The sequence below is a fragment of the Xiphophorus hellerii genome, chromosome 4, assembly GCF_003331165.1.
Source record: "Xiphophorus hellerii strain 12219 chromosome 4, Xiphophorus_hellerii-4.1, whole genome shotgun sequence".
In the NCBI taxonomy this organism is placed as follows: Eukaryota; Metazoa; Chordata; class Actinopteri; order Cyprinodontiformes; family Poeciliidae; genus Xiphophorus; species Xiphophorus hellerii.
The window spans coordinates 34,590,946-34,663,034 of record NC_045675.1 but is presented as its reverse complement, the minus strand read 5'-3'; the positions used below and the strand labels follow the sequence as shown (position 1 = coordinate 34,663,034).

Here is a 72,089-nt window from a genome sequence, read left to right as displayed (position 1 = left end):
ATGAATCAAAGAAGAATTTTACATAAAATCAAAAAAATTCTTAACAACCCTGACCATCCTCTTCACGAAATTGTCTTAGAAAAACAGAATGTCTGGAGTTAGAGGCTTCTTCAAATTTGCTGTAATACAGCCACCCCCATCTACAATAACTCTGAAGAATTTGAATTTGTATGAGTTAAAACAACATTTCCTGATGGAATCAATAAAACATTTTTGAATATGAATTCTCTAGAGGCAGCAGCTCTTATTTATCTCATTTGTCATAATTGATATGCAGAAGATTTAGCTTTATGGCTATTGCTCTCATATTTCTTTGTTAAAGGCAGTAATGACAATTCTAAGAATTTGGATTTATGGGTTTTAAAATGTTTCACTTGAATTGACAGTCAACCAACCAGACAGAAATCCTGTTAAAAGATTCAGTGTGCTCTGCAATATACACAAAACATTGATTTTATGTGTGTGTGCACATGCATGCATGTATATGTTTGCATGGTGACCTTTGCTCTGTGGTGGGTTTTGGCTCCGGTCTCGTAAGATATTAATCTCGTAGACTGATCCAAAGGGTTCAAACAGTTCACGAAGCTGCTCTTCAGACCATGACCGTGGGATTTGTCCCACAAACATCTTAATAGCATCAATATCTGGTTGATCTGGATGATCCAGAGATCCATTCATCTTCTTCCTGCTTTAGGCACAAATACAATTAGACAGACAAAAAAAGTATATGAATGCTTGCAACTATACTTGGAAAGTGTGTGTTCAGTATATAATTTATCTCGTAGTTTTTTCATTGCAACTCAAATTAGCATGATGTTTATTTTATCCAGGAGCATTTATTGTATACCATTTGAAAGGTAAATTTCTTCATCATTCATTATAAAAATGATAGATTTTAATTCATAATTTAATACCCTTTTGCTGTGAAGTTAACTAATGACTTTCTATTGGCATAAGGCCGAATGTCGCCAAGGCCTTATGTTACAATTCTCTTGCAAAAATTCTCTAGTTCTTAACACTCATGTTTTGGAGCCAACAGTGATACCTTGTGACTAAGAATGTAACTGCATTCTTAGTTAGAAGAATTAGTTAGAGCTTGAACTTGAATACCAGTAATTTCACAATAAACCCAGTGCAATTGTTTAAAGTTGGGTAATGTAGATGGAAACATTCTTTAAATTATGTTTAAAGAGGAAGTTGCTGTGTTTTGTGAATAAATAGATCTGTCACTATAACTCAATAACAAAGAGGATTACGGCCATTGAAAAAAATGTGACTCTAATCTCAGAATTCTAAGCTATTTATCTCAGAATACTGACCTTTTTCCTCAAAATTATGACTTAAAAGCAGATGGTTCCTGGGAGGAACCAGCTTCAGTAACCAAGACGCAAGTTGTCCCTTTCCAAGTTGTTATTAGGTATTGTTAATTTTGTGTTGTGCTCCACAGCAAAGGGATAAACCATTAAAGTACAACTCAAAACCACTTCTTTCTCGCCCTCTGTATCAGCACAGCTACGTGCAGACTCATTGCTATAGTAACTGACAACAGTACAAACCCCCCTCCCCCCAAAAAAACGCTCATATATTTCCCACACAAACAGCAGAACATTCAGTCTGTTGCAGCAGTATGGTTTTAGGCTTAATGTTTATTTTGTGATTATTAATAAGTGATTGCTGTGGTAAGAGGAGAAAACCACTTGACTGTACTGCATGTCTAGCTCGCTGTTACTGTCTCTTACTCTGCAGTTGTGGAGTCACAATGTCTGGGATCATGATCGCCCCCTGCCATGAGGCAAGAGAACTGCCTGCCTCTCCTCGAATCTGTTCTCTGCCGTTTATGATCGCTCCTTAACACACGAATCACCTTACACACACAGTTGGTTACAAAAAACAATGAACAGCTAAATTATGGAAAATCAGTTCATATATTAAATGATTTTTAACCATTTTATTGGTGACGTACAGACAGGAGGAGCATGCTCTCATAGAATGGCAGCCAGTGCAGTTAGTGAGAGGTTGTGCAATCCAAGGTGAGGCTCAACTTGCTGCTGCCTCACCGGCTGTGCTTCCGAGCATTTGAATGGGAAAATGCAAAAATTCAGTGATTTTGAAGAAAAAATCATCAGAATTGGTTAAGCTAAATGAAAAATAGGTACTTTATAGTACAAACGACAGGGTGAAAATAGCTATATAAATTATTTTATCATTATATATTACTTTTCCATGATGACAGGCTCTGCCTCACCTGCTTCCTCTGACCGCACGTCACTGCAGCAATGCCAGTTTAAACTTTGGTCTATTTGCAAAACGACAGTGCTCTGCAACATTAAAACATGGGTATAACTGAAACTATATTAATCATAACTCTCCTTCTCTTCAGCGTTTCTGTGAGTTTCTGTGGTGGAGCAACTCTGTGCTGCATTCAGGAGAATGGGACATCAGAGTATCATCCATAAAATTTCACCCCCATGGCATAACAGCAACAGAGCTTTCAGTGAAAAAACAAAAGTTCAAGATCCTTTTAATGCCATACAAATAGGAGACACGAACATGGATTATATCTGTTTTGTTTGTTTGTTTATTCTTGCCATATAGTCCTCTGGATTAATTATTGCTCGAAAGGTCGTCATACCCGCTTATTCCTCTGTATTTAATTTAGTTTCTTAGTTTATTCTTGCATTTTGTTCTTCATTCATTTCCATTTAGTTTTCTTTGATTAGCATTATCCTCTCTTGGTTTATTATTATGTTGTCTTTAGTTTCTTTCATTGTTTATTGATGCTCACCAACAGTAATCTTTACTCATCATTCTATTGTGTTGATTCGCCACTCATTGATTTTTCACTGTTCACCGTCGGATTCTCTGTTTTTATGATTCACATCTAGTTTGTCGCTCCGTTCTATATCCTGGTTCTCTGGTTTCTGAATTTTGCAATGCGCACATCATTTGTTTTTTTCCCCCCTATGGTACGGAGTGTTCAGGAAGCGTATCGATGGAAAAAAGCAGACTGACGTAAGCTTTTTAAAACAACTGAAAAAATCTCGGTATTCTGATGATTGAAATTCAAAACTGGTGTGGTGCTACAGTTTCATACCAAATCACTTACAACACTGATGTTAACTGTATAAAATGAACGCTGTCTATCGTGGTATCACCTATGTAAGGATTTTTTTAATTATTATTGAAATGGGTTAATTTTTCAGAGGGATACACAGTGAGAGTATTGTGATTTCAGTAATCACATGTTTATAAGAGCGATATTCCGTTGTCCTTCCATGGAAGCGGGCAGCATCCAGACAGACAATAAAACATTTTTTAAAGTTGCTGCTTTGACATGATCGCAGGACTGCCAAAATATATGTACAAAAATCCTCAATAAAACATTAAATATTTGAAAACACAGCAATGTCATCAGCCGGTGTTCAACTGATGCGGTGACGCTACCATTAGCAGGACCACGGAGCTGCGTCAAGAAGCTACAAACACTGAAGAGAAGGAGAGCTACCATTGATATAATCGTAGCCTAGCATGTTTTAATGTTACACAATACAATTTTAACAAGTCTAAACTGGTATTGTTTAGCATTTAAGGTGTAAAGTTTACTTTCGAGCAAATGCCCCCCAAAGGAATCCCAGTGCCCCCGTTTTGTAAAAATTTCCACTAGCGCCCCCTGCTGTCCTCTGAACGCCCCCCAGGGTGCAGTACTGCTCCCGTTGAGAAACGCTAACATACATAAACTTTACAGGGAAGACAGAGCCACATGTTGGACAGCATGTTGAGATGTAAACACCTCACATAATCCTTTGTTCATAAATATAAATCATTCTCACCACTCCCTCAACGTGCACCTCTGAAAACACGACTACAAGTTATTCCTGTGGTTCACATAGAGCTGCGCAACCAGAGCTAACGTGGTGGGTTTTAATCTCTTACCTGGATATAGATTTCTCCAAAGAAACATAATTCCACGCAGGGGGTGGATGTAAATATCCGTACAGGTCAGCCTTTGTCCAGTTTTTTTTTTTTTTTTTACTTTTTATTCAGATTTTCCAGTGCGAGTCACATCACATACAGTTCATCATACATATAATATATTTTAGAAACTGCATGTACAACCTCACATATTGTGTTCCACAAGAGACTTTGTTTGTCTATAGTCTTAAAAAAACAAATTCCAAAAAACCAAAAAAAAAACAAAACAAGGGAGAATCTCCTATTTATCAATCGTTATCTCCATCAGCTGTGATTTGAAATGAGTGTGAATTGGGGACCATTTACCTAAGAAGATGTCACTTTTCATCTGAAGTTTTGCTGTAATTTGTTCCATATGGTACACCTCCATCACTCTATTCTTCCACTGAGAGACCGTTGGGGGCTGAGGTTTCAGCCATGAGACCGTAATCATTTTTTTGCAAGAACAAGTAGAATCTTTAAGACATAAATCTTACTGTGATCTTGAATTTTATTCTGGAATATCCCTAGTTTTATTAGAGATGGCTCTAGCGGGATTGTAATGCCCAGGCAAGTATTAATTTCCCTTTGTATCCCTTTTCAATAGGTTGATAGTTTTGGACAGTTCCAAAATATATGGGTGAAATCTCCAATCAGTCAACAACCCCTCCAACATTTGTCTGAGGTACGGTCAAATCTAAATGTGAGGAGTCCTGAAGAACCTCACTTTGATTTTCCATTTGAATTCTCTTCATGTTGGGCTTTTTGATATTTTATGACCCTCTCGAAGCATTTTCTCCCAGTCCTCATCTTTGATTATGACATTAATTTCTAACTCCCATTTCCCCTTAATATCTTTTGTATCAGCTATGGCTTTCTCTTGTAATATTTTGTAAATATGGGATATAAGTCTGGTAGTTATATTTCCTTTTATTACTCAGAGAAAAAAATTCTCCATACTAGAGGGAGGCAACTGTAAGGCTCTCCATTTCCTATGTTTATGTACGTAATGTCTCATTTGTAGTTATTTATGTAAGTCATGGGTTGTATTTTCGTTGAAGTTGTTGAAAGGACATTAGGTTTCCATTTTCAAACAGTTGATCTATTAAAGTTAATCCGTTTTCAACCCACTAATGTAATCCAGATGTAGGAAGAAATTCAGAATTATGGTTTATTCATATAACTCTACAAAAGGAATTGGGTAGATTTAGTATCTTTTTGATCTTTGCCCATGTCAACAGGGTAAACTTAACCCATTCATTATTAATTTTATTCTCTGACCATGTGTTTTGGTTAACAAATGGGACAGTATCAAGAAATATGTCTTGGCAATCACTTTGTTCCATCTTGTACCAAATTGTATCTTCATCTTGGCGTATCCATGCTATTATTGATCTAGTTTGGGCAGCCCAGTAGTATTTTTTAAGATTTGGTAAATTTAGTCCGGCAAGCTCTTTCGGACACATAAGAGTTTTCTATCTAATTTTTGGGCGTTTGTCTTGCTAAATAAATTTTGAGAGCCATTTATTTAGAATATTAAATATGGACATGGGTATTTTTATAGACAAGGTTTGAAAAAGGAAGAGAAGCCTTGGTTCATTCTGATGGTTTCAATCCTCCCTACTAGTGAGAGAGGTAGAATGTTCCATCTCATAAAGTCTGTCTTTATCTCGTCCATTAATTTTCCATAATTAGCTATAAAAAGTTGTGTGAGTTGAGGAGTTATGAAAATTCCAAAGTATCTCAATCCCTGGTTGAATATTTTAGGTTTGAATCGATCTGTTAATTTTGCGACCAAGTGACCGTGTATTGCCATTGCTTCAGATTTGGATTGGTTGATTTGGTAACCCAAAAGACATCACCGGATCTATATATACTTATATAAGTGAAAATATCATCAGCAAAAAGTGAAATCTTGTGTTCTGTAGTATTTTTGTCTCCAATGCTTTTAATATGCTTGTTAATTCTCATCGCTGCTGCCAGAGGTTTATTGCAAAGAGTAAGGGACTAAGACAGTCTCCTTGACGAACCCCTCTCTCATGCATAAAGAAGTCGGAACAAAATCCATTAACTCTAACTCGTGATTTAGGATTTGTGTATATTATTTGTATCCATTCCACAAATAGTGGATGAAAGCCCATAGTTAATAGAGACTTATATAAAAAGTGCCAGTTAATTGTATCAAATGCTTTTTGTGCACCAAAACTAATTAGCATGGATTCTTGATTGGTTCCTTTGGCTTGTGTTATAACATTCAGGATTCTCCTTATGTAATTAACACTATGTCGGTTTGGGATAAATCCCGTCCGGTTCGGGTGGATTAGTTTTTTAATATGTTTCTGTATCCTTTTAGCTAAAATACTGGTCAGTAGTTTAAGGTCTGTGCATAACAAACTAATTGGCCTATATCCTTCACATATTGTTGCATCTTTCCCTTCCTTATAAGTAACTGATATGATGGCCTCAGACCAAGAATTGGAAATTTCATCCTTTAAGTGCATAATTAAAGACTTTGGTTAATGTTGGTGATAGGATGTTTTTGAAGCATTTATAAAATTCCCCTGAGAGTCCATCAGTCCCTGGGGATTTATTATTTTTCAATTTGTTAATATCCTCCTGTACTTCTGTCTCTCTTATATCTGAAATCATATCAGCCGCTTCCTCATCAGACAGAGCAGGAAGTGTTAACCTAGCAAGAAACATAGCAGTTTTGTGTTTTAATTCGTTGTTGATTTGGTTTGGTTCCTGATATAAGTTTTTATAAAAGAATGCAAAGGCGTTGATAATTTCTTTCGCACAAAATAAAGTTATTTTAAGTGTGGGATCCATTATTTTGTGTATTGTTCTGTCAGACTGTGTTTTTCAAAGTTGGAAGGATAACGGTCGACTGGCTCTATTTCCCATCTCATACCTTTGTTTGGAGAACCTCAGTGCTCCCTCCACTTTGTATGTGAGAATTTCATCAAGCTCTTTTCTAGCCTCTTTTCAATCAATCAATCAACCAATCAAATTTTATTTGTATAGCACATTTCAGCAGCAAGGCATTTCAAAGTACTTTACATCATTACAAACACAGAAACACAATGCAACATAGAATCAATAATCAAAACACAGCATTAAGTCAAGTTCCATCAATAAATTTGTAATTGATTACGTTTCAAATACAATTCTAAACAGGTGGGTTTTTAGTTGAGATTTAAAAGAAGTCAGTGTTTCAGCTGTTTTACAGTTTTCTGGAAGTTTGTTCCAAATTTGTGGTGCATAGATGCTGAAAGCTGCTTCTCCTCGTTTGGTTCTGGGGATGCAGAGCAGACCAGAACCGGAAGACCTGAGAGGTCTGGAAGGTTGATACAACAACAGCAGATCTTTGATGTATTGTGGTGCTAAGCCGTTCAGTGATTTGTAAACTAACAACAGTATTTTAAAGTCTATTCTTTGAGCTACAGGGAGCCAGTGTAGGGACTTTAAAACTGGTGTTATGTGCTCTATCTTCCTGGTGTTAGTGAGAACGCGAGCAGCAGCATTCTGGATCAGCTGCAGCTGTTTGATTGATTTGTTGGACAGACCTGTGAAGACGCTGTTGCAATAATCAATACGACTGAAGATGAACGCATGGATGAGTTTCTCTAGATCTTGCTGAGACATTAGTCTTTTAATCCTTTTAATTCCGTTAGAGCGTCATTTCTCCGCCTACGCTTATGTTCAATTTCTAGTTGTTTTAGACTTTCAAGTCTTATTTTTCCATGCGCTGTTTCTTAAGTCTAGAAGATATCTGTATCATTTTTCCTTGTTATACTGCTTTGGCTCCACTCCACATCATAGGTGGAGTTACAGTTCCATTATCATTTATCTTCAAGTATTCTAGCAGATACTGTCTTAGTTCCTGAATCACTGATGTGTTGGTGAGTGATACATTTACAGTAGTCTCTAGTATCTAAAGGGGGTGTCCTTACTTAACTTTAACTGTAGAATAACTGGGGCATGGTCACTCAATGTAATTGATTCAATACTACAGTCAATTACTTTATAAAAGTATTTTTGAGGAATGCAGAAGTCGTCTATCCTTGAATAACATTATGAACTTTCGAAAAGAATGTAAAATCCTTTTTGCTCGAGTTTTTAAATCTCCATGGATCCCCCAGTCCCAGTTCGGTTATCATATTATTAAGTATTTTTGTTTTCCTGCTTTGTCCCCCTATTTCTACCATAATGTACTGCATTAAAATCTCCTCCAACTATTACTATGCCTTTAGCATTCTCTGCAATTATATTAGCTATTTCTTTAAAAAAGTAATCATCGCATTCCTTAGATGCATAAAGATTCATGATAGACATCTCCTCCTCCTACATCCGACCCAGCACCAAGACATATCTCCCCATTTTATCCTGAATGACTTTTTCTGTGGAAAATGCCAATGATTTGTTAAATAAAATAGTGACTCCTCTCTTATTTCCATATGATGCACTATATGTTTGATTTACCCAGTTCTGTCTTAATTCTTTTATGCTCTAACCCATTGAAATGGGTCTCCTGTAATAAGGCAATAGAGCATTGCATCTTTTTTAGTTGACTAAAGATTTTTTTCCTCTTTATTGGGTGATTTAGACCATGGACATTATATGTTACAATTGTTAGTTTTTCCATATGTACCTTTTAATTATGAATAACCTTTTTATATTACTATTTCTGTAGGTATCAATGTTATTATGAAATATGTATTTTACACGATGTGGTTGCACATTTGTTAGATTAGTCAAGGTAATGTTTACAAGTATTAGAACGTACTTGAACTTAATAGTAAACAGGCTTCCAAACAATAAACTAAGCACCAATACAACCTTAAAATCGGTCTCCATGGAAACGAAGGGGGTGTGACAGAAGCCCTTCCTCTGAACACGCCGTGTAATAGCAGTCTGACAACAAAAGTCTGTTCCCTGACTTGCCTTCCCAAGAACAAGTGTACATAAAATGAAATAAAACAAATTAATCATTGTATTGCTCTCATGGCGAGGAAAGTCCCTGTTATTTAGAGTTGTAATATATTTTACTAAACAAGCCTTCTTTAAAGTCATTTTATCACAAATGTTATACTTTGAGTTCGGATTTAAGTGTCCATATATTTCTCACAAATCGTTGATTTATTTATTACCTTGTAAAAGCGCACTCATGTCCGTTATGCTCAGCATCGTTTCTCCGGCTTTTCCGGGCACCGTGGTCCAGGATTCGCCCAGTAGTTTCTCTCGGTATCTCTCGCACTCATCTATCTTGACAGGTATTCCCATCTTCTCCAGTGTTGAGGCTGCTCTTGCAAGTGTAGCAAAGGTCTTCACACCGGAGTCCAGGTAGATTTTCAGTTGGGCAGGAAAAGGCGACACTGCTCTCATATTTATGTCTAAGTTATTTGATAACTTATCATACCTGTTTGTGTTTCTTCTATATGTTCACGGTGTAATCTTGGTCGAAGATTACACCGTGATTCTTCAGCCGTGGTGGGTAACATCACGTCTACTCCATGCCGTCTGTATTACTTTTTCTTTCACTCTGTAGTTGGAAAACCTCATGATAATTGACCGTGGGGGAGCGGAGTTTTTAGGCTTCGTATTTAACGACCAGTGGGCCGTCTCTACACTGACATCGATATCCTACTGTGGTTTGAGTGAGGTGTGCATCAAATCAGTTATGAAGGATATCATATCATTCTTTTCTTCTCCTTCAGGTACCCCATAGGTGCGTAGATTGTTGCGCCTTGCTCTTGATTCGAGGTCTTCACATTTAGCTGAGAGATTAGCTTCTCTTTGTAGCATGTATGGCAGCATGCAGTCATGGTGGAGCAGCTGGTCCTCGGCGTTGCTCACTCTTTGGTTGGTGTCGGTTATTTGCTGCTCCAGTTTTGTTGTTTGTTCAAGCAAGTCTTTCAGTGATGATTTCGATTTGGATATCGCAGCAACTAATGGCATCCACTTCGTAATTAGTTTTTAGCTTAGTGGTTTCTGTTCTGTATATAAAGGATTACCTGAAGAATGAACACCCAGCAGGCAGTGGCGCTCTGTTTTGAGTTGGAAAAGGAAGAGGGAAAACCCGCAGCCGCAGTCTGGGCACAGTGAGGATTGCCATGATGATGATGGCAGATCGATCATTCTTATTAGCAAGAGTATCAGAGACTGAGAGTACGACGAGAGTCTGAGAGGCAGCTACTCAGAGATCCAAGCAGGGGAATGGCGACACTGTGCAGCTGCAAGGAGTCGATCACTAGGGGGTGAGGCAGAGCCACTCCCCCAGCAGCTAGTAGTTGCTTGCCCTGAAATGCAAAGTGGAGAAATTGCCAATGGTGTGGTGCAATCAGGACATGAAAGTATGCATCCTTCAAGTCAACCAAGGTGAACCAGTCGCCTGGGGAGATTGTTTAAAGCACATCCCTGATGCTCAACATGTGGAAAGGGATAGTTTTCAAAAACATATTCAGACCTCTCTGGTCCAAAATTGGGCAGAGTCCGCCAGTCTTTTTTAGGACTAAAAAATACTTTGAGTAAAAGCCCCCTGGATTCCGCAGGGGGTTGACAGGCAATATAGCGCCCTTGGCCAGAAAGGAATCTATTTCATGGCTCAGAATCTGAGCATTTACCTGGTTGTGAATCACCGTCATCCTGACTCGACCAGGAACAGGAGGACGGAGGCAGAACTGTAGCATGGGAGTTGTAACCCTGAGTTAGTGTAGACACCACCCATGGATCAGAAACAAGAGCGGTCCAGCAACTGAGGTGGCCCGGGGTAAAGTGTCCCGCCACCAGCTCGGTGACGTCATTCCCGAGCCCCCCTGCCCTTAAGAGGGTTGGAGGGTTAGTGGACTGCCTGGGTTGAGAGGCGACATGAGCCTGACCTCTGGCCAGATCCCACTGGCCATGAGCCAACTGGAGAGGGGCCAAACATGTTCTGCAGCATGGCACGTCCAGCATCTCACGCTCACAGGCCTAGGTCAGGTCGAGCTGAAATCGCCACTCTTGACACTTAAGCCGACAAGCGAATAGACCAGAGAACCCAGTGGGGCACAAAATGCCACCAGGGGTGAAAAGCTGCAAGGAGCACTATGACCACCGAAGATACAGAAAAAGTACAAACCCAGCACGGTTGCCATAGTCAGTGAGGCAAGCCAAAAACGGCTGCACAATGTAAGAAAAAGCTAGCCCAAAGACATCTGCGATGTAACAAAATATAGGCAAGCCAAACACGGCTGGACAATGTAAACAAAAGCAAGCACAAAAACGGCTGTTATGTAACAAAATATAGGCGAGCCGAACACGGCTGCACAATGTAAACAAAAGCAAGCCCGAAAGCGGCTACGATAATAAAATAAGGACAACCCAAATATGGCGGCACAATATAAAGAAAAAGCAATCCCAAACAAACTAAAGGCAATCCGTACACGGCTGCCACCTACAAATACAAGCCAATACGGCTAAGCAAACAAGCTGGTCTGAATCTGCTAACGGCGTACCACCAGCAATAGGGAAATCGACGAGGGAAGCGAACGCCCATTAAAAAGAAAAAATAACTTACCAATTGAAGAACAAAGTTAGATCAAAGAGGAGCTTGCCTCATTTTGAAGTAGCATAGTATTAAGTCTCCAACATCCTTTCCTTTCTTTTTCCACATTGAATTCTATATGCAACTCCACTATGCCATGGTCACTTATGGTAATTGTTCCTATTTCACAGCCCATTACTGACTCTACTAGCTTATTAGATATTAAGAAAAAGTCAATTCTAAAATATATCTAGAATGAATAAAAAGTATATTCTTTCTCCTGCTAGCTAGTCCTGTGCTAGCATTTGGATTGCAGCCCTGTCCTTAGGTGATGATTTTCCCCTTGGCTGCTTTTGTCAATAAATCCATCCATCACCTGGTTGAAGTCACCTCCCAAAATAATATGGCCCTCAGTGTTTCTCATTATGCTGTTAATTTCATGAAAAAAGTCAGGTTCTTCCTGATAAGGTGCCTAAATGTTGCAGAGGACAGTCCTAATTCCATTCAGTAAGGCTTAAACACATATATGAAGCTCCCTTCCTTATCATTATGATGTTTAAGCATAACAAAGCTTATGTTTTTAATAGTGAGAATTATTGCACCATTTTGTTTGCTTGAATATGAGCTGTGCTACACCTTACCCACCCAACTTCTTTTGAACTTAGCTGCTTCTTCATCCCCAGTTATATGTGATTTCTGGCTGAATGCAATATCAACGCCTTTGTCAAACTTTTTGTCTTTTAATTGGATGCGCACATTCATTAATATTCCACGATATTATGTTAGACATTGTAGAAGAAAATTATTATAAGGTAATATCTGTTGGTTATATTGCTCTATGTTTATTCTAAATTCTTGTACATTTACACGGGATAAAGCTATTTGAGTTACATGTACAAGGTTGGGAGTTGTTTTCTACGGCTGAATCAGAACCAGACTGTCTCGCCCCTTGTTTGGAATCCCTTATCCTTGGTATAAAACTCATGTGCTGTCTCTGCCTGGCAGAGCTTCTCCCCCAGAACTGCTTCATTATTGATTGTCCTTTTGCGTTCTCTCGCAATAATCTACTGATTAGTTCATGCACCATAATTGAATACTATCAGCCTTTCTTATGGTTGCCGCCGTACTTTCTGCTTTAATACAAGGTTATGGAAGGTTTTTCCATGCATGTTAATATCTCCCAGTATTTTGCACCAAAGAGTTAATAATCATAAACACGTTTTTGCTGAGGCTCTGTAAGAGCCATGTGAATGAAAGAAGTAATTGATATGACAGGAGCACGTGACTTTGACACTTGGATGGCGAGCGTGTCGATGTGGGCGTGATGTCATCAAGTATGAATGGGAAGGTTACTGGCCTGCTGCTTTGTGTGTATGAGGAAGCGGGTGATCGGGGTGGTCAGTCCTTGCAAAGTTTGAAGCATGATAATCAAAATGGAATAAATCGATAATTGTGACAGAACAAAGAAGTGGTTTGGAGTTGATTGATACACAGATGAGATTCTCCGAGTTAACCTAGTGCGGCCCTCTACCACCATTAGTTTGTCGTGTTTCTTAATAATAAAATGTATTTATTATTATTAACTCTTTGGTGCATAAAACTGATTGAAAATCGATTTATTCACTGTCTATTAAGGTTGAGATGGAATTGCACATGAAAACGGCCCTTTAAACCATTCAAACAACCAGCACAATAGAGACACAATTAAAACTGTCAGATGATTTATTACCCACGATAATAACTCCTAAATAGTCCAAATAGTTTGGATGTATATTTATTTCTTTCCTACTTATGGAAAGTTTCTGTTTATATCATAGGTTTGTGGTCCATTTCTATACTAAAGAAAAATATATAAAACATCAGCTATTTCACAAAGAGATATTACCATTCATGGAAAAACCTTCCATAACCTTGTATTAAAGCTGAAAGTACAGCGGCCACCATAAGAAAGGCTTACAGTATTCAATTTTGCCACATGAACTGATCAGTAGATTATTGTGAGAGAACACAAAAGAAAAAAAATTCCCATGTCCCTTGGAGGGCACCATTTCCTGGAAGCATTTCTTTATAGTGTTTAAAGCGCACCGCTCTTCTACGAGCTCCTTCGGCAGGTCCTCAAAGAAAGATAATTGGCAGCCTTCCCACTCCGGCCCACGCTTTTCTTTGGCCATCTGCAGCACCTTGTCCTGAGCCGATGAGCGCAAAAACCATATCAGGATGGTTTGGGGTGGTTTATTGACATGTTGCATGGGTGCCAGTGAGTGATGGACCCGCTCCACTTCAAACTCGCTGCCTGTGAGGCCAAACCCTTGAGCAATGATCCTCTCCGCATATTGACGCACGTTTCCTCTTTCATCTGTCTTCTTTCAGCCCCACCATTCTCACATTGTTCCTCCGACTCCGGTTCTCCAAGTCCTCGACTCGTTCCCAGAGAGTCGCCAGTTTCTTGTCACATATCGCCACACATTTCTACATCTGAACACTTGCATCTTCAATATCGGACACTCGCTATTCAACTTCGGCCAGAGTTATTAGAATATTTTCTAGGGAGTCTTTAAGCTCTTTAGTTGTTTCTTTGATCAAGACAACATCTGCCGCCACAACTTGTAGTGTTGCGCTCATTTTCCATATTTCTTCCATGAAGTTGGAGTTGGTATGTTTCTCTTCGGTGCAGCTTACGTCCGTCAACGGGTTAGCAGAAGTGCTTTCAGGCGTGGGGCTGGTCCTCGCTGCTAGCTTGCTTCTCGCTGCCGCACCTTTGAAAAAGTTAGCTTTGCTGTTGCTTGACATTTCGTCAATGAATTATTAATATCTGGCCTCTTAGAAAGACTTTTGGATGTACCGTGTCAGATGTATTTACATCTGGGTAAACCGAGAGGTGTATATTTCAAATAAATGTGAGAAAAAACTGTCGATTTCAGTAGCTCTCCTAGAGTCCTGCCATCCTCTTCGGTGGTCCCATGTGACTCCCACAACTGAGATGTTAATAATACAGTGAGGAAAATAAGTGTTTGAACACCCTGTGACTTTGGAAGTTCTTCCACTTAGAAATCCTGGAGGGGTCTAAAATATTCATTTTAGGTGCATGTCCACTATCATAGACATACACTAAAAAAGAACAAAAAAAATCTGGAAATGAGCTTTTAATAATTTATTTGTGTGTTACTGCTGCAAATAAGTCTTTGAACACTTGTGAAAATCAATGTTAATATTTGGTACAGTATTCTTCGTTTGCAATTACAGAGGTCAATTGTTTCCTGTAGTTTTTCACCAGGTTTGCACACACTGCAACAGGGATATTAGCTCATTCCTCCACACAGATCTTTTCTAGATCAGCCAGGTTTCTGTCCTGTCGCTGAGAAACACGGAGTTTGAGCTCCTCCAAAGATTTTCTATAGGGTGTAGATCTGGAGATGGACTAGGCCACTCCAGAACCTTGATAAGCTTCTTATGGAGCCACTCCTTGGGTATGCTGGCTGTGAGCTTCAGGTCATTGTCATGTTGGAAGATTCAGCCATGACCCATCTTCAATGCTCTAAAGGAGGGAAAGAGGTTGTTCCCCAGAATCTTGCTATGAATGGCCCCGGTCATCCTCTTCTTAATACAGTGCAGTCGATCTGTCCCATGGAAAACCCCCCCAAAAGCATGATGCTTCCACCCCCATGCTTCACATTAAGGTTTTTGGAATGGTACTCATCATTCTTCGTCCTCCAAACACAACGAGTGGAATTAAGACCAAAAAGTTCTATTTTGGTCTCATCTGACCACATACCTTTATCCCATGACTCCTCTAGATCATCCAAATAGTCATGGGCAAACATAAGACTGGATGTGTGCCTCTTATTTCTGTTAGTAATGTGGATTGCTGCTAACAACAGTCAGGCAATTAGATCATTCGCACACCTGCTATAAACTTATTGCATCTCTAACAGTGCTGTTTACATTATACTCTATATGCACATATAACATAGGATACATTTATTGGCCTGCTCATTTCAATTTTAAGGGATCGGTGATCGGCCAATACTTGCATGTGAAACCAATATTAATCTCAGATCTTATTTACCTCGACAAAGGTTTAAAAATCAGCCGCTGTCCTATTCTGCTCTATAGTGAAAGAGGTTTGACTGACAAACCAGCTCACCAGGTCATGTCTGTACGTTTGCCGTTAACAGTAGTCTGTTGCCAACTCAGTGACTCTCTTACTATATCTAGTGACATTTCAGTTAAAGAAAATAGTATTGACCGAAATCAAAATAGGCAGGTCAGGTTTTTTAAAGATCAGTAATCGGGGAACGGCCAGAAAACTGCAATCGGTGCAGCCTGATTTAAGATGGAATACATACACACATATTCATGACATTAATGATAATTGATTAATTCCTCTTAGGCGTAATTACAATAGCTAAAATTTTTATTTATACTACATGAGTTTTTCTCACATGAGAATGTGACCAGTACTGGGCTGATTCTGTGCCTTCAAATTATGTTAACTGGAAAAGTTTCACATAAGGGGTAAAAATAATGTTTTAGTCACATAAATTATCATGCTCAGCAGCAAACATTTCTCAAACTACAGCTTACAGAAGCTCATTTATATATTAATGCAGAAGCCATGTAGCCTGATATAAAAACATTTTGTTACTTAATGTGAAACAGAGTTAGAGTTAGGGTTTTAATCATTGTTATCAAACGTTTTCAAGCATGCCACGAGAATCAACTCATTTAAAGTTAATACTCCGTTTCACACAAATACAAACATTTTAGCATAAACGTTTGGTTCTTGAACTGGACTATTCAAGGTCGCTATCAAGCTAAGTTTCTATTAGCAGCTCCACGAATCTTTTTGATAAACATTACATTACCAAGACATGTGAAAACATACCTTTATCTTGGCTTTTCTGTCCTTTTTTTTTTCTCTGCCCCTGAAGGATAAATCTATTTTGCAACATTGTTTTGCCAACTTCCACAGGAACTTTGGAGCTTTGGATGCGCACTGCACATTGAAGCTCATATTACCAGTGAAGTGTGACCTACCATGGCCACCAGGGAGCCCTCAAGAGGAATTTATAAATTTTTTGTTTTTGTCCATATGAAGAAGGATTTTGACGTACATGATCAAATATATATTGTAAAAAAAAAATACAACTTTATAATGAAAGTGTGTTTTTTTGTTAATATAGCCACAAAGAAATCATTACTAAAAAAAGAAGTTCCACTTAGTGGAAACCTATTGGCTCTGGGCCGCTCTCCGGCCACTTAGTTTGCTTTGCCTTGGGCCGGCCCTGAATGCCATGCATTATTTTAAACCATGACGTCTTAGGGTGCATTCACACCGGCCCTGTTTAGTCCGCTTTAATCATTCGTTTGTCTAAAAAGTCCGATTTATTTGGGGAGTGTGAATGCAAATTTGAATTTCAATGAGGACTAAAAAAAGCAAACTCTGATGTGCCTACAAACCTAGGTCTTGGTCCGGCTGAAGTGAACTCTGATGTGGTCGGAAGGCAGTGAGAATGCAAGCGGAACGGAGGTCAGTTGCTATGGCAATGGGTCTGTGTGCCATCACAGAGAGTGAGGAAACGCAGAATATAAATTTAAAGCTGTTTCTCAGATTGTTTTCCCTTTGATGTGGTGCACTGCAGCTGCTATAATTTTTAAAACTTTAATAAATGACAAAAACTGGACTAATTGCCTTGTTTGTTTGAACATATATTTATAACAGTCAAATATGACATATTTCATAAAGTATGAGTTATGGTTTGTTACATTTTGACAAACTAATTTTAACAGCGACAATTATGTAATATTAAATTATTGACCAATATAAAAGAGCAATTTGCTTAGTCCTCTCTTGCATCTTGACAGAAACTAAACTGTTTATAGATTTATATCCAGGAAGAAAACATATTTTACATATCAAAACATCAGAAATATTCTCAGCTTTAATTTAAACCATATTTCTAGAAATTAGGTAAAAAATAAGGACGCTACAATCAGGGCCGTGCAGAGACCTTTGGAGGGCGGGGGCAGAACGTTGAACAAGATCTTAAAACACTGTAACAACATAGCAACAGCAACAAATATTAATCAAAAATCTAAAATTTAGTCGGATCATACTATTGTCATCATGTGGGAGCAATGCAAAGCAAATTTAGTCTGTTTTCCCCGATAGTTATAATGTTTCTGTTTCTGCTGCTGACAGTGCTGGAGCACTGTGTTGATCTGAGACTGTAGTTTTTAAACAGACCATTAGAGAGAAGGTTGCTGGTTATGAAGTATGTTATTAAATAAGCAAATTTACTGATATTTTAATAAATAAGCCCTACTACTTCTGTTTAGCCTCTATAACATCTTGTCTGCAGACTGCTTCAAAGAAGCTCAAAGGGGTTAACTCTACATAATTTTTGATGTTAGCACCTCTGATATCTAGAATTGCAGGACATATGTACCAAAGCAAAGAAAACTTAGTAGCTGCTGTTGGGGCCTCCAGACATTAAGGGGCCCCTAGAAATGGTTGAATTGTAAAACAGACAATACATCTAAACCTGTAATAGTTTTACATATCAAAACATCAGAAATGTTTTGATATTTCTGATGTCATGTTATTGAGAATGACAATGTTATTACATTTTATTTAATGCATTCAGCAGAGAAAAATTTAAAAAAAAATAAATTGTACATTTTAGATTTAATTAGGAAGTTTACTTTGTAAAAGTGTAAAGAATCATCTGTTTAGTTTGATTACTGTGTTACCATGGCTACATGATGTAATCTTTGTGTTTGAGCTGGGCTTGCTCACAAATACATTACAGCAAATAACCAATATTCAGTGATTGATTTTAAACTCAGCCAATTGTCACAGACTTCATCTACATTTAAACACTGTTAGTGATGCTGATGTTCTTAGTAGGAGATGGTTGGTGGGGGTTAAATCATGATTCTGTCTAAGGCCCCATATTACCTTGGGCCGGCCCTGCATGAACAGCGAGCCGCATCTATGTGCTGAAATCTACCTGGAATATCCGGGTGCCAACTTTGCATTAAAGTGTCATTATTTACAAAATAATGCAATGATGGCACTTTTAATGGACTTTCAGTGCAAATTCTAGAGGAACTTTGCATTAAAAGTGTCATTATTTACCAAATGACACTTCATGATAACCGCCACTGACATTCATAGAGACTCGTTCATGTTCATGACAGGTGTGATGTCATGTTTATGACATTGTCATGCCAGTCTTGTGCACACCGTTAAATGAAATTTTTCTTTTACATAATTTGATGATTGATGATTATTACAAACACAGTACTTTTAAAACCAGTCTTGTCAGTCATTGGGATAACGTTTCTCATCAATATGTGGTTGATTTGACAGGAAATATAAATTTCATGAGGCCAGTGCTTCTCGGCATAACACCCGTGTACAACCTTGCGTCTCTGCACTGCTGTGACAGACAGCCTCAGAAAATGAAAGGAGGGGTATGGAGATGTGTTTGCCTTTTCCGTATCACAACTGTTGTCTATGGGAGTTTCAGCCAGCCTGACTACTACCTCAGTGACACGAGTTGCACAACACTAGCTGGCCATATACAGTTATATATATATATATATATATACATATATATAACCACACACTGCATGCGGTAAATCAAACTTCCAAATGTATATATAGCTATTGTTCAATAAATGCACACGAGAACATTATGAGGATTAGGAGGATAAAGAACATATTGGTGAAAGGAATCTTTGAAGAAAGAGATGAAAAAGTAGAGCTTGTCTACATTGCTCAGATTACAGTTATGAAAAATTAAGGGAGACAGACAAAATGTCAGTTGGCTAGTGCTCTCTAGAAAATTAGCTAAAACAGAGGCAACCAGATAACTACTGTTAACCATTATATTAGTACCTTCAGAAACAATGCATAAACTTGCACATACATTTCTTGCTGTTTAAACTAAACACCAAACTGAAGGTGTTATTTTTGACAATATATTTTTAAAAATAATGCATTGATTAAACAACACAAACATTGTAATTTTAAGACATACATAGAGTACTTACACAGGACTGTTGTCCAAAGAGTGATGATCGACCAACATCTCTGGGAGAAAATCCAATTTAAAAGAGGTCATAACTGTAAAATCGTTTCTTTTCTTCCTTTTTTATACAAGGGAGCTGAGCAGTTCCAGGGATGATTAGTAAACAATTTATCCCTGCTTGTATGTCTCTAGAAACTTAGAGGATTAAGGTTACCAGACTTTAGGTCAGTGACTCGACCTTTGATGGGGTGCTAAAGTGATTTTGGCAAATAAATAAATCAATGTTTGTATCAAAAAGATAAACTTAAAAAATCCATCAAATGGATGTATCAGATGTTCGAAATGCCAAAGCTGACAGCTGTGTGGATGTTGGGGAAAAAACCCCATGAAAACTGAGAGACACTGGGACAGCAAGGGCGAGACAGAGTAATGGGCCATGTGCCCAGCACAACTAAAGTGCTGATGGTTCATATTCTTTGTGTGACAGAGCAGCTAAATCTGCTGGCCTCAGAGAAAAGTACTAAGAGTGTCAAATTGATGGTGATAAGGCTGACTGGGCAAATGGAATGAATAGGGAAGCAATGTTGCTTTTTAATCAGCAACCGATTCCTGAATAGGTGTGAGCAAGCTTGTATATTATCATGCACTGTCATTTTTTATTGTATTTTTAAAGATCACAGCTATATATTTGCCAGGTTTTTTTACTACCCACTTGAGTGTATGCCTGACCCATCTGTTTTTAAACCTTCCTATTATTCAGTGTACTCTACCTGTTACTATTACAAATGTGGGAAACTCAACAATTGTGGAGTAGTGTTGTGCAAAAATAGGTATGACTGATTTAAATACAAATAATTAATTAGTGCCGAAAGCAATTAAATGTTAAATGTTAAATATAGTAATTTAGATAAAATTTACCAAGTTGGGGCACCAATTGATTATCAAGAAATAGTCAAATTATTTTTGAGGCTGTTTTATGAATGCCTACTTGATGAGATCAGTGCTGAACACAAGTAATTCTCTCAATCTCACCATCGGGTTTTGAAGTACGTAGATGGCACAAATATCATTACACCATAACTCAATGTACATAAAGTGTATTGAAATATATAAGCCTACCCAAATAACATCAATCTCAGGTCCTTAACCGCAATATTCTGCTGGTCTTATTTTTTCCAAACAAAACTTTGTTCACAGCTCATGGGTGAACAAGAAATGTCAAACACACACATATATAATATCAACATATCGGAGGTCTAATTGTGCATCTTCATGATGCTGCATAATATAGAACGTTTCTGAATGTTGTCTAATCCATGCTCTTCTTTGGTTTGCAGCAGGTTGTTAAAATAGCTGCTAGTTCTCCTGCATAGTGATGCCAAGGAATGTGTTTTTAGATAACTTTTTATCAGAAAAAGTCAAAATTGGATAAATAACTTCACAGAATTAGTCTTTCTGCCCATTGCCTATATTACCAATCATCCAGCTCTACCACCGAAAAAATATGAAAGTAGCTGGTAGGCTCCTCACCATTTCCCACTATTTATTTTGTTAATTCATAACCATATTCACAATAAATTTTTTATTATAGATTATTTTTGCATTCAGAATACATATCACATTCACATTTTAGAAAAATATCAAATCACAGAATAAAAATGTTTTTTTTCTTGGGGTGGTATCAGAGTGCTGTCTAAACTAGGTGGCGATAGCACTCCCCTCAAAAGTCACTGCTTCCTTTATTGTTTCTTTTGACCTCTCCAAGTATTTGTCTGAAGCTCTTCTGTTCTTCCTTTTTGACTAACAAACTGCCCTTGAGCAGGTTTACTGGAAGTGTTCTTTTTGACTGTCTGATTCAAGTAACCATTATAGAAGTCAGCTGCTGTCAGTCGTTTGTTCAGAAGAACTGTCCTAAAGGCCACCCAACCATCCTGAAAAATAAAACAAATATATGTTGAATTATAAACAGCTATAGTTTTATTCATCACAACACAGTGAGTCATGAAATTCATGTTTTATATAGTAATACTATATACACTGCTCAAAAAAATAAAGGGAACACTCAAATAACACATCCTAGATCTGAATGAAAGAAATATTCTCATTGAATACTTTGTTCTGTACAAAGTTGAATGTGCTGACAACAAAATCACACAAAAATCATCAATGGAAATCAAATTTATTAACCAATGGAGGCCTAGATTTGGAGCCACACACAAAATTAAAGTGAAATAACACTACACGCTGATCCAACTTTAATGTAATGTCCTTAAAACAAGTCAAAATGAGGCTCAGTATTGTGTGTGGCCCCCACGTGCCTGTATGACCTCCCTACAACGCCTGGGCATGCTCCTGATGAGGTGGCGGATGGTCTCCTGAGGGATCTCCTCCCAGACCTGGACTAAAGCATCCGCCAACTCCTGGACAGTCTGTGGTGCAACGTGACGTTGGTGGATGGAGCGAGACATGTTGTCCCAGATGTGCTCAATCGGATTCAGGTCTGGGGAACGGGCTGGCCAGTCCATAGCTTCAATGCCTTCATCTTGCAGGAACTGCTGACACACTCCAGCCACATGAGGTCTAGCATTGTCCTGCATTAGGAGGAACCCAGGGCCAACCGCACCAGCATATGGTCTCACAAGGGGTCTGAGGATCTCATCTCGGTACCTAATGGCAGTCAGGCTACCTCTGGTGAGCACATGGAGGGCTGTGCGGCCCTCCAAAGAAATGCCACCCCACACCATTACTGACCCACTGCCAAACCGGTCATGCTGAAGGATGTTGCAGGCAGCAGACCGCTCTCCACGGCGTCTCCAGACTCTGTCACGTCTGTCACATGTGCTCAGTGTGAACCTGCTTTCATCTGTGAAGAGCACAAGGCGCCAGTGGCAAATTTGCCAATCCTGGTGTTCTCTGGCAAATGCCAAGCGTCCTGCACGGTGTTGGGCTGTGAGCACAACCCCCATCTGTGGACGTCGGGCCCTCATACCATCCTCATGGAGTCGGTTTCTAACCGTTTGTGCAGACACATGCACATTTGTGGCCTGCTGGAGGTCATTTTGCAGGGCTCTGGCAGTGCTCTTCCTGTTCCTTCTTGCACAAAGGCGGAGGTAGCGGTCCTGCTGCTGGGTTGTTGCCCTCCTACGGCCTCCTCCACGTCTCCTGGTGTACTGGCCTGTCTCCTGGTAGCGCCTCCAGCCTCTGGACACTACGCTGACAGACACAGCAAATCTTCTTGCCACAGCTCGCATTGATGTGCCAACCTGGATGAGCTGCAGTACCTGAGCCACTTGTGTGGGTTGTGGAGTCCGTCTCATGCTACCATGAGTGTGAAAGCACCACCAACATTCAAAACTGACCAAAACATCAGCCAGACAGCATAGGTACTGAGAAGTGGTCTGTGGTCCCAACTGCAGAACCACTCCTTTATTGAGTGTGTCTTGCTAATTGCCAATAATTTCCACCTGTTGTCTTTTCCATTTGCACAACAGCAGGTGAAATTGATTGTCAATCAGTGTTGCTTCCTAAGTGGACAGTTTGATTTCACAGAAGTTTGATTTACTTGGAGTTATATTGTGTTGTTTAAGTGTTCCCTTTATTTTTTTTGAGCAGTGTATATATATATATATATATATATATATACACAATTTAAGTAGAGTCATTTAATTTCATTTATGTATTTTTTTTATTTCTTGTTTTTAAAACTATAATTGTGGGTGTAAGTATTGTCGGCAATGTCTTCCAATAACATTATTACCCAGTAATATTTTTTGTTACTGGTCAACTTAACATCTTTTAATACAAAATCCTGGTGGACCGCCTCAGTGCCCCGACCACCGGGCTTAGAAAGTTTTCTGGGGGAAACGCAGCATGTCTTCTAAACCCAGCCCCGACAGAACTGGAAGTAGCCTTTTTTTTTTTTTACTTGAAAAGCTCCATTTCTGACTACTTTGGCCTAATCAAGACAATCTTGTGTCAGAAGACAGATAAGTTGGTCTCACTTGCTTTAAAGAGCAAGGATTTTCATTGGAGGGGCGTTGTTGAGCAAATTCCTCCTACAGATTTTGACATACAGACTTCATAATCACTCCGTCTTTTTTGTTTTCTGTTTTATTATTTCTGATTTTTTACAAAACAATGAGCACCATACATAGACATTCAAGTCATACTTGAGACAGTATTTCAGAGAATAAGCACAAACTAATAAATGACAAAACAAGAACGAAAAATAAAAAAAGACACACAAACAAAACCCAGCACTTATTTCCATAAGTACGTGGATAAAAAGTAGATAACTAAAAAAATAAACAAACAGAGGTAACAAAAAGTAAATAAAATATAAATTAGACAGAAAACAACTAAAACTGGCCACCTAAAGGGCTTAATGTATTATGTGCTACTAAAATTGTTAGACTTAGATAAAGTGTGTATGACATCACAGCTGGGACGTAAGGGGTCCCATGGGACCCATCGAATGTCAAAGACATAACATGGTCCAGAAATGGTGGCCAGATTCTTGAAAATGTGATTTCAGAGCCTTTGAGAGTATGCCTAATTTTTTCCAGTTTCATGAACAAAAGGGCATCTTTTATCCATTGAGAATGTGTGGGTGGGAAAGGATTCTTCCAATGCATCAGTATAATACGTCTAGCCAGTAGCGTGAGGAAGGCCACAAGGTCAGCATGATGTGGTGACAGTAACTGGTTTTCGGGGAGGACCCCAAATAAAGCAGTGAGTGGAGAAGGCTATACTGTGGTCGAGGTGATTACAGAAAGTGAAATAAAAACAGATTTTCAAAATTGGCATAGGGAGGAACAGGTCCAAAACATATGGCCAAGAGTGGCTGGGCCCAAACCACACTTCACACAGCTTGAATCCATGTCCGGAAAGATTCGAGCCAGTTTGCTTTTGGACCAGTGTACTTTATGGACGACTTTACACTGAACAATTCTATGTCGGGCACAAACTGATGAGGTGTGAATGCGTTCTTGAATAGATTGCCACATTTCATTATCAATCTCTGTTTTAAGATCATCAGACCAAGTAGCTTGAAGATGGCTAAGCCCAGGAGTCAAATTGGACATTAAGAGATAGTATATTTTTGATATTGTACCCTTTGGAGTGGGACTAATTTCTAGCAGTTGATCAACCATATTGGGGGCAGGAATTATTGGGAACTTGAGAAAACTTGAGAAACAATGACGAATACGGTCTCTAACTTGTAGAAATCTAAAAAAAGTGGATAGCCGGTAGTTAAAATTTGAAGATAATTGAGCAAATGAGGCAAAAGTACCATTAAGGTATAGATCTTTCACAGAAAAAAGCCCATGGCTTTTCCACACTGAAATAGTCTTATCAATGAGTGAAGGTGGAAATATAGGATTAGAATTTAGTGGTGATAAAAGAGGTATTCTCTGGATCCCAAAATGTTGCATAATCTGTTCGCAGACGACACCACGGTGATCGGCCTCATCAGAGATAATGACGAGGCCGCTTACAGGGAGGAGGTAGACCGTCTAGCTGAGTGGTGCGACAAAAACAACCTGCAGCTGAACACCGAGAAGACCAAGGAGCTTATCGTGGACTTCAGGAGGAACGCTGACCTACATCCACCCATCCACATTAAGGGGACAGTGGTGGAGCGTGTGGACACCTTTAAGTTCCTGGGAGTCCACATCTCCGAGGACCTGACTTGGATGACCAGCTACGCCAAACTCATTAAGAAGGCGCATCAGCGCCTCTTCTTCATGAGGACCCTGAGGAAGAACCACCTGTCCTCAGAGATCCTCACGAACTTCTACCGCTGCACCATTGAGAGCATCCTCACCAACTGTATTACAGCTTGGTACGGGAACTGCTCTGTCTCCGACCGGCAGGCGCTGCAGAGGGTGGTGAAAACTGCCCAGTATATCGCCGGGGCACCGCTCCCTGCCATCAAGGACATCCACAGGAAGCGGTGTTTGAAAAGGGCCGGGAAAATCACAAAGGACTCCACTCACCCAGCACACACACTCTTTTCCCTCCTGCCCTCTGGGAGGCGTTACAGAAGCCTACGGACCAGAACCACCAGGCACCGGAACAGCTTCTTTCCCACAGCTGTCATGCTTTTGAACGCCTCCTGACATAAAACAAACTATAAGGACTGTACTCCCTATCCTCTCATACAACAATAACAAATGGACTATCCTCACACACACACAAATCACGGACTGTTTTCTTCACACACACATACAATCTGTAAATTTTATCTGCCATTATTTATCTTGTATTATATGATATACAGTACATATATAATACACATATACATATATAATCCATTTTCTAACATTCTTGTATATTCTGTATAATCTGTGCATATAGCTCCCATATTTATATTTATATTTATAAACAATATCTATATCTTTTGCTATAACCCCTTATAGTCCATACATACATAGTCTTGTACACCTGTAAATAAATATTTATATCTCGTAGAGCACTTCTGGATAGATGCAAACTACATCTCGTTGCTTGTACTTGTGACAGTGCAATGACAATAAAGTTGAATTCTATTCTATTCTACTACAGCACAGACACTCGAAAATGGCATATTATTTGCAGATAATTCATTTGTTTTCAAAAAAATCTTTTTAGACCAATTAGGTGAAATTGGATCATTTCCATGGCACACCTGACGATCACTCACGGCACACTAGTGTCTAGACCACCTCTTGTGATGTAGTTCGTGCATGGAACTGGATCTAAGGGCTGCAGCTAAAGGCTCTATAGCAATTGCAAACAGAAAAGGGGAGAGTGGGCAGCCTTGGCGAGTTCCACGGTCTAGATGAAAATATTCTGAGTGGTCATTATTTGTGCGAACACTGGCTAATGAAAAAGTATATAACAGTTTGATCCAAGAAAAAAAGGAATAGCCAAAACCAAAACGTTGTAAGGTGTAAAACAAATAGGACCATGCTACTCAGTCAAAAGCCTTTTTGGCATCCATCGAGATAATCACTTCTGGGGTATCAGCTGATGTAGGTGGATATATTATATTTAGCAACCGCCTAATATTATGAAAGGAGTGTCTGTTTTTAATGAAGCCCGTCTGGTCAGGGTTGATGATTTTGGTCATGATTACCTCCAGACGTTTTGCCAACATCTTTGCCAAAATCTTGACATCTGTACAGAGCAATGAAATTGGCCAGTAGTTGTTGCAGACTCGTGGATCTTTATCTTTATTTAGGATAAGGGATCTAGTAGCTTGTCACATTGTGAGAAGGAGAACACCAAAATCATATGCTTCTTTAAGCATGTTAAGCAGTAGGGGAGATGGTTTGTCTGAAAAGATCTTCTAGAATTCTGATGGAAAGTCATCAGGTCCAGGGCATTTTCCACTCTGCATTGATAATATAGCTTGACCTCAGCGAGCATAAAGGGCTTGTCTAAATCAGAGGCTGTTTCTGGATCAATTGTAGGGATAGTAAAACTATCAAAGAAACTTTCATAATGAGCTTGATCGGGTGAGCACTCTGAGGTGTATAAAGCAGAATAGAAGTCTCTAAACTGATTGTTGATAATTTGTGGATTAATAGAAGTCCCATTGGAGATGTTAATTTCAGCAATGTGCTAGTTTGAAGCTCTCTGCCGGATCTGATGAGCAAGAATTTTGCTGGGCTTGTTACCAAACTCATAATAACTATAACGGGTTTTTAATAATAGTGCTGCAGCTGCATCAGAGGCCAGAGTGTCAAATTCAGCCTTTTTTTTATCAACAAACTTTTTATAAGGTCTGGAGCAGGGGACTCTGCAAATTTTTTTGTAGGTCAGATATAGCACTAGATAGGGTAAGACTTTTATGTGTGGTTGTTTTTCTAAGATATGCTGAGTAAGATGTTATCTCCCCCCGTAAATATGCCTTACATGTCTCCCAAATTGTTGCAGCAGATACATCTGCAGTAACATTAGAGGAGACAATGTTACTCCTCTAAACGGTCATTCATAGTTTTGACAAAAACAGGAACATTGAGTAAAACTCAAAACGCCACGGAGGCCGTGAAGCAGGCCTGCCTGGGAGAGAGAGATCCAAGATGACAGGAGAATGGTCTGAGATTATGATGGGATTATAGCAACATGACCTTAACTGGAGGAGAGCAGTTTGTTATCCAGAAGAAAGAAGTCAATTGTAGAAAAAGTAGAATGCACTGGGGAGAAAAAGGAAAATTTTCTGGCGTTAGGGTTGAAATAACGCCAAACGTCGGAGACTGCATGCTGTTGCATAAACTTTGGAAGACTTAGAGACTGAATATGACTTGCTTGAGGAACGGTCAAGTAAAGGGTCAGGGCAGCAGATAAAGTCACCCCCAAGAATGAGTTGGCTATTATTTAGATCAGGAAGTGAGAAGAATTTTAGGGTTAGGGTTCTGGCATGGGTCAGAACCTGGCTATGTATTGTGGTTCACCAATACATAGCATGTATTGGTGCTATGAGTAGCACCAATACATGCAGATAAGGGAGACCAACAAAACACACATACAAAAAAAGGGAAGAAAAACCAAAACGGGCTTGGGGGTGAGGGTGCGGTGCTCTCGATCTATTTCAGGAGGGCAAGGGAGCGTGTCTTGACCAAAGACTTCAGTCAAAAGCTGAGAAAAAAAAGAGGAGGGCCGGGAACCTTCTATATCTTCTGGTAAGCCGACAATGCGAATGCTTTGGCGCCTGTTGCACCCCTCCAGATCCACCACTTTAGCTCTCAGCATCTCATTTTCTTTTTGAAGATTAGCACACACCTTCTCCACCTGCAGCAAGCGCGCATCAGAAGCAGTTGCTTTATCATCCAAAGAGCAAATACGCTGACAGTGATCTGTCAAAGTAGAGTTGATGCTGTCCAGTGTGGAGTTCAGAGACTCAAAAGACAACCTGAACTCCGCAGAGAGGGCCTCTTTATGATTGCTAAAGAGCAAGCTAATGTCCACGATTGTTATGCTAGCAGTAGTCGGTGGGGCGTCTTTTTCTCGTTCAGAGGATTTTCCTTTGACCTTGGACATGACAAAGCAAGTCTACGATAAATATTAACTACAAAAAATATAAAATACTTTCATCTTTACAAAGGAGATGGGGTTTCAAGGAAGTATAGAAAGCACAAAGGCAGCAGCAGTCCAAGCGTGCGTCTACTCCTCACGCATTCCACCCGGAAGTCCAATCACTCAGTCTTGAGGCATTGAAGATCAAGAGTTATCAAAATGGTTTCCCTACATCAAAGCATGTGGGCATATCAAGCCTGAAATCTGACCATTTGCCATGAAACCATTTGCCACACACAAGCTCCCAGCTGCATCAAACTTTCTTTGCTCATCACATTCACATGGTCAACTGGTGACATCACCCTAGCAACGACCCCTTTGAACAGAAAGTCAAGACTTTTCCTTCTGGTTTTCTTTCTTTTACTCTATGATTCATACATATTTAAACCTATGTTTAATGACATAGAACAATATGATGGTAAAAACCTTTTCTCAACACTGCCTGCTGACTGGAGCATGTGGGCATGGTTGAATGGTTAATTCCAGTCTCTCGCCATTTTCATACGGTTGGTTCGAAATCACATGTATCATCTGATTTGCACCAAACTTGATTTGATTGACCTCTGTTAACCTCTAAAGAGATTAATAGGATTAAATTGTGATTTGACTCCACTGCGTTCCCTATGGCTATTTCTCCCCAATACATTATCCCATCTGCACCGGATATTTTATGCATCATCAGGGAGCAGTCCTGAACACATTCTTATGCCCTGCCTAGTGAACCGATGCAGGAACTGCATGGGAACACTGAACAACACCAAGTGGGTGGTGTTGCTTGAGCTCCAGTGGTCACCATGAGGCTTGAGTGGCGCTGACCTGCGAAGGCCTCCAATGCTGTTTGCAGCTTTAATTATTTTTCTGTCACTTTACACAGCCTTTTGGAGGCCTTAACATATTCAAAAACCACTTAACTTCATCTGTGATATTGACATACTCACCAAAGTCAATGAAACGCTATAACTTTTCGCACCAATGGCCAAGTACCATCAATTCTTGGCATGAGTCATCCAGGCTGGATGACTCATACGAGCCTATGTTGTCATATGTTGTCACATACGGCTTCATGCTATTGTCATACGTTTCGCCTAAGTTCCATACATTTCAGCCGAGCTGCACCAAACTCCATGATCGGTTCTAGTTCATCCCTCAACAGGAAGGCAGTCCAACTTGGTGGACGTGGCCTAATTCATCCACAAGATGCCTAGAAATCTTTTTTTAAAAGAATCAGCCCCGAACCAAGTTTTGATTGGCAATCATGAAATGCGGTACACGTGTGTGTATCTTGAGAGTACCTACAAAAAAAGTCTCTTGGAACCATGATCCAAACCCAACAGGAAGTCAGCCGTTTTAGATCAAAGTCACAAGTTTGTGTCTTTTACACATGTTGTATCTGAACAAACTCCTACAACTTTTGAGATGCAGGCTTCACAATCACTCAGCACTAGCAATAGTTATCAAAATTATTGTCCTGGATCAAAGCATGTAGGCATGGCCAAGCCTCAAATCTGACAATTCACCATAAAACAGGAAGGTGTATCAACTGTATCATGAAGATACAGCTATATCTCCATGATACATCATCCAATCTGCTTCCGAATTTACAAGTAGCTGAGTTGCCACTGAGTTGTTGACAAAAGCTAAGTGTTAGAGGCATAACGGCCAAGGCAGCCTTTTTTCTCCAGGAGCTGCTGGTTGAAAGCGAACGACGTGAAGAGTGCTGCAGAAGTATTTATACAGATGAGCGGATGGACTAAACACGGTGGGCGGCTGAGTAGTTGATGGTTATAGCGTAAGTGTAGCTTTACGAACGAACCGCACAATAAATTTCATATCATCCCGGTCTGAACAAACGGGTGGCGGAAATCATCATGGCGGTACATGGTTGGTAGATGAGTTTCTGAGTGTGATGAATGAAGGTGCCGTAAATATCCCGTATTGCTCCTCCCACCCTTCTTACTTTCCTCCCATGGTCTACCGGTCGTGTCCCCTCTACCCCCTGACAAACACACTAGGTTTGTTCGTTTGTATTTCCACCCCCATCTTATGTTCACCTGCTCCCCGCCCCCACCACCTCAAGCCCCCCCAACTCCAGGCAACATTTCTCAAACCCAAAGCTTGACAGGTATGGGCAAGGTGAGAGTTCATCTATTAAACTCACTGAAGGCGAATACATCAACTAAAAGCTAGAGTATAGAGCTTTGGAACTGACGTCACTGTGTGTGACGTTTACGTCGCTGGGCGCCATCTTGTATGGCCACATACCAAAACAAACTTTTTCCGGTGTTTTCATTGTGCTACCGACCACAGTGAAGTAGTTTCAAGTTTGATATTGGATATTCGCACTCCGCAGAGTAAGGAGCGTTTAGCTCAAGGTTGATCCGATTTATGAACGCTAATTCCGGCCAGCTGTTCTCAACTGCTCCCTCCTCAAGCGCTCGGAGGGTTATGTTGGGACCGTAAATTTCCGAACCAAACACTCCTGTAAATAAATGCCTTGTGACCAACTGATACAAAGAAGTGGTAATTCATGGTATAACACCAGGCACACTATCCTCTATTAAAATTTTAAGTGACAGACTGGTGACCTGTCCAGGGTGTACCCTGCCGCTCGCCCGGAACGTTAGCTGGAGAGAGGCACCAGCACCTCCCGACCCCACTAGGGACAAGGGTGTAAGAAAATGGATGGATAAATAATTTTAATATTAAATAATATGTTTTCTTCAATAGCTTCCAAATTGTGCCCCATTAACTCAAAATCAGTGTGAAATTATTCTATTAGACTGTATAGATCATCTTTATTACACTTTGACCCCTTTTTTATTTAACTAATTTTATATTTAAAAAATATATTTTTAAAAATGTTCATAAAATGTATTACCTTAGATGATTATCACATTTGTTACCTGTAACAAATGTGATTACATATTTACATACAATTCTAGGACAGGATCTATTTTATTACATGTTCACTTCTTACCTGAAATATGTTGAATACAACAAATATTTACTTAAAGTGTGATCTTTTCATAACATTTACTTTTCACCTTCATTGTTTACTCTGAACTGTTTCATTACACTCTTTGATCTGGTTTGCTTGTTACATTAAATGTTTACTGCAAAATTAAATATAACTGTTTACTTTAATCAGATAAAATGTTTATTTAAAATATAATCTTTCATTACATACTTGAAACATTTTAGATATCACATTTTTACTTGAAATGTGATTAATTTCATCACCTGTTTCCATGCAACTTGAAGTGCTTGAATCAAACGTTTCATCAATGTTTACCACATAAAATTATGAAATGAGAGAAAATAGCCACTTCCAACTGAACACATATTTCAACTTCAGAGTGTGCAGCCTTGCTGAGCTCCTCTCCTGGGGTTTCCTCCTCAGCCTCTCCAACTTCCTCCTCTTCTATAGCCTATAGAATTATTTACTTCTTCTGGGATAAATAATGAAAACAGTCTCTGTAACTTGTTGATCCACCATGGTCCTGCTATGTCGCCTCTTTAATCTACGTGCATGTGTAACCTGCACAAAATAATCAGAACGTATTTTATTTTGGCGGGTCAAGCAGCACACTTTAAGTTCCGGGTTGGGGGTGAGCTCGGGTCCTCTTCATGACGGTTGCTGCTGTCGCTGTGGCTGGCTGCGTGTGTTGGCGTTTTCCCAAATCGCTGCAAGAACATTGCTAAATCGACTCAGATTAACACAGCCGAAGCACCACATTGGGTGTGTTATGACAACTACTCGACGGTGAGGTGTTGATCCTATGTCTTTCGTTTTTTTTTTAAAGTAGAAACTTGGTGGCGACACGCCCACTTGCGATTTATGTATTGGCGTTTTAAAATGGTTTTGTAGACTAAAAATCATTCTTTTTCTGTTGATTATGTGGCCGAATTAAAGATATTCCCTTAAAGCGTTAAATAAGCCCTTTGATTTTGTCTTTTAGGGTTATTGTTAGTTATTTTTCATTTGATTTTGTGAACGGCCAACAGAACTCTGCAGTTGGTTGGTTGCTCCGTAGTTGCGCAACAAAACCAGATACCAATTCAATGTTTATTGAAATAGTATTTAAGTAAATTAAGTTTAATTAACTTTAGTGTCAATTAAACTTGGATAGAACTTAAAAGTGCACTTTACTTTGATATCTTACTTGACTTTACTTTGATATCTTACTTCACTTTACTTTGATATCTTGTCTGACTTTACTTGATCTGTAATATTAATGTGATTAACTTTAAACTTATTTGAATTATTCCTGACAAATATTATTTGGAATATAGCTATGCATTTTTCTGAATGTTTAGTTGTTGGATAGCAGGTTAACTCAGGTTAAATGCTAATTTTTGTTTTATGTATGACCTCGTTTAGGTCAGGTTCCCCCCCCCCCCCCCCCCCCTGTTTCCACGTCAGGATGGCGAGCTACCACCGGATCACCGCAGCTTTGCGGTAGGATGTAACTGAACCGAACTACCTCATTTTTCCCGGACCATTATTTTTTTTTTCCCCTCCTCCCTCCTTTTGCTTCCCTTGGATTATGGACTAAAACCAGTTGGACTATTGTTTGGTGAACCATTAATCACCTTACCAACAAAAAGCACGGACTTGAATGAGAGAGAGAAAAACTCTTGGGTGTCATCAGGGTTTATTTATTTGTTTGTTGTTGTTTTTCTTGTTGTGTTTATTGTTTATATTTATAAGAGAATAGTATTATTATTATTATTATTATTATTCAATACCTTCCTAAATATATGGAAAAATATACATGCAAATACAATAACTTAACTTTACTTTCTGTCTGATGGTGTTTATTCACACACGGGCTCCTCAGTCGAATCCTTCTGATTGCCATATCACCATTATTGGCCGTAGTCAGGCGCCTAGCTTCAATTAGCGTTACACATGTCGGTCCGATGTTGTGGCATTTACCTCGCAGTGACCCAGATTCAGTCTGGATTGAGCTAATCCATTTCATACGTCGGTTTGCCTTGAAGAGGAAATAACAGAACTATCAGAACATACATCAGTATTAATACTGTAAATTTGATGACACTAGAAAAATAGTTCACTTCACAATAATGGAATAACCTCGATGTTCACTGACAAAACTCGGACTATGCTACATAAAAAATATAAGCCCGACCTAAACAAGGTTGACCCACTTAAATGAACTCAACGTAACTGAGCATGAGTACACCAGGACAAAATCATAGCAAAACATTATGACACAACACCAACAAAGCGAATTTAGACACTCACCTGAATGGACATGTCTGGAGCAAACTCGTAGATATCTTGGGAAGTTGGAGAACGTAATATCAGGAGGTCTCACCACTGATACCTGGGACATTCGTCTCCTTTTCGTTAGCTCCGATAGCTTAGCGTTGTTCCTCGCCTTGTTTACAGGCAGGAAAACAGTGAAACGAAAGTCCGTTTTCCATCTTTTAACCGTTTCGGTCGTGTGATCGGACATTACATCCAATAACGCAGCAAGTTCGAACCATTGCTAAATAATTTTAAGTAACTTAGATTGAAAAATTCAAAATATCTGTGTGACAGTCGTTTTCTCGGTTATGTTTATGGCCATACAAGATGGCGCTCATATCCCTACGCCTAGAGCAGTGATGTCACGTTCCAAAGCTCTACAGAGATTTTTTATAAGCATATTTGTGAGCCTGCCTCTTTATTATTAAATTGAATATAATTTCAGATCTTTGTATAACTTTTCTTCAGGTTAACTTAGAAAGTGAGCTATCATTGTTACAGGTTAGTTTCCTAAACTACAAAAATTAACTGTTAAGGAAGCTCAAATATGAAATATTGGACTGATATTGATATCCGATAGTAACACCGATGTTATGCCAGATTTACCAATATTTTATTTTTTTAATTTTTTAAAAATCTGATTACTCAATTAATCGTAAGAATAATCGATAGATTACTCGATTACTAAAATATTTGTCTACAACAGCCCTAATATAATGCAAGATTAAAACCATATCCACTAAGCACTGATAACTAGGGGTGCACCAATTTATCGGTCAGCCGATTTACCGGTCAGTCGATTTATCGGTGTCAATTTCCTTAATTTTGGGAGATCGGTGATCGGCCGATTTTTACATATGAAACCAATCTTATCCACAGATCTTAACCTAGCTTGGCCAAGGTCTCAGAATCAACCTCTGTCATCTTTTACTTTCTGGTGAGAAAGGTTTGACTGACAGACCAGGCCACCAAGTCATGTCTGCACGTTTACAATTAACAATAGTGACCCCACTGTTGCCAACTCAACAACTTTCTTGCTATATTGACCAACATTTCAGACAAAAGAAATTGGTATCGGCCAAAATCGGAATAGGCAGGTTCAGTAATTGGCAATCAGCAGAAAACTGCAATCGGTGCACCCCTACTGATAAGCGAACATTAAGTGATCCTAAGCCTACAGTAAATCCTCACCAAACTTTAGGTGAGTTAGGGCTGTTGTCAACAATTACTTTAGTAATCGAGTAATCTATCGATTATTCCATAATCGAGTAATCAAATAAAAAATGTGATGAAATAAAATATTGGTAAATACTGGCATAACAACAAGATTAATGTCAGATATCAATATCTGCCCAATATTTCATATTTGTGCACCCTTTTCTGTAGTTTAGAAAATTAATAATAATAGCTCACTCTTTAAGTTAAACTGGACAAAAATTATGCAAAAATCTCAATTTATAATCAATTTAATAATAAAGCAGCAGACTTTAAATACTCTTCTTCTAAAAAAATTTATGCTATACAGCTTTTAGTTTATGCGTTCATCCTCAGTCAATTTAATAGATGAACTCTCATTTGCCCAGCCATTTATAGCTTTTGTGTACATGTTAGCGACTGTATTTGGCACCCACATAGAGAAACACATCTGCCAGATATGTACCGCCAGGGGGCGCTCCATCACCCATTTATTGCGAACAGAAAGGTAGTAAATTTATTTCCTGGTTCGTTCATAAAACTACAGTTAAATTCAGCATCAGCTACAGCAGCCCGTTATGTTCCGTCTATCCACTCCACCTGTATGCATACACTTGCTGCGCACTTCACCGCCATTTGCTCTGAACCAGGCACTAGGCAGCAGCACTAGGAGGAGAAAGGCTGGTGTATTCCATGCATGGCATCAGTTATTTTAAAGATGCCTATTGGTCCCCAGAAAACCAATAAAAACCCGGACATTATCATCAATCAATGAAATTCCCCCAGACTGAATTTGAAAATTGAATGTTATTTCTGCTAGAAATGAGCAATTGTCAACAACTCATAGGCGGAAGTGAAAGTGTTGCACAACATTAATAGTCACCCGGCTGGAACAAGCTGTTCATTTACTTTACGGAAAATAGTAAAATATAAATGAACAAAGCTTCAAGGCAGATAATTTGCCTCGAGGTATTTTAGAATCGCAGTACTCAAGTCATTTGAGGAATCGTTACATTCTTATCTATATAAAATGAAGCAAACCTTAACAAAAAAGTGAAGATTTTCATCCACAGAGAAGAGAAATCCTTTGTGACTGCAAAGGACAGGGAAAAAATCATACTGAAAACAACAATGCCAAACTTGCTCAGAAGGTATTGGGAACACTAAGATTACTAATATTTATTTAACTGCCATGTTGTATTAAACCACATGTGTCAAACTCAAGGCCCGCGGGCCACATGTGGCCCGCTACGTCATTTTATGTGGCCCTCTCCCCCCACCACCGTTTTACAGCCCCATTGATTGACTTAAAAATAGGTTTTGAGCACGAATTGACTACAAACTACATCTCCCATAATGCCTTCTGATTCTTACCAACCAACATTACGGCTTCTCGCCACTAGAGTGCAGCAGAGTCACCTCAAGCTGATTATTAATTTTCCCAGCGAATAAAACTGAAACATCGACAAGCTAACAAGCTAAAGAGCGAAGTCCCGTGATGTTTCAATCGAGGACTTTTACCGTCTACTGCCCCCTGATTTGATGCCACAGCTTCGACTCCATGCAGCTCGTGTTTTGTCCATGTTTGGAAGCACCTATCTGTGCGAACGGATGTTTTCAATAATGAATTTTAACAAGACCAAGCACAGATCGCGCATTACTGACGAAAACCTACACGCCGTTTTGCGGATTGCCACAGAATAGAACTAAAACCAGACATCGACGAACTGACCAGGGGAAAACGGTGCCAGACATCCGGCCAGAAAACATTGGTAAGCACAAACAAACTAAATTTAAATAGAATGAATGTAAAACCAAAACTCAGTATACTGTAATATGCATATAGTTTATTGATTTTGCTTGTGTTTTGTTTTGTGTTTATTTACAGAACACAATGAGGATGTGTGTGAGTTGGTGACAGGGTGAAGAGGGATCAGCTTTGTGTTCAAGGACAGGCAACATCACCTCATTGTTTTGTTCTTATGTGAAATGCATGTTCGTTGTGTAATAAATAACGAAAAAGTTTTGTGAATGACGTTGAGAGTTAATATCAAAACTTGTTTTTTATTATTTGCCTGCTTATCTTCAAAGCAGACAAAGATTAATTTTCCCAGCGAATAAAACTGAAACATCGACAAGCTAACAAGCTAAAGAGCGAAGTTTAGCTGAGAAGTTTAAAAATACTGAGCATATGTTTAAACTGCTCAGTTTAAAAATATTGTAATTTTTAAACTGAGCAGTAATTTTACATCCATGCAAACTCAAATGTAATATTTAAAACTTGAATACATAAAATCAGTTATTTAACAATATGAGGTGGTGTTTAATTTATTTTTAACATTGCATTTTCATACATTTATGCTAGGGTTGCCCAAGTCTAGTTTTCCAGACCTATCACTCTGCAACTTTAGATGCGTTCCTTCTCTAACACACCTGGATCATTGACTCATTCATAGGCCTCTACAGAACTGAGTTGCTGCTAATGAGGGAAGTCAACTTTTTGTCTGGGGTATGTTTTAGCAGGGACACATCTAAAAGTTGCCGTCTGGAGGACTGCACTTGGGCATTCCTGATTTATACCGTCAATGTGGCCCATTGAGGGTGGCCAATATGCTGAAGTGGCCCTTGGTGAAATTGAGTTTGACACCCCTGTATTAAACAATCCAAGTCAAAAAAAGAAACGTTTTGTTGCATTTATTCTAACTTAAGTATAATAAATTGTTCTACCCCAAACAAACAAAAAAGGTTAGCAAATGTTTATCTAAGTAAATTAATCAACATTGAAATCTGTTTAATAATTGTTGCACCCTTTTTTCTGAATTTTTGGTTGACATTATATTGTTTTTTGGGACACTTAAGAATCATCTGGAAACAATTACCAAACATATGTGTAAACAACCCCAGGTTAAGCTCCTTTATTTGTTATATTCCCTTTTGGCGCTTATTGTCTTTATTTCGTTTTGTTTTGTGTAGTATATGGTTGACTTCCGGTTTTTGATTTGATGCTTTTATTTTGATGAGAGAGCTTCCGCTGTTTATGTTTTGGATCGGCAGCTTGGCAACAGAAGGAACGGAAGACAAGTTACAACAGTGTTATAAAAATGTATCTTGTTATTAGAGGCCCCCTTGATAGAGGCACAAGGTATGTTTATTTGGTAAACAAAGATATTTCTAATATTGATTGGTTGGAATTGTGAATTTGCTTTACTGTAATCAGATTAGGTATAGTTTTTGAATCCCTTGATATCTTTAGTGATGAACGTTATTATTAGTTTTCAAACGTTACGGTTGTAATAGCGTGGTTTGTAGCTTACACTGTCTTATTTTGTGTGTTTGTGCATGCAGCTCTTACTGTGAAACTCATGGTTTAATTCCAATAAATCCTGTCTGTTCATCAGTAAAGTCACAATCTTTAATTTTTCTGCTACAATATGAATATAAGAAGATTCATAATTCACAGAACAGAAATATTTTCAAGATGTGACTTTAGGATAGTTAGACAACAAATAAAGCAGTAGAAGTACAATAAATGTAAACATACCTTACAACAGACAGCCAGAGTATTGGAATCCTTATCATAGTATACTGAGCCAGGATTCCTTTCATCTGTGTGACAAATGAAAATTACATGTCAAAACTGCAGTAATTTACAATCACTCCCAATGCACATCCACAAAATCCAAAAAGCAGGAAGTGAATCATTGGGAGTCAAAATTGGAAATCAAAGAAGAAAGTGCTGATTTTCATTTAGAACAAGCACATGCTAGCAGCAGGCACGACAGAGAAATGTTTTCAAACTCATACTCCCTCATCACGGGAATCACATGAAGAAGTTCATATGATGCCGTTTTTAAGTTGAAGGCTATCGATCTGGCAGTACAGATCGATAGCCGCTGCACGTAAGCTCTGTGTGAATTAATCCATGGTTCGGCATTGGAGATGCAGGGTTGCGTCCTTAATAGCAGATTTATTAACAACGCAGCCTTCTGCTGCAGCCTTCTGCTGCAGCCCTGCATTGCGTCCTTGTGGAAAATCGAGAGCGGCGGAGATACCAGTGGCTTATAGCCCGGTGTGGCTTATATACAGTATGTATGTTTGCAGTTATTTTAAAAAACTTTGTGGGTGCAGCTTATAGTGAGGTGCGCTCTAAAGTCCGGAAAATACGGTAAATTGTTACTAGGCAATTTTGCTTCAGAACAGACATCTTATGAAAAGGGATTTAGTCAAATACAATCATATGGTATAAGTTACCTGAAGTATAACATTTTCCAACAAAATCCAAAAGTTTTATAGTTTTTCCCATCCACACCGTCCTTAAAGGGATCTGAAGAGAAAAAAAGCATCATTGTAACAAAATTTAATGGTGACCCAATAAAATGCACTAAAATCATAAATTTCTTATTTTCTTACCCGGGATCCAATGGCACGGCACAAACAAGCAATTTGGTCACAGGTTTGTTCTTCCCAATTTATCCAACTCATAGATGTATTGATTTTTGGAGCTGTAAGAGTCAAGTACAATCTTTATCACAAAGGAAACCTAGTTCAGTGGATATAAATACTGTACACACCCCTGTTTGTGATAGGTTTTTGTGATGTAATAAAATGAGATGGTAATAAAGTTTCCACTTTTAACATAGAAACTGGAGCGATGGGTGTAGGGGCAGCTTAATCCGCAATCCCTGTAAGGTCTTAGGAATGAGAGGCTGATCTCTACATTCTCATATAAAATATATTTTTCAACCCCTGGATTACGTTCAAAGTCTTGTTATCCTGAGATATTTCAAACGTTATGCTGCCATATGCATAGGCTACTGGAGGAAAAACTGACTACACCTGGTCTGGCATTCCGTTTGGTTCTGATACCTTCCTAGAGGGGATATTGGCTAAGATAAAGTTGGCATTAACTGCTCCTTCTCTCTCTCCTGCTACTAATTTTTACTTACATGGACATCTAAAATAATCTTACATCAGTTCATCTGATTATTCTTGTGCATTCTGCTCTTTCTGCTCATATCCCTAGTCGGTTATGGCAGATGGCCGCTTGTACTGAGTCCAGTTCTGCTGGAGATTTCTTCCTGTTCAAAGGGAATTTTCCCCTCTCCACTTATGCTACATGTGTGCTCGATATGAGAGACCTGTGTAAAGTCAAAGACAACTCAAGTGATTGTTGTTACATCATTGTCCAGGAGGGGAGAATGCTGGAAGTCAATGACTTGCTGCAATCTGTTGGGTTTCCTTAGATATAAACTTTTTTGAATAATTAATTGAGCGTACTGTACTTATTTATAGCTAGGATCAATTGGAATGTATGTGCGATTAAATTGAAATAGTTTTTGTAAAGTGCCTTGTTGTGAATCGCCACTATTTAAATAAACTGAATTGAAAATTGAATTAACTGGTGTTTCAGAATGTATATTTGTGATTACTTGAACAACCTGAAACACATGATTGATATTGTCAGAGCCAGGCTCTAGCTACAGTATGGGAAAGGGGAAAAAATACCAGCAGCTAAAGGCCTCAAAATACTAAGGATTCCATCTTTGGGATGCATATTAAAACAGGCTTTCTACAATTTCAGTCAGTTAAACTTGTTAATTTTGAATTCTACTGTACGCACTTATATCTTCATCTGACTATGTGAAGGAATAGTACTGAAATTTACTGGATTGTAATTACCTGAATATGAACTGGACATTGCCTTTCAAAGAGTTATTGGGATGCATAAGGCTTCTTGTATTTAGTAAAGATGTCCAAAAAAATTTGCAGCAAAAAAAACAAAACACTTAAATGCTATTGCTGAAATGAAAAGAATTTAAAAAGCTTTAAGCCCAGTTCACACTTCACGATTTTTTGCCCCGATTTCCCCCTTATGACAATCTTAGAACGTTCTGCATTCTAAGATTGTCGCTTGTGATAATCACAACCAATTATCCTGCAGTGCGTGGTGTGTTACGACTGATCGGTCCAGTCGGTAGAACATCTGAAATCGGACATATTCAACATGTTGGATTATCGCAGGCTGTGGGGTTTTCCCTGACTGGTAGTGAGAACGCAGCTTGTTGAATGTGACAGGTAGCCAATCAGAAAGCACGGATTCCCCTCGTACTTTCCCCTCAGAAAGCACTGAGAGGAACCCCAAACAGCTCATGTGGCGCAACCTAGAGTCCAGCGGACATCAGAGATGATATGTGGAAACAATATTAATATTTATTCAACATTTTATGCAAAGAATACCCACAGAAATGACAAGGAGAGGAGTTGGAGCGAAATTGCTACCGCGGTTGATTCTGGTAATTTTTCAGCTGTTCATTGTTAACGTGACATAAATAGGTTATAACATTAAGGTTATTCATTCAGTCAGGGCTTGACGCTTACAGAATGTAATTGTCACTCGTAAAACATTGATTAATGCCTGGTTTTAAAATTAGTTTACTGGACTTGTAGCCATTATTTTGTGCATATTGTTATCAAGGTAATTGTAAACATTAAAACAGCAAATACTAATTAACCGATGAATCTTAAAGAAACAACAGAACAGAAAATAATCTAAACACACAAATGGTATAGACAAAGAAAACGTAACTTTTAATAAAAATAGAACCGCCGGTTGCCCCGTCTCCACGCTTTTATCCAACGCCTTTTCTTTTTGTTACATCTTTTATGTTTAAAATAAGCTCAAAAACTGTCGCTATTGCTTCTATGTTGTCGGCCATGTTTGTTTACTCTAAATTCACGTGTTATAGGGGGCTTTTCCTGTATTTTCGGTCTGGAATCTGAATGTTGGTGAGAAACCAGTTCGTGTGTGGTGTGTTGCTCTTGCTGTGAAGCTGGCTGAACACCACACAGTGCATGATCGGCCCGATCAAACGATTTTGGTTGGCTAGTGTGTGGTCTCTGAGGTTTTGAAAATTGGCCGACGATTGGCCGACAATTCTAAAATCGTGTAGTGTGAACTGGGCTTTACTTAACATGGCAATTCTGGTAAAAACTTCCAGAATTGCCATCCAAGCTTCATCAGGGTCATTTGTTCTTGTAGTGCACACTCCTGCCTTGGGATTACATTTGTTTTAAATTGGTGCTAAATTTGTATTATAAAACAGTTGAACAGAACTGAACATTTTACAAGAGATTTCATTTGTTCTGTGGAATTTCTGGCAATAAATTTGTTTGAACAAAGCTGATTTGGCATCACAGGCCTTGACATTTTTCACAGCATAATACACCAATTCCTCAATCTATATCTTGTGGAGCAAATGGATGCAGTTACCGGAGAGGCCTGCAACTCCAATCCTCAAGGGCCAGTATCCTGCAACTTTTTGACGCATACCTGCTCCAACAGAACTGAATTACAAGACTGTTGACTCATAGAGACACTTTGAGCCTCTTTGACTTAACTCAAAGTGGCATGTCAGCAACTTTGAGTCCAGGGGTCTCATTTATAAAACTGGCAAACGCACCAAATGGGGCATGAAAGCTGTGTGGTCATTTTCCACACAAAAGTTGTGATCAATAAAAAAAACTTCCAGAGAAAATATGCGGTCCCTCACACAAACTCCAAAAGGTATATTTTTGTTGAAGGAGGTATAACCATAGATTTACTTTATAATAACCAGCAGTTTCCATGCATTTTGCCAGTGAGCCGTAGTTATAGATTTTCAAAAACAAAAAGGTCTATAACTGAAATTAAATCTTAAATTAAAGTCTGCACAACATATCATCATTTTGGTGAGGATGGCAGGGTGATGTGGGCCATACATCAACACATTAAGGGCCTGATCTACAAAGATTCCTAAATAAGAACCAGCAAATTGGGCAATATGTTTCATATTTTTAGAGGGCTTCGCACACTGAAGTTCCAAAAGTGTTAAAAATCTTCTCATAAGCGATCTTAACCATAGCAATGGAAATACTGAGGGATTATTTGTTTGTAAGCACGATGGATACACATGCAACATGACTGCAGAAAGAGTCAGCGTGCCTTTAAACTGTCACCGGTTACCATGGTTACTTGCAGTTGTGTGGGAGTTGTAGCTTATTTGTAAATACTGTAGCTATGTAAATAATAAATAGTAACTTTGATTCTGCAGCCAAAAGTATACTTGGTGTACAGGAACAGTGTGATGTCAACTGATGACCCCTCTATGCTATATAAGATTATAACAAAAATATTATACCGTTACCAGAAGTAGAAAAATCAAACTCAAGACTTGGAAATAGGAGGAATAGGAAGGCTGGATACTGACTGCCATGCTCAGAATATTCACGTGTAGAACTTCAATCATCTATTTATTATTTTTCATCAGTTTACCTAGCTTCTTCCTCCAAAACTGTAGATAAATCGCTCAAGACTTAGCTGAAATCCTTATAACTTCCTCCCCATCTGCGTATTCATCCTTATTTGTTTTACTTGCCCTGTTTACGTCACAAGACGGCACTGCTGTTTGCCCCAGTTACTCCAGACGAAAACAGCGACACTGCATTTATACACTCACTGGCCATTTTATTAGGTACACCTTGCTAGTACAGGGTTGGACAGGGTCAGAACTGCCTTAATCCTTCGTAGCATAGATTCAAGAAAGTACTGGAAACATTCCTCAGAGTCTGGATCATATTGACATGATAGCATCACGCAGTTGCTGCAAATTTTTTGGCTGCACATCCATGATGGAAATGTCTTGTTCTACCACCCAAAAGTACTCTATTGAATTGAGTACAGTCACCAGATGACTGTGGAGGCCATTGGATTACAGTGAACTCACTGTCATGTTCAAGAAACCAGTCTGAGATGATTTGCGCTTTATGACATGGCATGTTATCCTGCTGGAAGTAACCATCAGAAGATGGCTACACTGTGGTCATAAGGGATGGACATGGTCAGCAACAATACTCAGGTAGACTGTGGCGTTGACACGATGCCCAGTTGGTACTAATGGACCCAAAGTCTTCCAGGAAAACATCCCCCACACCATTGCACCACCACCAGCAGCCTGAAGCATTGGTACCATGCAGAATGGATCCATACTTTTATGTTGTTGACGCCAAATTCTGACCCTTCTATCCGAATGTCGCAGCAGAAATCAAGACTCATCAAACCAGCCCGTCTGGCACCAACAACCATGCCATGTTCAAAGTCACTTAAATCCCATTTTTTCTGAGTTGTTGCACTGAGTTGTTGCCATATGATTGGCTGATTCAACATTTGTGTCAATGAGCATTTGGTCAGGTGTACCTAATAAAGTGGTCAGTGAGTGTAATAGTCTCTCAGAAATATTTATTATTAAAAGTTTTTGTGTACACAGAATGATAGCAAAATAATTCATCTTTTTAAATCATGGAAGTGGTTTTATCGTGTGAGTGACATTTAAAGTTGTGGACACTTCCACATCCTGAAGTTGGAAAATTTTAAATTTAGACTTTTCTTCCAGTTTAAACAGGTTGATATTTTAGTTAAAACGAACAGGTTGTGGGTCATATATATATAGCTGTAAAAGAAATTAAATGATTTATCATTGTCTCATCTTTTACATAATAGCACTACGATTTTACTGTGTTTTTACATTTTTTACAACAACTATATATTCGATGGTGTCCATGGAGTGTAGATACACATACCAAATGTTACACCCTTCAGTTCCTGCTCCCGTTTATTTGCAATTTTTTCAGGAAGCTTCATCAACGTATTAAGCAACTGAAAGATAAAAAGTAGAACTACGATGTCAATATTTTTGTTAAGAAAAATGACTGCATGCATACATGCTGCATCAACTTACAAGATGTGCTCCTTTGGTGGCCAGGGCAGCTCCAAGATCTTCAGCAGTACAGTTTTTTGGAACTTGATGGATCTCCTGATTTAGAATGGGCCCAACATCAAACCTTAAAGATTAATACATTTGTGTTAGCACTTTTAGCAATTACAATTACTTTTGACTGCTGACTGCTTATTTGTAAGTGTTCTCACGGGATGATGACAACACCACATGCTACTGAAACTTGTTGGCTTCTCTTTTTACAGGATATGATGGAGTAACTTTTGATTTACTGCATCCAACATATGTGGGAAGTTGGTTGGAAAAAGCAGTTGTTTTGAGAAAACTGATGTTTAGATTTGTTAGGGCCAACTGCAAAACCTAGCATTTAACTTACCCAAGAACTGCAGTTTTCAGTCTGTGAATATAATTAATAGGGGGAGATAACTAAAAAGGTTTTCCTTTGGTTTACTTGTTGGGAAGTATCTGGATGACCGTGACTCCTGTCACAGTGTCACCATGCATGACAGTGTGGAACACAGGTGCTGGACCTCTCCACCTTGGAAGCAGACTCGGGTGAACATTCAAAATCCCACTGAATCAAAATGGCATGCAGAAAAGAAAAAAGAAATTAAGATTTGACAACATGTCTTACAATATCATCTGACAACATGACATAATGAAATAAAATACTGTTTGCCCCTTCATCATTTCCTATTCTTTTGAATTAATATGAGTTGCAACAACATTTAATTTCCCTTCAGGATTATTAATGCAATTAGGAAACATGGTGGAACTGTGCATCTGTTGAGTTTATCATACAAACTACTTCACAGTCCAATGTTCGTAAGCATGATTGTTAATGGTTTAAGGGAGTCGCATTGTTGCGATGACATGCTGAAGGCAGCATGTCAGAGAGTAGGAGCCTCAGAGAGAGATAGAAGCCAATTTCAAGGCATCAAATTGCATAGTCAACTTTCTATTAAGTTATGTTTAATAGGGTTAATATAATAATTTTAAATATAATAATATTTTTTATAACAATTAATTTTAATGTACTTGATTGTGCTATAAAATGACAATATGTTCCTGAAAACTATATAATGCCTCTTAGGGTATATTAAGGTACCTACAGGGGCACTTCTTTTTTCTTTCTTTTATAATAGGTAATGTCAGTACAGTCATACTGTGAGAAGTTCCACAACATGGCTCTTTCAGGGTAAAAAAAATTGCTAGATGGGTTCAAACATGGTTAATCATGAATACTCAATACTAATGCTAAATACTGACAAGGGAAACTTGTCAATGAGTCCACGATGGAGCAAACGGCCAAAAGACACAACCACTCCAACATCAAACTGTCCCTCTACAATGTGAGGAGGCCAGTTGTGAAGTGCCAGCTGGTTCTGTTGAGCAAATATCTTCACAGGCAGATCACCAGGCAATGTAACAACTTCAAGCTTCTCCACGATCCCTTCATTTGAATTCCTGAGAAAAAAGATTAAAGGCAGAGAACAGGAGTATTTGAACTTTACATTAGTTGAAATTAATTTATTTTACTGTATACCAAACAGCTTAAAAGAAAACTGAGATAGTGCATGTTTTTTGTAGAGCAAAAGCTGCCATATAGCAAAAAGATCTGAACATGGGATTGGGCAGGGTATTGCTTCTTAAGATATGCATTACATCTTCATCTGACTGAAGGTCAGGCCCTGGACAGGTCGCCAGTCTGTCGCAGATTAGTTTAATTTAACAAAACCAAATAAAAAGGAGATCTCAGTTTCCATTTGTCAAATTCCTAAAGCTCACCCTCACAAAAAGGTAAAAAATGTTTTGCGTGACTTTCTTTTTTGCAGTTTTGTTTTTAAGTCATGTTAACAGTTTTTAATTTTTTTTACTGAGTCTTTGTATTAAATATAACAAGTGAAATGCTTTTCTTGAACTAATCAAATGTTTAACTACACAATCTACAGGATAAAAGTTGCTCTTGATTTTTTCATGTGCAGCATCCTAAAGCAAACTAATCATAAATGCAGTGATTCTTGAGATTATGGACAGAATGGGTTTAAATTTTCAAAAGAAATAAGTAATTATTTATCAAGCTTATGTATTCAAATATGACAAATAATGTTTTGGAAATGTGAAGATGATAAGGTGCAGGCTCCCAGTAGCAATTTTTTTTTGGAAAATTAAATTTTTTATGGACCTGACTCAGAACTTTGTCATCACCATCTGACAAAAATAAATGTAAATTTTTTAATAAAATATCTATTAATGATATTTTTAATCAGTCTTATAGACAAATGCTTCTTAAGAAACAAAAGAAATATTATTTAAAACAAAAAATTAAAAAAATTCCATTTGATGGGGCGACTGTGGCACTAAGGTAGAGTAGTCGTCTTGCGATCGGAAGGTTGTAGGTTCGATTCCAGCTTCCTCCTGCCACAGGTCGATGTGCCTCTGGGCAAGGCACTTAACCCCAAATTGCCTACTGCGTATCGGTGTATAAATGTGTGTGTGTTTGTGAGTGCGACTGGGTGAATGTGACTCTAGTGTAAAGCGCGTATAGTGGTCAAAATGACTGGAAAAGTACTATATAAGTTCAGTCCATTTACCATTTCCATTTAATCAGCTTTTACTGACAGTTCCTCGGACCCGACTTAGGAGGAAAGGAGATCGGGCTTTTTCTGTTGTTGGTCCTACTCTATGGAACAATCTTCCTTTCCAAATTAGATCTGCCCACAGCTTGGATCATTTTAAATCGCTTCTCAAAACCCATTTTTATTCTTTGGCATTTATTTGAAGTAGTGTTTTGATACTCTGTTTTATTAATTTGTGTTATTGTCATTCTTGTACAGCCCTTTGGTGCAGTTTTATACCTGTTTTTAAAGTGCTATATAAATAAATTTGACATTGACATTGACATACTATGTGGTAGAAAATCTATATATATGTGTTGTGGATAGGTGAGGGGCGGGATCACGTGGTGTTATTAGTGATTGTAGATCACCTGTTGCGGAGCTAGTGACTTTAGTGAGTGGGTGATGGGGGAGGTTTACTTTTTGCTGACCGCCTTATGCCAATATGGTTTTTTGTCCTTGATCACTGTTTAAACCTGCGGATCCGGTTTTAATGCTCTTTTTGGACACTGTTCTTGAATATTGACAACATAGACAAAATAAAGCCATCTTAACTGCATCCTGGAATGGCGTTTTTGATCAGCTGGCGCGTCAACAAGGATTCCCCTATTCAGCTGCTCGGCGACTTTGTTTGACAGTCGCTAAAAATATGAAAGATTTGTGGAATAAACAAATCTGGTCAATTACTCATTTACTGGATGGAAATGGTGATATTTTCAGTTTGGAGGAATTTAACAGGAAGTATGGAACTGATTGTTCACTAACAAATTATAAGAAAGTTTTATATAGTATCCCTAATGTCCTCATTCTGTCAGTTAAAAACAATTTACCTAATTTCTCTATCTCAAGACTCCATAAGATTCAAGTTGAGTATGTGGACATTAGAGATAATAAATGCAGCAACGGGTTTTTGAATCAGTATTCTATAAATAATATGTACGCAGGAAGAATGAAAAGCACAGTTCTCTTACAAGATTTTAACAAATCTATGATAGTCAAAATGAGGACAAATTGATCCTAAATATAAAGAATTACATTTTAAAATAATAAATAACATATATCCTTCACATGACTTAAGAGAGAGATTTAATTTTAATGTTGAGAATTGTGGTTTTTGTACAACTCAAATGGAAACAACTAAACATTTGTTTTACGAATGTAAAGAAGTATTAATCTTATGAGGTCAACTTCGTAACTTTCTGTCTTCTAAAGCAATAAATGTGGATTTTATTTCTTTACAAAACATTCAGTTCGGTTTATCTATCAAAGAAAAAAATTTGGAATTGTTAGTCAATGTTCTAATTATTGTAACAAAATATTATATATATATATATATATATATATATATATATATATATATATAAATGTCACTATGCAAAATGCTCAATCTCAATCTCTGCTCTCAAAAATGAATTTTCCTTTTTTAAAAGATGTCTGAGAAAGATTTAGAATTTAAACGCAATAAAAATGTAGGAGTTAACGGAAGATTTTCAGTTAGTAGCCCCCTCCTATTAATTTAACCTTTTTGTTATTTTTTTTTTATCATTATTGTTTTTTTCCACTAATTTTAGTACTTAGTTCTAGCCTCTGTATCCAATTGGATCTTTTAACAGCAGGAGTTGTGATATTTGTTTTTTGTAATGTTTGTTATTGACGTATTGTTTGAGATTGTCATTGTTATTCTTGTATATTCAATAATAACAATTTTTAAAATGTCTGACGGTGTTGACAAAAACCAGGGACACAATTTCAATTGTTGGAAAATATGTAAAAATTATTTTTAATTCAACTTATTGATACTTTTATAATTATTTATTTAAATATTTGTACTTAATTGTCATAATATATTATTTTAGTATTTCTTTAATTGTTTTAAACTATTACAATGTTTTGAGTTCTGCTCCTGGACAAGGGCTTCTACAGACACTATCCACCTACTACATAGGTTAAAATAAAAAATATTCAGCAAACACCATGAAAACATATATTGTTGTGCTGACATTACCTAGATTAGCTTAGTTAATTATTTGAAGAAATTATATTTTGTGTATATTTTTATTCAAATTCTGTGCTTTATCCAGAGAACATGTTTTGTCCCTAATCTCAAGAATCACTGCATGTGGATTTCTGTAAACTCTGAACTGAGACTGATAAACTCAAACTTTAGATTATAATCCGAGTCTCTGGGGAAAATCGAGGATGTTTCAGATTAATTAACTTTTTCTCTGCTTTATTCTGTACTTAAACTTGTTCTTTAGTTCTTAATTAATTTTGTTGTTTGTGAGAAAAGAAACCCTAGTGTGCGACAGACTGGCGACCTGTCCAAGGCGTACCCCGCCTCTCGCCCGGAACGTTAGCTGGAGATAGGCACCAGCACCCCTGGCGACCCCTCTAAGGGACAAGGGTGTACAGAAAATGAATGGATGGATGGATGGAAAACCTAGTGTTCAGGATTTTGATTTTTCTTCTATCTCTTTAAGTCTCTTCTTAATCTGCTGACACGCACACGCCACAGTTTACATAACCATGTTTATGTATGAATGCCGCTAGTCATACATAAACAGACTGAAACTGATTAGACTACCCTTGGAGGGTAGAGATTGCAGAGAAGAATAAAAGCTAAATACGCGCTAGTCTTTGCCTCACTTGGTGTCATCCCTAACGTGTGCCAAGTGTGGCCCAGCGCTGCGACGGTGAATATCACTCTGTATCTGTTCCTATTGTATCATTGTAACACATTTGAAACATCATCCTTGTCATTAAATCCTGTTATAAACTTCTTAAAAATCTCATTATTTAAAAGGTGAAACTTAAGGGGTTCATGCTCGGGACTCGAAACTGGTAAAATCGAACCTGGTTGTTGCACAAAGAGCAAAACGTTTGACTCACAACACTAGAGAGGTCGTGAAAACTGCAAGTTCGCAATGACCAGCTCAAGGTAACCAGGAACAGATTCAGTGTAGAGCTTCGAGACTTCCGGTACCTGCAAAGATTCAGTAGTTTGAGAGACTCCACAGCAAACTGGTCAGTACCGAAGAACAGGAGCCTCCAGGACAGCCTTGGTGGTCCTGGTTTACGGGTAGACTGCGTGCGGACATTGGTGCTGGGGCTGAACTTCAGCACATTCAAAACATAGTTGAGGGTTTTCAGGAAAATTCTATCGGTTTTTCTGTTCATCCACATGGTAAAACAGTTTTTTCCGCACACCATGTATCCAACTTGCCGGTCCTGCTCAGAATCCGTCCTTATTAACCCCGCTCTGAGCAAAGCAGCGCCATGTCTTTTAGAAGGCTCCTTCTTCCTCCTATTCGGGCAGTATACATCCAGATATTATTGTATTATCGCCGCCTACAGGATGTGACAAGCATGCTCTTCTAATGTATGAATAAATTCTGGTTTGCAGACAGTGAAGGTAATTTGAATCAATGAACATTGATTAAGTTTTAAAACGCATCACGCTTTGTGGGTTTGGTGCTTTATTTTCTAAACATTTCAATCTATATGTCAAGGACCACAAGTTAAGAAATTAAAGTTCTCATAAAATTAAATTAATCCATGATAAACAGAGTTATCATAAATGTACTCAATTACATTTCCTTGAGTAACTTTTAAAAAAAGGAACTTTTAGGAGTATTTTTCCTATGCTGTCCTTTTTACTTTTACTTGAATAATTTTATTATGAAGTATTGCTACTTTTACTTGAGTAAAATTTCTGGATTCTGTACCAACTGAATGAAAAACAAGCATGTTTTCACCAAAAATTCACCAAAGACACACACCTGAAGTTTTTATTAAAGTTTATTTTTCCAAATAAACTTATTTGGAAAACAATATTTTTGCCTGATTAGCTCCACTGAGATCTAGAATCATAAAACTAAGATATCAAGGCAAAGAAAACTCAGTAGCTGCTGGTAGGCCTCAAACATTCAGGGGGCCCTATAAATGCCTGAATTGTAACACAGACCATATATATATATATATATATATATCAAACTTTAGCATTCATTTATTGAGAATGACAATGCTATTACATTTTATTTAATGCTTTTCAGGAGAGTTAAAATAATTAGAAAGTTTACTTTGTAAAAGTGCAAAGAATCATTGATAGTTTGACCATAGCTACAATCTAATGCTGTGTGTATTCTTTATATTTACAGACAATAAGTGAGTATTACTTATTCACAAATACATCACAGCAAATAACAGTCAATCGGTGATTGATTTTAAGCTGGCCAATTAATCTAGAATCCCTCTCACAGACTTCACTACATCCTACCTGTGGAAGTTTTGTTTCGTCAGTTTTATTTTGTTGAAGATTAAGATAAGCTTTATTTAATTTATTTAATACCTGGCCTTCCTTAAGCTGCTGTCTTACTTCATGTTTTAAGTTTACATCACAGGTAACATGTAAACATATTTACAAATGACTTTAGTTTGCCATCTACAATGTTGTTATTGTACTGTACACTGTAAACAAGCAAAAGGATGAATGTGGTGGCTGCTGTGCCAGTAAGCCAGCAAGCTGGCAGTAGAGAGGAAGGAGGTGTCGGACAGCAGTGACTCTGAGAGCTGGTTCTCTGACACCAGAGAGGTTTCTGTGTCTCAAACTAGCAGTAAGATACCCTGCAGAATCTTTTAGAACATTTTTATAGCAAACTAAAGGATTGAGGGGAATAAAAATCGAAAGTTATTTTACTAATTTAAGATTATTTTATTTCTCAACAAGATATCACATCAGGAACAAAGAGGTATCAGGTTTTACAGATCAGGAAGTTTTTAGATTAAAGAAAATAATGTCCAAAGCAAGAAAACAATTTTGATTAAAATGATGCACAGTGGCACTTTAATATTTTTTATAAGTTTTTGGTATATTGTTTTTAGCTTCTTACCCAATATGGATTCTTTTAAAATAGCATCTTTGAATCTTAGCGGGGCAAGGGAGGCTGTAAAACGTGCTTTAATTTACCAAACATTGAACCAAAAGAGAATTGACGTCATTTACCTACAAGAAGCTCAGTGATGATTTAACTGAAACAGACTGGGGTAGAGAGTGGAGGGGGGAGATCATTTTAAGTCATGGCACCTCCCAGAGTGCAGGAGTGGGCATCCTAGTAATTATACTAGGATTAATGATATATTGGATCACATAGATTTTAGAATTAGTAAAACAATAACGTAGATGATGGGGCTTTATGAGTGAGAGGAGGCAATATTAGTAATTTAAAAAATAGAATGCAATCAGCAATTAATACGGTTGAAAGATGGTCACATGAATGGGGGTTTCATTTGTCTGTTGAGAAGACACAAGTAATATGTTTTTCAAGAAAAAGGGTTTGTCCTACAGTAGATCTTAGATTATATGGGCAAAAATTGAAGCAGGTAAATATCGTAAGGTACCTAGGTGTATACATACTTCTGCATATGTATCATTTAAGATACATATGCAGAAGATTATTGATAAATGTATAAAAGGTACTAATATTTTTAGATGTTTGTCAGTGAATGATCGGGGGGCATCACGCACATCTTTGAAAAGAATGTATGATGTTTTAATTTGTTCTGTGTTGGACTATGGATGTATTGTTTAGTCAGCTGCTAATTCTTTATTATTAGATTTAGATAGAATCCAAACTAAAGCGCTTAGGATATGTTGTGGTGTTTTTAAAACATCTCCAATTCCTGCTCTTCAGGTGATTACTAGAGAAATGCCACTGGACTTAAAGCGGATGAAACTGTCAGCAAAGTATTGGTTAAATATACAAGGGCATGGGGAAAATCACCCTACTAAACAGGTACTCAGAGAATGTTGAAAATATGGTCATAACATTAGGAGTTTTGGATGGAAGGGGAGTTTCTATGCAGATTATTTGGGGATAAATAATATAGCATGCTGTAAAACTGCAATTAAATCTAAAATTGCTCCATGGTTATTTGCCATTTGACAAATGTCAATAGTAAATTTAGAAATAAACAAACAAAAACATAGAACAGTCCTGTGGAGGTTTTTTATCAAATTATTCAGCAGTATTTAGAAATAATGTATAAAAATATAACACAAATATATACAGATGCATCAAAAGAGGAAAATGGTAAAACAGGAGTAACAGTATATATTCCTATGTAGGAATATGTAGAGTTTTTCTGTGTGTTTATTTTGGTTTCTGTGTTTTTGTGGAGTCTCTGTGTCTACCCTTTGATTAGTTACACCTGTCTCTGGTTTCCCCTGATTGTCTCCCTGTGTATTTAAACCCACTTGTGTTCCTTGTTCTTTGTTGGGTCCTAGTCTTGTCAAGCTGTCTACTCGTCTTGCCAGCTGTCATGTCTAGCCCTGTCCATTGTGTCAACAGTTGCTACTAGTGATGGCCAAATGAAGCCTCGTGAAGCAATGAAGCTTCCCGGCCCATTGCTTTGCCCAAAGGTTCATTACTCAATGCTTCATTCATTTCTCTCTAGTGACATCTGCTGTTGAAACTGTGGCAGCCTTGTCACTCAGATAGACATACTTAAAAAAATTAGTAAATGCAATATTGTCACAAAGTTTTTGTCAAACTTTTGTTTAGTAACAAGAGTCAATTAAATCCTATTTAACTAATTTTTTATATTTTTTTAGTTATTGAAATTATTTGTAGCCAATCCTGGTGTATGTTAACTGTCAGTGGCTGTTTTCTTTTGTCATTGACTGATTTGACAATAGACATTTGTTTATTGTGCACTGTATTCAGAGTGCAGTGCTTGTTGGGGCAGACAGTATTCTTTGAGATTTGATTTGCCTCCTGAAAAACTAAAATTCTTCAAAAATTCTCTTTTTCTTGGATTTTTAATTAGCTCTCTGATCTAATCCCTTATATTTTTACTCCTCAGGCCAGAATTTTACTCTTCCTACAGCTTTAAGTCTGTTTCTGCTGAGCAAGACTGATATATCTTTGCAGAACAATTTCAAGTAGGTGAGAACTTTGGAGGTGAAGAGGTTAATTATTTTTGTTTAAGAATCTTGTGAGCGGTCATCTCAAAGTTTTCCCAGATGTCAGATTTTTTCTTCTTGCTGGCTCCATTTCAATCAAGTTAATTTGTGTAGTACATTTCAGCAACAATGCAGTCTCAACGTGTTTTACATAATAAAAAACACACAAATATAAAGTCATAAAATACTGTATACCATAATCAACAATTGAGAAAACTGGTAACAAACATTACATTTTGATGAGTGCCATCATCAAAATCGTTAATGCACATGAACTATAAAAGGTTCCTTTTATTTCGGCCACTGCTGAAGACAAATACTCATCTGATGCGCGATCAAATACAATAACTCATGCTATGAAGCAGCACGGCTCATGACGCTTTTATTTTGAAAGCCGACAAGCAAAATGAAGCAGTCACCTGACCCATGCAATGCGAGGCATTGTTTGTTGCCAGTCACGTGGTTTTCAGCAAGACGACACAAGAAGCTGGGCTTCATCTGACACGCCCCCTTTTTACTCGGTATGCGCCTAGATGCCTGGCTTCAGATGGCCCATCACTAGTGCTACCAGCAGATGAGCTTTAACCTTCCGCTCTTGTTGTGCTGCCTGGATTTTGGACTTTTGTATTTCTGGATTTGCCATTAAAATTCACTTGAAAAGAACAGATAATTTATAAACTTTTTCAGCAGAGATGTTGGCAATTATTTTGGCATTGCAATGGGTGGTGGAGGTGAAGCCCAGTAAGGTAGTTATCTGTTAATGTCTTGTTTAACTAGTATTGCTGGGTAGTGCCGACGACACCCAATTCAGATGGAGGGCCGGAAGTAAATCCACCACATTTACTTCTGTTGCTCCAGCATCAAAATGCCTAAAGTCATTGTCCTGCACGATTGTTCCAACCGTTCTAATAGAGAGAAAGATAAACGTTATTTTCATGTTTCGAAGGTATTTGGTCACAAGGGAGTTAATTTTAAAAAGCCTACCAAAAAAAAAGAGGAAAAAAGTGGATCAACAATCTACAGCTAAAAACAGGAGGTGCAGAAACCAACAATGCTATGCAGCGCCCACTTTCTAACAGGTAATGATCGCATCGTTTATATTGTATTTTCAGATATTTTATTGGACAGTTACTTAGAAAGCCAAGCATTCATATGTAAGGTAAGATATATTATTTTTATGGCCTAGCGTCCTCAGAGCATTAATGTTGTTAGCAGCTAGCTCAGTGCCGAGTCACGGACAGAAAATATGTTTATTCAGCGGGACTTTCATGCTACAAAAAAGAAGATTTATTTTTTTAAATTTTTAACAAAACATTTACAATTTATGAAATGTACAAAATACAATTAAATAAAACGCAAGACATCACATCATGACAAGTTTAAAAATAATTAAATAAGGTGCTTGTTAAATTTCAGTTTTCCTTGCATTGTTATATTGCACAATATCCCATTAATACCCCACAGCTGCAGAAAATTTTGCATGTTCCCAGTGACTCTGTGGAAGCAAAACTCCAGCTTCAGCCTGGCCTTGACATTGCACTTCCACAGAGCCACTGCATCGAGTTGAGGTCCAGTCTGGAGTCTGTCTCTACGAGATAAATAAATAGCCATTTTTGCTTCTGCAATTAAAAAATTTAAAATCTGACCCTTTGACTTATTGGCTTTGTTAAAACGCAGTCCATTAATAAAAATAGAACTGGTAAAAACAATGCCAAAACAGTTAAAAATACTCATCAATAAACTAAAAAAATGTTGTCAGTCTCCTACAATCAATAAAAACACTCTCAGACAAACCACAGAAAGGACACTCATTTAAAACCCCTGGACTAATAACTGATAAAAACGAGTTTGTCGCTATGGCACCATGTAGGATCCTCCATTGGAGATCGCCAGTCCATTTTTTTTATAGGAGGTTTGTAGAGGGTCCTTCCCTGAGGGGTTTGTCCTTCCAATCATCCCGCCCACACGCTCATGGCTCGATTCCGCAGAATTCTTTCATTCAGGATTTTAACGCAGTTTCTGAGGAGTATTTTTGGGCTCGTGTTCTGTAGGCTCATCTGTGAGTTTTTACTGAATAGCAGAGGACCACTGTCTTTTGTGAAGCTGGTATTCAGGGTCAAATCAGGGATCGGGTCTGTCGGGTCCGGTGAAGCCTCTCTTTCCTGAAGCAGCTGCAGGAGATGCCTCTCCTCAGCCATCAGTCTTTCTTTCACCAGGCCCAGGAAGCGCTGCACCAGTCTTGCAGACTGGACCCCAAGCAGAGAAGCAATGGCTCGGGTGTTGGCAAAGTCCGGTCCAGCTGTCTCCACCAGGTGACCCAAAGTTGTCATCTTGCACTTGCACAGCACCTCCAACAGTCCCGGTATTGTACCGCGACATACACCCAGTCTGGACCCACAGACCAAAGGGTCATTTAAAAGCCAATGCAGAGAGCTCTGCGCCTGCAAACAACATAGTTTTAAAAAGCCACAGGATTTAAAACACCCTGATAAAACTGAGGCAACCCCTTTAACTTTAAAAGACTAAAATCAGTTAAAAACAAAGTAGCATCCAAACCCAGAAAATTCACATGTCTGAGAATGCAGCTGGCCACATCCTTCCACACAGGAGATCCTGTCAGGTACTTTTGAAGGAACTGTAATCTAAATGTAGCTGTTCTACTAGCCAGGTGGACAAGGCCATGGCCCCCCTCCTCTCTTGGTAAAAACAAAACAGACTGTGGCACCCAGTGTAAACCATTCCAGAAGAAGTTTACCATCTCTGATTGTATTTATTTATTTTTCTCCCCTCCAGGGGTTCTTTTGTGGGCTCTAGGGTCCCTTATATGAAAGTAAGCTGACAGGAAAGAGGGAAGGAGAGGGGGGAAGACATGCGGCAAATATCGCCGGGTCTCGAACCCGCGACGGCCGTGTCGAGGACTCAAGGCCTCCAAACGTGGGTCGCGCTATCCCCTACGCTACCACAGCACGGCCCTCTGCTTGTATTTTTACAAGTAAACCAGATGGTGGGTTTAAAACGGAGCGTTTGTGCCACAGCTGTGATGCAATAAGATTATTTAAAATCAGCACCCTGCCTCGGTAGGATATTTGGGAGGGCAGCTGTAACCCTTCTTGCTTTTCACAACGCCAGTATAGTCTTGGTTGGTTGTTGTCACCTAGTGTGATATAAAATGAAATTCTCACAATGTGATTGACTGCATGCAAGTGGTCCAACAGCTCCACCAGCGCTCCTCAGAATTCTTTATTTTTCTTTTTTTTTCTTTTTTAGATGTGATCGTATAGTTTAACAATTCTTCAAAAACAAAACAAAACATTCTTATTCCAAAAATCAAACAGTAAAATAACAGACAACTGCTACAGCAGTTAACAGTTAACATTTAACAGTTACATTCACAAAACAATTTTTTTCTTTAAATATATATATACATTCATAAATTTACACTTTGAACCCACCTAGTGTGATATAAAATGAAATTCTCACAATGTGATTGACTGCATGCAAGTGGTCCAACAGCTGAAAAACAAAAGACACAGTTAACGTCGTGACTGAGCGGTCAGCCACAAACACCAACTGGCGCAGCTCCCACTCATAGGGTCATACTTTTCCAGCCCAACCACAAGAAAACTTTATAAATTATATTTGTAATTGTTAAATGATCTTACAGTATTTCGTTAATTGTTGAACTAGAAAAATATGGCCCCAAGTAAAAACAATAGCGAAGAGCTGCCTCTCTCGCACCTACCTCCACCAGCGCTCCTCAGAATTCTGGTGGGGGAAGCCGCGAGAGCGTCTGAAGGACCCGTTGCATGCAGTCACTCATCACACCACTAGGTGGCTCCAAACACATGGATACAACAATCTCATTACAAACACATACACACTATTATTATCAGTGTTGGGTAGTAACGGATTACATGTAACGACGTTACGTAATTTAATTACAAAAAAAGACTAACTGTAATTCGTTACAGTTACAATGAGAAAATATGTAATTCAGTTACAGTTACTTCCGAAAATATTAAGAATTACAAATTTAGTTACATTTAAAAAAAAATATGAACAAAAACCTTTGCGAAATATGTAATGATATTTTTATTTATATCGCCGTTTCCCGCTACGGCTCCTTGTCTCTATCATATCTGCCAGCCGCAATGCCACTGATGGTCCATCCTGTGCTGGCGGAGCCTCCTGGAGGAACAGCAAGCAGCGGACGGTTCCATTTCAGCTCAAGCAGCGCATCAAAAATGACAGCCTTCCAGCTCTTCAAATATAAGGAGCATTTCATTTACACATGTGAAAATGGCTCAAATTTAAACGTGCAGTGCAAGAAGAGTTTGCCGGCTATCAAGAACTTGTCCACGTCGAAGCAATCTATGTCAAACCTGAGGAAACATTTAGAGGTAAGTGCAACTCACTGATAGACGAAGCGTATTGTTTTACGAATATTTGACTGTTTGGTGTTGATGCATGACAAACGTTGGAATCTATTCTTTCCCATGAGACATTGTATGCAATGTGCCAGTGTTATGGTTTTCATGATGAACATAAAGTAAACTAGAAAATTCCTGAAGAAATGTAACTGGGGCCTGCCAAAGTGTGCCCGTCGGTTTGGACCCAGCGTTCTGATGCTAAAAATTAGCATCAATGCTAAGCTTAGCTAAATAGATGTCATTAGCTTGTGGAATTTTATAACTTGCTTCGCAAGTCAGTCACTACTCTCCTTATGCATTGCTATGGGCAGGCCCCAATTATTGCTACTTTGAACATATAATTATTAATTATAGTATATTTTTCTTCTATCTTTTTTTCTCTCTCTCTTTTCAGAGGAAGCATCCAGGCGTTCTTCTGAAAGGCACGTTTAGTCCATCTGATACTCGGGAAGTATCCACAGTGTCCACAGTTGTTTTGCTTGTGTGATTTTGGAAAACTATTGTTTTTCCCGTTTTGATTTTGAATGATATGTTGCAAACACTTCCATTTTTGTCAGCATTCCATTGACTGTTAAATGTTCAATGACTAACTTGACTACCCTTCGTCCATCTTAATTCTTGATGCACTGTATTGTGCCGTGTTTAATTTTACAAGCAAGGGTGTGCAAAGAAAAAATCAAGAAAAATAAAATGTGATGTAAAAGTCTTACTTTGCTTATTTATTACTAAACTAGAGCACTTCATTGTCATTGCACATGTATGAAGTAATGAAATGCAGTTTGGCATCTAATCAAGTGCAACGTGTGCAGATTGTACAGCTGCAGTATTTAGAGATAAAATGCAGTTATTCACAGCTAGGGTAAGGAAAGATGGTTGATCGATATGTGCAGCAGAATAAATAAATTACCCCTAGGGAAATGCATGTATGTGCAGAGCCACTGTAGATAGGGCTATACAGGTGTGAATTGAAGAGGAACACTGTACAAATGTTGGGATGGTACAGTAAGGTATGGATAGAGGGGAAGGAAAGGCTTGTCGAACGCTTCTACACACCCTAAAAGGAGCACACAGGCTACCGTTGATCTTCAGCACACTCTCAATGTCACTGTACAGTACCTGGATATTGGCAATAAGACCCTCGCTGAACCCAAACCCTCTCATGGTTTTTCCAGAGGAAGCCGTGTTCAACGCAGTCAAATGCCTTTTCTTGATCTAGTGAAATCAAGCCAGTTTGTAGACCCAATGAACCGGAGACCTCCAAAACGTCTTGAATTAGGTAGATGTTATCTACCATGGACTTGCTGGGGACGCATTGGGTCTGATCCCGGTGGATGACCTGCTCCATAGCCTTTCCTAGACTAGTGGCCAGGCCTTGAAGAGGATCTTATAGTTGGTGAAGAGGAGGGACACAGGGCGCCAGTTCTTAATGTCTTGCAGGTTCCCCTTTTTTCCGCCGGCTCCTCCGCAGAGGGCTCCTCCTCCTCCGCAGCGGGCCCCCCGTAGCCACTGCGGGCTCCTCCGCAGCGGCAGCCTCACCAGGTGGGTCCCCCACCTGCTCAGCAGCAGTGGGCTGCTGGTTCGCTGAACTCGGCAGGGCCGGCCCACCTCCTGCAGGGACACATTTTTGCAATGTGACCCTCCTGACCACAACCAAAACACTTCATGTTAGAAGATGTTGCAAATAGAACATAGTCAGAATTGTCTAATCTAACATGATATCGCAAATTAAGTTCTTTGTCACGTTTGTTTAACAACATAAACAATAGACAAACTCTCGTTCTTCCACTCTTCTACTCACACCCTCATCTCACAAGAAAAAGTAGAAGCACCCTTAATTTATATGGGAAAGCGTTAGAAAGGGTTGATTGTTCCCAGATGTGTCTTGTTTCCGTGATTACCCTCAGTGTATTTAACCCCACCTGTGTTCTTTGTTCCTTGTCGGGTCCTAGTGTCGTATGAGTCTAGCTTTTTGTACTGTTGCCCATTAGTTTCACCAGATGCTACTGGGGTTGAGCCCTGGCTTCCGCTCAGCTGTGCTGCCTGGTTGTTGGACTGTTTTTGGATTGTGTTTTGGACTGTTTGGATTATCCTCATCATTAAATATTCATCTTTCACTTCTACCCAGGTCTGCTGCGTTTACCTCACCACCATTCGCCACCACTTCATGACAAAAACCAGATTTAAAAAATTAGATGTTACTCAAGCTAGAGCATTGAGAATTTGTTTAGGGGCAGTTAAATCAACTCCAGTATATGCTTTACAAATAGAATCAGGAGAAATGCCATTATGTATCAGAAGACCACAGATAATGGTTAATTATTAGATACATTTAATAGGACATAATGAAGATCGTCCAGTTAAGAAAGTATTAGAAAATTGTTGGGAAAGAGGAAAGGAACAAATTAATAGTTTTGGGTGGGTTGGGGATGACAGAGCAAAAACATTTAATGTATATAACAAAGAATTTAGTCCAACAGTATTGTGGCCTTTGAGACCTACATGGACATGGAAATATATTAATATAGACAGATCACTATAAAATATTAATAAAAGAAATATAACAGATGTTTGCCAAGAATTCTATAATCAAATACAGAATAAATATAATGATTATTTGCAAATTTATACTAATGGTTTGAAAGACTCAAAAAATGGAGCAACCAGTATATGTGATTCCTGAATTAAAGATTAATATTTCAAAAAGAACATCTAATTATCTCAGTATATATGCAGCAGAATTATGTGCTATATCATTAGCTTTATAATGGGTGGAGGATACTAATATAAATAAAATAATAGTTAGTGATTCATTATCTGTATTGTTGAGTATTGAAAAGGGAAGTACAAATAATCATCAAAATCATCAAAATATATTATATGAGGTTATGGCTGCTCATCATAGAATATGTGAACAAAATAAAAATGTAATATTATTTTGGACTCCTGCTCATGTGGGTATTTTGGGAAATGAAAGAGCAGATAGGTTGACTAAGGAGGCTATTAAAAAAGAAGATATTGATATGCCAGTTAAGTTATCTAAATCTGAAGGCAAAAGTATAGTTTGGAGAGAAAGCAGGAAGATATGGAAAATTAGGTGGGATAATGAAATAAATAGAAGACATTTATATAGGATACAAAATACAGTTGATGTAGTAAGGATTAGAGGAATGAACAGGAGGGAGGAGATAATTATAAATAGAATAAGAACCGGTCACCGTTTTTTAAATGGAACTCTTTAAGATGGGGAAACATCTAACTGGTTTATGTAGTTGGTGTGATGCTGTAGAAACGATGGAACATGTTTTATTAGTTGTAGGAAATATGTAAATCAAAGAAGATTATTAAAAACGGAATTAGGTTTTAATAGGAAATTGAAATTTGAGAATGTGGTTGATCAGTTAAATAGTATTGAGGGGGGGAAAATAAGATTTTTCGTTATTTTAAAAATACTGGGATCATTATGAGAATTTGAGGTATAGATATCCAACAGATGGCAGTAGTGCAACAATAATGGATGCAAGCTGCCGTTAAAATCTAAGGAAGAAGAAGAGGAAGAAGAAGCACAAGCAACACCCTTCCCTGATGAGACGTCATTGCGAATCACATGACAGGTCACCGTCTCTGCTTGTACTGAAAAACGTCCAGCAATCATGGTAAGCACTATCTAAATTCAAAGTATTGACCTATATTTAACATTACCATTGGCTCAGTGATATGTTTTAAACAATGATGAAGAAATCAGCAGATGTTAATGATCCTTCGGGTGATCTGCTTCCGATTGTTTTATTCGATCTTTTGGCCTAACGTTGCGCACACATCAGCTAGCTGAGCTAACCTCTGCTGATAAACTCATTAAAACATCCCGTCTGAATGTTTGCAGATTTATTTGCCCAATGTTGTAGTGATATTGTGTTCTTATACTTAGTTTGTTCGGTCAGTGTTTTTCTGGAAGATAAAAGCTGAGTTTGTCAGAGCTAACGTTAGCATGTATTAGCTGAAGCCACAGCTTTGCTGGATTTTGTTCTTATAAACTCTTGTGGAGTGGGTTGGTTTCCTCATCTTGGACAATCGGTCTGTGTTCCTATCCAATTTCTAATTGAAATTTATTTGGGCATTACGCATGGTTACACATTTCTGTCCGTACATTATTTTTCTGTATTAAAAATCTGTCGGTGTTACGGATTAACTGGTTGCGAACTTATCTGGTTGAAACCTACGCGCACCGCAGATGTTTCTAAATTGTAGTGGGTTGCGTTAATTCCTGTTAAAAAAATGCTACCTGTGTAATGAACCCTTTCTAAAAAAACTATATATACCACACGTTAAAATTATGTTTATAAACTATTCTTTCTACAGATCAGTCCGCTTCGAAAACACCGCATTTGAGCATAACCAGATAAATGAGCAACACAATCCCATTCACATTCAGATTCACCAGTATAAATCAATTTAAACTCATGAATAGCCGCAATCTAAACCTAAGTGGACAGTAGGGATGTGCAATATGGCATTAAATTCATATCACAATGCATATTCTGATTTTTTTGGATATAACGATATATACCAATATGTAATTTGTAGAAAACATAGAATAGAAACAAAAAATCACATACAAATTCAGTGGAATGTATATATTTATAAAAACTCATTTAACACTTGTTTTTATGGCTATATGATGTCTGTAGCAGTTTTGTTTTATGTTGCTGCCTGTCATTGCTAGGTCTCCCTTAAAAAAATCTTATTATAAGGGAGACCTGGTGATGATGAGCAAAAGCATACTCTTAATGATGACTACCTGGTTAAATACATTATCTATCTATCTATCTATCTATCTATCTATCTATCTATCTATCTATCTATCTACACGCATACAATAAACTTAATGTAGTTTATAACTGGGCAAATTCTGCTCTTTCTTCCCAGTGTTGTGACTGAAACTTGTACTTAGCTGCATTGCTGGTATTCAAGCACATGTTTCGTTTTAAGGTGGTGAAACAAAATGTGTGTATTTCCTCTCTTCCACATCCTTTGCAGATTGCATTTTTCTACTCCTAGTCTGAGTTTTAAAGCTGCAGTATGTAACTTTTTTGAAACCTTGGACTTAGCCTGAAAATTTGAACAAGCCTTGCCCCCTTGCTCTCAGCTGTGTCACGCAGTCCTCCCTCCACAGCTCCTCCCGCACAAAGAAGACTTGCTCAGGCTAGTAAACAAGGCTCCATGACAGCGGATAAACAGCTATGGCAACAGTAGGTATCAACGTATGCTTTACTCTTAAAAATAGTCTGTTCATATTTTAAACGTTGCACTTTTTTGTCAGTTATAAATAGCTAGTAAACTAACATAAAACCAGATACATGTGTAATTACTTAATGTTAGATTGCTAACTATCTAGGTAATATGTCAAGTCAGTGAGTTAGCAATTTACATTTTTCGGTTTGCACATTAAACTAGAATTTTGACATGGAGTCCAGGGCCCATTTCATGGAGCATCAGGCAGACAGGTCAGAGGTCGCTGGAGTCAGTCCAACTCGTTACCATCTCTGTAGAGGACATGGCGTGTTGAGTATTTAAGATCTGAGGTTGCTGCTTTTGAACATGTAATATAGCTCTGTTTCAATTTTTTCCTTTGCACATCATAAATTATGTTTACATTTTATTTTATGTGGCATAATGTTAGCCACATAAACATTATGTTTATGTGGCTAACAGATAAATTATTTTTATCTGTCACTAGGAGCACATTCAACAATTGAATTTACAGCTGACATAGCAAGTGTTGGAGCAATGTGTGGATCGGGATCGGGGCCTTGAGGTATTCAGGCATTGTGCCCCTTCTCCAACATCACCTCCTGTCTCCAGCCAACCATCCTGGAGCATCTACCAGAGGAGCAGAGAGATTATGCCTTCTGTGGTGGAGAGAAAGTGCAGCATGCGACAGCCACCTTGTTGCATTTCAGCCCTACCACACATGGAGCCTTACACTCTTAAGGCATGAGTCCTGCATCTGGGCAGGAGCATCTGGAATGACGTGTGCTGCTGTTGAATTTCCAGATTTAGATGAAGAACAGGCTGCATACAGACAATTTATGCCTTGGCACTATGGGACTTTGGGTCCTGATCACAGAGCGGTCATCCCAAACTGGAGTGTTTGGACTATCCAGGATAGATTTCTAGATCCCTTTGGAGAGTACAGGAGATTTATTTCAAGCAGAATATAGCTGCAGTGGTTTAAAATGTTTAATGCATTCTGTCTGCATATGAATATTTGGCTTATTCAAAACATTTCTAATACATTTGTTGTGAATACTTCTCAATAAAGGGTTTAAAAAATATTTCTCCCCTATTGCTAATTTTTTGAGAACTAAAAGACAACTTTACCGAACACATTACTAAAGTCACTGTTGGAATAAAAAATATTAACTTGATGAAATTCTCTGGGTCTATATTAGTCAAGGAATCTTAGTAAGCCATGGGTTAACATCTTAAAAAGGTTTTATTTTGCATATGTGTAAAATAAATTATTGCAAAGTACTCCAACAGAAGTAAATATGTGAATATTTTGAGTAATGATGACAGATTATTCCGTGTCTGCTGCAATGTCTGACCTGTTGGAAAAAGCAGAAACAATTAGATGGTTTCCCCCAGAAAAGTTGCTAAGCTCGGTGTTCGGGGCACTGAGGCAGTCAATTGGCGGTCCAAAGTGTTTTTGTATTAAAAGATATTGAGTAGACAGGAAAAGTAAAAACATCGCCAGTGAAATGCTATCTAAACCCACAACTAGTCTTAAAAACAACAGAACAAAAAATTTTAACACAGATCACAAATATAAAAATGTTAAAAGAAAAATTATTGAGATTATCAATGCTACTAAATTTGATTTAATGGCTTCAGTATACATAAATGTAAATATTTTTAATTGTTTAACATTTAAATTTAAGATTTTAAGGAGTTGGCAAATTTACTTTGTAAAAGTTCAAAGAACAATATTGATAGTTGGATTGTATTGTTATCATAGCTACAATCTGATGCTATGAGTTTAACTTTTGAGTTTGAGATCTGTTTGTTCACAAATACAACTGAGTAAATCATAATTAATTAATTATAATTTATTGCTTTTTAAGTTAAGTTGGCCAATTAAACTAGTCCCCCTCTCCCAGATTTCACTAAATCTAACACAGAAGCTGTAAGAGGTGCTGATGTTTTTAGCAGCAAGAGGGGCCCCTAAGTCAAATTTTGCTCAAGGCCCCATACAACCTTGGACTGGCCCTGCACTGTGCGCAGAGATGCACAACAAACGGGAGTTTTAATTCAATGCTGCCTATGTGGCTTTAGTAGCTCTTCCATTTTGTGTTGAGTTTTTAAATACACAGAAACTGTTGTGGTTGCCCAACACTAAAGGAACAAGTTTTTCTAATCTTCTCGCCACCGCTCTCATCAACTCTGGCTGACTACTAAAGTAGACAAAGCATTTGATACGGTTTGATGCATCTAGTAACCAGAAAAATAGTACTAAACATAATAATAAAATAATATAAAGCCAGCGAGATGCATGATTACTAGGAGAGCATGGAAGCTCCTCACCTGAACTGGCATGGTGAATAGTTAGTGCTGGTTTGTTAACCACTAACACACTGGCCAACCGGGACAATACATAAACTTTACAGGGAAATGGAAACCCTAGGCATTGTTTTGAGATGTAAACGCTGCATATAATTCTGTGTTCACAAAGAGAAATCATTCTCACCACTCCCTCAATGTGCAGCTCTGAAAGCATGACTACAAGTTATTCCTGTGGTTCACATTGAACTGCACAACCAGAGCTAACCCAGCGGGGTTCAAACTTTTATCTTGATGTAGAGTTCATACAGGTCCATGCAGGTCATCCTGTGTCCAGTTTGAGTGAAAGGAGGTGCTCGTGATCTGCGCTGAGATCAAGCAGCGGCAGCGTGGGCTTCAATGCACAGAGGCGCCAGCTGTGTGATTGGTCCGCTATCCCGGCTTTAAATGCATAAACTATAAACTTTTGGAAATAAATTTGCTCACCCAGTGAAATGATCAGATCAACACACGCTTGCAATATGGCATTAACTTTAAAAATATATATATATATATTCCTTTTGCATTATTAATTTTTCTAACAACAACAAAAACAAAAAGAACTGCTTGGCCTGGAGCAGGGGCTAGTAAAGCATGGCGGGCTGCCAGACTTATAATACACTGGGGGAAACCCGGAGATTATTAAAAAAAAAAAAAAAAAGCCACACACAGCATTAGCCCAATAAAAGTCTTTTTAGTAAGTTACTCTTGAGATCTTAATGGGTGTCTTACGGAATCAGATAGTATTTTGCAAAGATTTGGAGTTCTTTCAGCTCATCACATTGTTTATTTCCTGGTTTTGTTTTTTTAAGTGACCCTAAAATAACCATCTCCACAGAAACCTCTGCTTCTCACAGCTGCCACCACAAGTTGGTCTCCCCACCAGTGAATCCATAACAGCGACATGGGCAATCGCCCAGGTCGGCACGTTGTGGGGGGGCAGCATGAAAAGACTAATGCTTTTGTAGAGGAAATGAGAATAACGGCTTGTTGTGGTATTTTTCAGCCAACCACGCAGCAGTCAGCTCAGGATGAACAAGAGAAGCTTCTGGATGAAGCTGTTCAGGCTGTCAAGGTCCAGTCGTTCCAGATGAAACGATGCTTGGTAGGCTGATTTTCATTTTGTTCTCTCGGCTTACAATACCATTTTCACAACTTCACTCATGTTTTGCATTCCTTTCAAATATTTTGTATAGAAAAATACGCAACTCTCTAGCCTCCCTTTTACTCCACTGGTGACCTTTTCTTAACCCCCCCCCCCCCCAAAAAAACAATTTAAAATAAATATTCACAAAGAAACAGCTATAAATGTATTTGGAAACCCAATTTAGGCATGATGATTTCAAGTTATGTGATTTATTTTCTCTTTTTCTATCTATTCTGATTTTGTAAAAATTTGACCTGCCAGTATTGACTTAAAATGACTCCAGTTTCTCTTGAAAAGCTTTAATTTTATAACTGTCGACCTTTTTTTTTTTTTTTTTCTTCTAAAAAACTTAAAGGGGCCATAGCTTGCAATCTCTACTTTTTTTATCCCTTAAGTACACGTTTTGTGCAAAATTAAGTATATTCTCCTGGTGCTGCATAAATATCTTTATATTCTTTTTGGTTTATATGTTTCAATCTGTTCATTTTTCCTCTATTACCTATGACATCTTCTTGTCTATGAAGATGTCATAGGCATGACATCTATGTCGCGCAAGTCATGACTTGTTTAGAACTGCTAAACAAGTCATGACTTCCGGCTAATCAGTTTTGTGAATCCGCCATTTTTTAAAAGCTTATTGAGGCCCAAGCAGTGAAACGCTGAGAATGCCTATTTTATCTGAATTAATTCTTCTTCTTCTTTTAATATTCTTTTCCGTCCGAAATCATAAATTTGGGACAGAAATTTGTCTGTTCCAAATTCCGGGTTGGATTTGGGACGTCCCAAATCCCAAATGGCTCACCAAACTTTGCCTAAAATTGTCTCCTGCATGAAATTAAACTACCGTAAATTCCGTGCTATAAACCTCTACTTTTTTCCCTCACTTTGAACTCTATGGCTTATACTAAGGTGCGGCTAATGTGTCTTTTTTTTCATGCTGGCAAAAACATTTTGTCTCTTAACAGTAGACCAGTCAATTGATGAGTCGTTTGCAGAGGTCCAATGAAATTGTGCAATAAATCAAGAGCACTTTCACAATTCAATGACCGGTACTGTAAATCCAGTAGCACCTGAGCCTGCACATACTGTGCATAGCTTGAGATATTTCTTTTAGTAAAAAAAAAAAGTTACTGGATTTTTTAATTATCTAACCGTCTTTACTATTAACATTGTGGGTAAAAAAAGGGTATTTTGTTTAAAAACATCTTGTACATAGCCCACATCTGTGTGAGTCTGTGGGGAGGAGAACATGTCTGTCCTAAACCTAAATGTTATTGGTCAGTTTAATTTATTTGGTGGCTTGGCGCTCTTTCTGTAACCTACATATGACTATGGAGTGAAACTCGCTAAAAACGAATAAGCGGCGTTACAGCCGTCTTGCACTTCTAAGGGGGGTCCAGTGGGAGTCTCAGACACGTCACCTGAACCTGGGAATCTCCATCCTTCACCTCCCATGGATCACAGGGGTAGGCTTTTCTTTCCTATCTTTGTTATTTAGCATAATTAGTAAAAAAATAAATTAAGTAAAACATAATAATAATAATAATAAAGCGAATAGATCCACTGTTTTTGTGAACCATGCTCATGTGGTCAAATACACAGGTATTTGTGTCGTCTAGGTTTGTGCTGTTTATATGCACATGATGCGCATAATGCATTGGGGATGTAGTTATGCTCGTGTGGATCAGATGCAGTGGTGGGTTCACCCCTGAGATGGGTCCGTGCCCTGCAAAGCGTTGCGGTTCCAGCGGCGTCCGATGAGCATAAGCAACATGTGTGTGTTACTGATATGTATGTATATTTAAAGGTACAGACACTGTTTAAAAAAAACAAAAGCGTTGCAATATGTATTTGCTTATGTTACCATATGGATTAAATTTAAAGTCAAAAAATCCTCACGTGTAAATATCTCACATTGGAATGTGGTACACCTGAGGCTTAAAGTCCAGTGTGGCCTGTGGAAGTAATAAATTGATTTTCTTTCTAAAATTAGAGAATGCGGTTTTTAATCAGGTGCACTCTGTAGTCTGGAATTTACGGTATTTTGATGGAATTACAAGTGTAGAACAGCTCTTCTATTCCCAAACGTGACTTAGGGCTGACCGTATACTGTAGAGATCTGAAATTTGGTACATAGGTAGATCCCTTGAACCTAGACAAAATGTACCTTGAATATATGCCCTAAAATGTACAGGGAGGCAGCCATTTTGGGTCAAAGGGAAAATTTTGGCCATTTTTCACATTTACACATCTCAAACTTTAACAAACTCCTCCTAGGGATTTTGAGCTGTCGACTTTATTTTTTTGTCATTATGCAGTTAAGGGATTGGGCATTAAAAGTTATCAAAGTTGTGAGTTTTGAGCATGTTTATGGAGCCTGGAAAAACGGTAAGCTTGGTATACTCGCCAAAGCAAACAAAATACTATAACTTTCAGACACAATGGCCAAGTTGCACCAAATATAGTATGAGTGATCCAGATTGGATGGCCGACAATGTTATGTGGATTTTTAAGCCCCGCACCCTCAGAGCAGGGAGCGTTTTTTTTTCCTTCTCTGACCCTCACCTGAAGCTAGTCAAGATGATCTCATGTCAAGTTGGTCTTGACTTGTTTTGAAGCGCAGAGTTTTTGGTGGAGGTCAGTTAATCAGAAGTGACACTGTTGACATACTCTAAATTCCACATATTTTAACCAAGCTTCACCAAGCTCACTGTTATCGATTATAATCCACTCACCAACAGGGAGTGGACTACGCGCTTCCAGAGGGGCGTGGCCTAATTGATCCACAGCGCCCAATAGAAATCTTAAAAAGAAAATAAAAAATCAGCTCCAAACCATGCTGTGACCAACAATCCTAAAATTTAGTATACGTATGTACCTTGACAGGATCCACAAAAAAGTCTTCTGGCGATATGGTTCAAACCCAACAGGAAGTCGTCCATTTTGGATCAAAGACAGCATTTTTACTTTTTAAAATTTATTACATCTGCTCAAACTCCTACAGCTTTTGACATACCAACTTCAGAATCACTAAGCATTGTCTTGAGCCACTGAAGGTCAATAGTTATCTAAATTGCTTTCTTACATCAAAGCATGTGGGCATTTTTGATAAACTTTGGAATAAAAAGTTTCTCTGCCGGTAGATAATTGTATCTCTGCTGTCTAACCACAAAAAAGGAGTGGAGTTTGCTGTCAAACTCCACCCCTTTCCACCACCGAAAGGAGTGGCGTGGAACTCTGCGCCCTGCAGGGTGGTAGTGTGTGAAATGTCTCATTCATATGGAAGCAAATATGTGTCAACCAGGTTTTGAATAAAAATTGCCACTGAAATTTTAATGTTGCATACTTGTACTTACTCTTTCTGCGTTAAAATATGTTCAGACTACATTTTAAAATAAAAAAGTTTCATTATTATGTTTACATGGCTGAAATTTAATTTATTATAATTTCAAACAAAAAAATCACATTGCTATTTCAGAGTGGTAAAATTTTTAATAGCTGTTTTTCAGTTTAACTTTTCAGTGTTAAAACATTTGGCATATAAAAAAATTCAACTTTTCAAAATTCGGTGAGTTAATACTTTTATATTTATGTAATATGTTTTTTGTTGTTGTTTTTTTGCTCATGAAGTTTGGTACGTTACCTTGGAGCCTGATTTAAAACATTGGTCTGGGTAGCTGTTAATCATACAACATGCAGTGTTGGTATTCTTCTTCTTGCTATCCGCCCAACCCCCACCTGTTTTATTTTAAAAAGAGGTACCACTTGTGCAAAGTCTTTGCTCTAAGGAGAGACTAGAGATTTGTTTTTGGCAGACCGGCTGCAAAATAATTGTTATGTTGTCTTATGATAAAATTGTTATATGGTGACATGAATTTACCTTAATATAAGCCATTTTGTGCACCAAACACTTCTAAAATAAGTATGCCAATAAAGTGAACAAACTGGGAAATGTAAAAAAAAAAAAAAAAAAAAGAACATAGTCGCCATAACCTGTTTACGAAATCGAGCTGCAAGATACTGTATGAAAAGCAATACTACATAAAAATAAAAGTAGTAAAACTTACTGTTGAGCTAGCATTAGCTTCCAGGACTGCCTCGGTGATGGTTTTCCTTCAATGTGATCTCCTTCACATAAGCATAAAACATCAGGTCATGTGATTAGAAACATGTGACTAAGAAACGCGTAACTGAATAATTCCAACACCCAGTCATTACTGGGTGTTGGAATCTGACATATTTTGCTAATGTATGTGACCGCAAGCAACCTTCCTTTTTTTTTTTTTTACACTAAATTTTTAGATGCTGAATTTCAGACAGCATCTAAAATTGGGCCAGTTGAATCTGAGGAGACTGAAAATATTGCATTTGAATTTTGACTTTTAAGACTTAAAGTTGATTTCTTTGAAATAGTAATGTGAAATTTTAGCTTGAAGTAGGCCTGTCGCGATAAACGATAAATCGATTAATCGTAGATAAATTAAAACTATCGACGTCATTTTAATTATCGGCATTATCGTCTC

The 72,089-nt window shown here is 38.2% G+C and overlaps 3 protein-coding genes and 3 long non-coding RNA genes across 10 annotated transcripts in view; 4 read left to right on the top strand and 2 right to left on the bottom strand.

Annotated features, from left to right (window-relative positions):
* celf1 (cugbp, Elav-like family member 1) overlaps positions 1 to 1,553 on the bottom strand; it is a 90,426-nt gene extending 88,873 nt beyond the window's left edge. For 2 of the 3 annotated variants that reach the window (XM_032560527.1, XM_032560529.1), the window contains exon 1: positions 501 to 1,551. In XM_032560527.1, coding sequence (XP_032416418.1) covers positions 501 to 678 — 178 coding nt within the window. In that variant the 5' untranslated portion in view covers positions 679 to 1,551. Of the gene's footprint in view, positions 1 to 500 lie in introns of all 3 variants that reach the window. The other variant, XM_032560526.1, reaches the window with a different exon arrangement.
* A 19,482-nt stretch (positions 1,554 to 21,035) lies between these two features.
* mtfmt (mitochondrial methionyl-tRNA formyltransferase) lies at positions 21,036 to 50,738 on the bottom strand. Of its 2 annotated transcripts, XM_032560530.1 has the most exons (9): positions 50,416 to 50,738; positions 46,084 to 46,281; positions 45,266 to 45,388; positions 44,818 to 44,920; positions 44,660 to 44,735; positions 39,455 to 39,546; positions 39,296 to 39,368; positions 38,586 to 38,650; positions 21,036 to 21,443 (listed from the first exon to the last, which is right to left on the bottom strand). In XM_032560530.1, the coding sequence occupies exons 1-9, from the start codon at positions 50,640 to 50,642 to the stop codon at positions 21,252 to 21,254; spliced, it is 1,149 nt and encodes a 382-aa protein (XP_032416421.1). In that variant the 5' UTR covers positions 50,643 to 50,738; the 3' UTR covers positions 21,036 to 21,251. The 2 variants fall into 2 exon arrangements, with proteins under 2 accessions (XP_032416421.1, XP_032416422.1); XM_032560531.1 differs by lacking the exon at positions 46,084 to 46,281.
* On the top strand, positions 31,254 to 33,368 carry LOC116718519 (uncharacterized). Its single transcript, XR_004338942.1, has 2 exons — positions 31,254 to 32,338; positions 32,957 to 33,368. It is a non-coding gene; the product is annotated as an uncharacterized LOC116718519 (long non-coding RNA).
* A 7,544-nt stretch (positions 50,739 to 58,282) lies between the features above and the next one.
* On the top strand, positions 58,283 to 59,532 carry LOC116718164 (uncharacterized). Its single transcript, XR_004338888.1, has 2 exons — positions 58,283 to 58,793; positions 59,218 to 59,532. It is a non-coding gene; the product is annotated as an uncharacterized LOC116718164 (long non-coding RNA).
* Positions 59,533 to 62,355: 2,823 nt separating this feature from the next.
* The window catches only part of vps35 (VPS35 retromer complex component), a 39,815-nt gene continuing 30,081 nt past the window's right edge, over positions 62,356 to 72,089 (top strand). The window contains exons 1-3 of one of the 2 annotated variants that reach the window (XM_032561393.1): positions 62,385 to 62,476; positions 63,994 to 64,069; positions 67,426 to 67,524. In XM_032561393.1, the coding sequence (XP_032417284.1) occupies positions 64,061 to 64,069; positions 67,426 to 67,524 (108 nt within the window). In that variant the 5' untranslated portion in view covers positions 62,385 to 62,476; positions 63,994 to 64,060. Of the gene's footprint in view, positions 62,477 to 63,993; positions 64,070 to 67,425; positions 67,525 to 72,089 lie in introns of both variants that reach the window. The other variant, XM_032561394.1, reaches the window with a different exon arrangement.
* LOC116719041 (uncharacterized) lies at positions 64,076 to 65,155 on the top strand. The gene is made up of 2 exons (XR_004339060.1): positions 64,076 to 64,420; positions 64,558 to 65,155. It is a non-coding gene; the product is annotated as an uncharacterized LOC116719041 (long non-coding RNA).

Coding starts and splice junctions, on each gene's coding strand:
- mtfmt (XM_032560530.1), bottom strand. CDS start 50,642: ATGGTGTGCGGAAAAAACTGTTTTACCATGTGGATGAACAGAAAAACC. Junction 45,389..46,083: donor CTCATTGACAAGTTTCCCTT/GTCAGTATTTAG, acceptor ATTTTGATTCAG/TGGGATTTTGAATGTTCACC. Junction 39,369..39,454: donor GCCGTGCCATTGGATCCCGG/GTAAGAAAATAA, acceptor TTTTCTCTTCAG/ATCCCTTTAAGGACGGTGTG.